The sequence below is a fragment of the Dermacentor silvarum genome, chromosome 1 (genome assembly GCF_013339745.2).
Source record: "Dermacentor silvarum isolate Dsil-2018 chromosome 1, BIME_Dsil_1.4, whole genome shotgun sequence".
In the NCBI taxonomy this organism is placed as follows: Eukaryota; Metazoa; Arthropoda; class Arachnida; order Ixodida; family Ixodidae; genus Dermacentor; species Dermacentor silvarum.
Genome location: NC_051154.1, coordinates 448,722,936 through 448,795,024, shown reverse-complemented (window position 1 = coordinate 448,795,024; position 72,089 = coordinate 448,722,936). Strand labels below are relative to the sequence as shown.

At 48.4% G+C, this 72,089-nt stretch overlaps 1 protein-coding gene across 1 annotated transcript; it reads left to right on the top strand.

Moving 5' to 3' along the window:
- Positions 1-40,247: 40,247 nt before the first annotated feature.
- On the top strand, positions 40,248-41,672 carry LOC119455500 (uncharacterized). The gene has a single exon (XM_037716911.2). The coding sequence runs from the start codon at positions 40,343-40,345 to the stop codon at positions 41,477-41,479; it is 1,137 nt and encodes a 378-aa protein (XP_037572839.1). The 5' UTR covers positions 40,248-40,342; the 3' UTR covers positions 41,480-41,672.
- The last annotated feature ends 30,417 nt before the right edge of the window (positions 41,673-72,089 follow it).

Sequence of the window (72,089 nt, the reverse complement as noted above, 5' to 3'; positions counted from 1 at the left end):
AACCGGAAGTGGACAGTGTTTTGAAAGGCGCGTTGGCGATGACGTGCGTTACGTACGTGACATTTCGAGGACCACTCGGCGAGGAGAGACCAGCCCCACGAATGGAGTGTAGCGATGGAAAGAGCGAAACGAGTGAAGGCCCTGTTTCGATGATCAAACGCGTGTAACTCCGCTATTACGGCACCATTTCGAAAAATGCTTGCTGTTACGTGTCCGTTGTAGACTCGTGCACAGCTGCAACACCACAAATAAATTTCGACCTCTGGGTCGTTTAGGGGCCCTTTAAAGACCACTCATATTCTCAGATGTTTTCTTTTCAACGTTTCATGATATGGAAGAATGATTTTGCAGTAGAAGGCAGAATTTTTGTGTATAGCGTTACAACACTGTTGGCTCCACCGTCATATAGGGTTGCCTTACGTTTTTCTTCCGGTCTTCTGGACTGCAGTTTTTACCCGGCTGCTTTTTTCGGAAAGACTGCGGCACTGCTTTACATCTGCACAGGAGGCCTTCACTCCACCGGGCGTACAATTCCTGCAAGATTCGTCAGATGCGACTGTGGAGTGAGAAGTCGTTCTGTCTGCTTATGGGTATACGCTGTGCCCGCACATGATAAACGGCTATTACTTGTCACTTAGTCTACCTTTGGAAGCACACTTGAATCACGAATGTATAGAGACGCTAGTCCAACAGTAGCACCTTACTCAAACTTAGTTGAACGCATCAGGCTCTGCCTTATAATAGCGGTGAAGCACCCTTGGGGCGGTAGACTCGTGAGTGTCCGAATGTGATGAATCCGCTACAGATCTCGGCAATTGGAATGACGTTATCGATTGCTTGAAGTGAACAAACACACCCAGTAATCTATAAATACCATAATCATTTCTTACGAAATAGAATAATGCATGCGCGTCCATCACATGTGCCAGTAGAATCTTGCGTAAAATGTCGTCGTACTCTGTAATACAGGCTGCGCAAAAATGTAATTAAGGGCTTAGTGTATTTCATAAATGCAAGATATTACTCTCACGCTTGATCTGTAATCAACGCCTGCCTATTATGTTTATAAAAAGAAAAAAGAAGATACACGCGCACCCCCGAATCCTGTGTGCCCTCTGCTTCAACCAATCTCCTGCAGCGCCGTGCACTGAACGGGTGCCTTTACCTAAAATCAACGCCAAGTATATATATATATATATATATATATATATATATATATATGGGTGTGTGTAAATATATATACCACGCCATGGAGAGAGGGGGAAACCTTTAAATCAAGACTTGAACAGTTGGTGTGGCTGCCTTATTAACCGTTTTCGGTGTGATCCTGTGGGCGCTGCCATGTTTGATCACGTGGTGACGCGTCCATTGCTTGCCTCAGCTGCCTCCGTTGTCTCCGTGTTTACAATGAATGTACATGACGCCCGGAGCTGCTCAGGAGACCTCTGTTTCGGGAGGTATCGTAGACGCGGACTGGGTGGACGACACAAAGCTTTGGCCACAGCTTCACAGGACATGTAAAAGCGCTTTCGCAGCTTATTAAGCTTTGTCAAAACGGCGCGAGCTGCGTATATGGTGATTGTTCTAAAAGCGAGGCTAAGAATGTATTCCAAGCTATAGAAACTTTCCGCTTATGAATTGAATCAGGATCAGGGTGTTTTGCTCTTCGTTCTTTATTTGGCAAATACTTTGAAGCAGCCGTCATGTTTCTTACTCAGTGAAGTTCGTCGGTGCGGTCGCTATCTAAATGTTTTCTGCCTAATCGCTTGTGGGTGTGCTCAGTTGCAATACTTTTGTTCTTTCTGCAGACAAGGCTTGAAATGTATCTGTTCTGTACTTTGTAATAGCTTGTAGCTAAGATTTATGTGTCGCTAGTAACTCGCTAACTCCTGTGGACCGTCATAAAATATTTAGCTTCGACCATTCGCGTACTGTCGATGTAGAATGTCGCTATCACCCATGTTTTGGCGCATTGATCCAAGTGCGCGCCTTTTTCACATAGTCTTAATAAGTTGGCGATAGAGTGTGGGTAAGTTTGCGTGCGAGTTGGAGCAGATTTGTATAGATAACGTGCGCGAAACTTACTGTGGCAAGAAGCAGCGCTACTCCCTTTGTCATTGTTTAACGAGCGGTACTCACTTTTGCAGACGTTCCGGTGTTGAAGTCATTTCTTTGGAGGTTAGCGATACAGCGCTAGCGGATGAGTTAATTTTTCTCTTTATTCGGGAGAAAAGTCGTGGGCCGAGAAGGGCCGGCAACACAGGCTGTCCGTCTGTAGCAACGGTCCGTCAACTGCGTCACACGCATTCATTCCATTCCTTAATTAATATGCCAGTCACTATTTTAGCAGTCAGCTACTGCACACATCTTCAATCCAACGCTCCACATTTTGCAGCATGAATGGAGCACAGTGATTGAGCGAAAAGCCAGTTGCATTTTCGGCAGCGGATCGCACAGAAACGGGGCAGAAGCGGTAATGGTTTCGTATTCGTGCGCTTGCACTGAGGCAACGTGCGGTGCGTCACCGAAACCTTCATCTCATTTCGCGAGATTAAACTGCTCCGCGAAAAGGGTCAATAGGGACTGTCGTCTAGCAATTGCAGATTAAGGTGCCGTGGACATCCGCGTCAGCGCCACCAAAGGCCAGCCCGTCGTGGGCTAACTCACAGCTCGGAGCCTTCACTAGCCATGCATCATTTTTCATCGTGGCAGCACCGGGTTGAAGAAGCCTGTACATTCTAATGAACAAGAGTTGGTTATTATAAACCACGTAACGTACCTCTCGAAAGAGCACGAACACAGTTAGTCTGGGCTGAAATGTCCACGTGAGCAGGTATAGCACCCGCTGCTTTAAAATAAGCTTAATGTGTTTTTGACTAGATTTGATGACCATTTTCAGATGCGTCGTCGGTTTTAAGTGCATGAGTGCTAGCACATACTCTAAACGTGCACTTCAAGTTAAAGTCAGAAGAGCTCGAAACTACGATATACTACAAATTGCAGCATATCACATTTTGTAGCCATGGAAATGTGCATCCCAATGTTAATTGGGCGCAAAATGCATCGTGTCGTCGTTAAAACGACCTTAACTACTAAACAAGGTTACGCTAACGTGTGTTGACGCAGCCTGGGCATCTCCTGTCCCACTGTTCTCGTTTATCGCGCGTCAGCTACTACCTGCAGGCACAGTCTCATGTATACATCAAACAAATGAATAAGCTTCTACTGAGCAGCGCTTTGATTCTACGCTCTTTTAAATCCTTAACGAGCGATTGGATCAGGCTAGGTGGTACAAATTCATGACGGTAGGCAGCGCTATGCCTACCGTCATGGATTTACTAACAAAGACGTAAACACCACCAGCGCTAACTTCAATTGAAATGCAATGCAGAAAGTGCATATGTTTAAGCCATGAAGACGGGAAAAAAGAGACATATTATACAAAAGCAAGTCATCAAGTATCTTGTCAAACGCGCCACTCATCTTACAATACCGATTAACACCTTCTAGATATCTTATTTCTTTCCTTGTGAGCAAAACTGACTGGTGCGCTCATGCACACTAAATCACCACGCTGCATTTCGGCTGCCTCGATCCCAGGTGGTCAAAATTAATCTGGAGTCCCTCCACTACGGCGTGCCTATACCATCCATGCTAAGTTATGCGACAGCGCTATACTGCAATCATTTGCAGTATAGCGGTGTCGCATAACACCGCAATCATTTTAGCTAAGTTTTATGCAAACGCGAGCCCGAAATAGTAATTGACTGGTTTATCGCGAACGGCCAGGGCGTAAAAGCGAACCTATAGCCTCACGAGTTCCGTACACACAATTGTGGTGACGTCGTCCACTTTTATTGCGATAGCAATTATATGGACACTTCAACGGGATTTCTGCCGTCGGCGTCGCCGTCGTCGTCGCCATCGCCGTGATGTTCCGTATAGATTCCAAGGGCGATAAAATCGTCGCCGCGCGCCGTATGCGCGAGTAAAAGCGAGCGGGGGACGCGCGCTATCACGGAGAGCCAACGCACGGCAGAAAGCAAACGCGATTGTTGCCCAAAAGGCCGTGGGGGTATGGGGGGAAGGGAGGCGGGTCGACGCTGTGCTACGGCACCAAATGCTTATCTTGCAACCCAGCGCAAGGAGAACTGGCAACGCAATCTCCCACGCGAAAGCAAAAAAAAAAAAAAAAAAAGCTTGGAGGCAGCGCGGGAGGAACGGGGGGAGCAGCTGCCGACGAGCGACTCTGCCAACAAATACGCTTGCACTGGCTGTGGTGGCCGTCGCCCGCACCGTCTCTTTATCTCCACCACGGCCGGGCTCGACTGGCGCGCGTACTCGCTTCCTAAGAAGCGAGCGAGCGCGCGTGCCAGTCGAGCCCGGCCGTGTCTCCACACGGCTCTGACCTTTATGCGCTGTCCATTCGCGGCTCAGTTTCCGTTGAAGCGATAGACCGCACGATTCTTCGCCCGCTGCAGCGGCCGCGCCAGCGTTTTGACAGTCGTTGTCTGCGGTCATTCAGTGTGATCTATTCATGTTTGCTTGTGCGCGATGACACCACGCTTTTCGATTCAGTTAGAAAGCGAATAAAACTACTCTACTATCCCTACTCCGAATAGCTCTCTACCAATTTGCTATCGCAATTGATGCTTCGCCTTTCGGGCGAAACTGCGACATCTTTTTGGACAGGCTTCATATTTCAAAAACTGGGGCATGTGAAAACGAGAGATTAAAGGGCCATGAAAAAAAAAACGAAAAAGACAAAAAAAAAGTTGTCGCAGTTTCACCTGAAAGGCGAAGCATCAATTGCGATAGCAAACTTGTAGAGAGCTATACGGAGTAATGATATTAGCTTTATCAGCTGTATAAACTTGGACATGCAGCAGCATCGCAACACGCAGATATGTTGTCGACGCCATCGGCGTTTTGCCCGCGTTCGCTCAAAATGCGTGCGGCGTTGGTGACTGTTGCTGGAGCCTCTGATATAAATAGGCACTGCGTGCCGCAGCTAAACGTCGCCTCCCTTCCCTCCCCCTCCCCCACGGCCTCTCGCTCGTCGGAAGAAGGCGCGTTTGCTCTACATACATGGTGATTGTGAAGGAGAACAGAGACGCCTACTTCTTCAGCCCTTAAGCGAGCACGGCGCAGAACGCGCGTTTGTTCTCCGCCGTGCGTTCACTCCCCGTGAAAGACGCGCCCCTCGCGCCCTTTCACTCGCACATACAGCGTTCGGCGCGCGGCGACGACTTCTTCTCCAAATGACGTCATACGGAACCTCACGGCGACGGCGACGGCGACGGCGACGGCGACGGCGACGCCGACGGCAGAAATCTGCTTTTGAGTGTCCATATAATTGCTATCGCAATAAAAATAAAACGTGGATCGCTATGGGTATTTGGCGTTGCACTGAAATTCATATGAGTGGGTTCCTTAGTTCCAGGGGACCGTGGTAACGACAAGAATGGAAGAATAATTTTAGCGGAATTTTACATTGTTAGGAACAAAGAGTAGTCCGTCAGCCTGGCGTACCACACCTTGAATAAAAAGGTGGTTGAATTGTTCCCAGGCAATCGAAAATGAAAAGGCGGTTATAACGAGGACGAGCAGCAAGCTTCATATTGGTTTTCATAATTATTCTTTTATTCTCGGTGTTGAAGTGTGCGTGCGTGTGAAGGAAAAAAGAGGACAAGGAGAATACTGCTAGAATGTTTCAATTACACGCGTAGCCTGAGCCTTAAGGTGGTTGCTTAAACCATGGTGGTCCATGCATGCGTATTGTTTTTCACCTTAGTTTCTTCAAATAAAATTCAGAGTCAGAACTCGGTGCACTGACTTCCTTTCTGTCCATTGTCTTTCTGGCGCGCTGCAGTTATTCATGAAAAAGCAGCAACTAACCGGACTTGCAGTTAGTTCATTCGATATTCGAGTGAAAAAAGTTCGACCACTGGATTTGAAGTGCTAACTCCAAATACACGGCAGTGCGGGCAGTTTCGAACTGTTGCGTTGACTTCAATGTTGTTCCTACCCTTTCACTTTTTCTGTGAAAGCCAGAGTTCAGTATAAACCGCATGCAAGCGATCTTGCGCGCGACAGCGACAAGCGACGCGATGGAGATGGCTGTCGCGTTCGCTCGTCGCCTACAAGGCATAGCGTATGCGAGCGACGACATTGAGTGACGTCTCCCCGGTGTTGCCGGTATGAAAACAGCAAATACGCGCCGAAACTGGCGTGACGCGTGCTTTGTTAATTTAGGCTGATGTGTTTTAATGTAAAGAGCAGCATACATATTTCTAAAGGGCTTGCACTAGGTTCTTATCCTTGCACATATCAAAATTTAGTTGTTTGCTCGTTTCGTGCGACAATCGGTAGTATACTTGACCGATGTACATCGTGTTCCGGCTTCGCGCTATTGGCTAGTCGCTTATAGCACTTCAGGGCGACGAGCGACGAATTCTAGATTTATAGAACCGAGCGGTTGAGTGACAAGAGCGAGCGATCTGTTCGCGCGATGGCCCGTTTCGTCGCTCGTCGCTCGTCGCGCACAAAATCGCTCTCATGCGGTTTGGGTTTCAGCAAGTGCAGTTGCCGATTGATATATTTTCATTAGTTCCACAATTTGAAAATAATATCGGTATTGTCTTTGCAGGTCACCACCGCTCAGAGTAGCCAGCAGCAGGGCGGTGATGTCTCCGAATTCCACCCAACGACGGCAGGATGCACCGGCAGACTCCCGCAGCAGCGCAACAGCGTCGGGCGTCGGCGGCTGCACCTGGTACCTGCTATCACGACAGAAGATGAGCAGGCTCTTGAAGTGACTGTGGCTGCCTCGTCTACTGTGTTAATCAAGCTGAGCAGATGGCCGCCCAGTCATCGCTGCCAGTGTGACCAGCGTTCGTTACGATAGGCTACCATCGCTGGTGTCGCGGCCTGACTAGACGACTGCAGGCAAGGTGCGGGCACGGGACAGTTGTAATTCTCGTCTTCTATCCCGAGGCTGATGGAATACTGTCCCGGCAAGCGTTGCTAGCTAGTCTGCTGGCTTCTAGACTGGCAGTGACGGTGAACCAGTGGAAAGTTGGGCTCGCCCTTGTTCGGAACCGGCATCGATTTCATAGCTTATGTTCAGTATTCGTGCGTTATGTCCATGTGAAGTCAAATTTTCTTACGTTGTGAAAGTACATTTTTTTCTTATTTCACGTGCAAGATACTTCCTAAGGACCCTTTCAGTTTGCGAAGAGAGCCCATCCTAACGAGCATCCGTATTTCACTCTAATGAATACAAAGACGTCAGACATTTTATCTATAATTGTACGCGTATACATTATAAATGTTGAACACTCGGAAACAAGTCTTGCTTCACATTTCTGGCGAGGGTCTTCCTATGGACGGATTCTTTGGAACAGAGTGTATGGCATAACACGAATGCACCTACGGGATAAATATGTTCACGTGTCGTATCTATGAAGTTACAGTCAAAGTGATTCTTTGTGTGGCGAATTATTATAAGATTTCTGAATGTAACAAGGGTATTGGTCTTTGGAACACACAGCGGCAGCTTAGTGGCTAAGGCGTTGCGCTGCTCTGCCTTAAGGTCGTGGGTTAGATCCCGGTCATATAGTGTCAGCAAGTGCAGTTTGGTCGTGTAACGCCAGCTTCCTCTGCAAGCGAGGGCTCGGCTGTGTTTTTCTGTATCAGTAACTATTAAAACATTTATCACTGTGCTGTTTCTTTGTCCTACCTCCCAGAGTGCGCAAGGAACCGAGGGTTCGGGCGAGAGCTCTCAGAGTTCATTTCTTTTATCAAGTCATGTCCCCCCCCCCCTCTTTTTTTATGACAATTCACCGGCCTGTCTGAGGAGTTTCAAAACAGAGAATAGGGCGCATGATTCACAGACTTTCTTACGCACGTAGCGTTTATCCGGGATAAGTAAATACAATGTGCTGCGTCAGGAGCTATAATTCAGCGCGCCGATGCGATGCGATCAAAATCGCATGAAGCAGGGTCTATCGGCAGTTGGGCAAACTGCCCAACAAACAAACTGCCGTTGGCAAACTGCCGTTGGGCAGTTGGGCAAACTGTAAGCGAGGTAAACTGACTAACTTCATGTTAAATACAGCTTCAGAATCACCATCATCATCATCATCATTGTTTGCCTATACAATGCGCAGTGCAGGACAAAGGCCTCTGCCATTTTAATTTTTTTTCTAAAAAACGTGTCCTCGACCGAATGATAACACTACTACAGTGGCGAAAGTTTTCTCATTTTATTTAATCATCTTCAGCGCCAGTTTTGCTCCAGACTTTTCAATAAAATTCCGATTGCTAATAAAAAAAATGTCGCAGTTTCGCCCGAAAGGCGAAGCATCAATTGCGATAGCAAATTGGTAGAGAGCTATTCGGAGTAGGGATAGTAGAGTAGTTTTATTCGCTTTCTAACTGAATTGACAAGCGTGGTGTCATCGCGCACAAGCAAACATGAATAGATCACACTGAATGACCGCAGACAACGACTGTCAAAACGCTGGCGCGGCCGCTGCAGCGGGCGAAGAATCGTGCGGTCTATCGCTTCAACGGAAACTGAGCGGCGAATGGACAGCGCATAAAGGTCAGAGCCGTGTGGAGACACGGCCGGGCTCGACTGGCACGCGCGCTCGCTCGCTTCTTAGGAAGCGAGTACGCGTGCCAGTCGAGCCCGGCCGTGGTGGAGATAAAGAGACGGTGCGGGCGACGGCATCACAGCCAGTGCAAGCGTATTTGTTGGCAGAGTAGAAGCTGCTCCCCCCGTCCCTCCCGCGCTGCCTCCCCACCTTTTTTTTTTGCTTTCGCGTGGGAGATTGCGTTGCCAGTTCTCCTTGCGCTGGGTTGCAAGATAAGCATTTGGCGCCGTAGCACAGCGTCGCCCCGCCTCCCTTCCCCCCATACCCCCACGGCCTTTTGGGCGACAATCGCGTTTGCTTTCTGCCGTGCGTTGGCTCTCCGTGATAGCGCGCGTCCCCCGCTCGCTTTTACTCGCGCATACGGCGCGCGGCGACGATTTTATCGCCCTTGGAATCTATACGGAACCTCACGGCGACGACGACGGTGACGACGACGGTGACGCCGACGGCAGAAATCCCGTTGAAGCGTCCATATAATTGCTATCGCAATAAAAGTGGCACTGATGACTTTCTTTTCCAATCCGAGTTCTTTTTTTTTACTTACGATCTATATTATTCTTCGCCGACTGCTATGTAAGTCCCACCACTATTCTACTACAAGTTAACATCTTGCGTGACTTTTTAATGTAGTTACTGACTAGCGTAGCTGCCGAATGCTTGCGCTTGCCTCGGGTGTATAAGATCCGGTTTTATATAACACCGGCACGCGGAGGCCCTCGGCAAGCCTCCAACCGACAGACCGGACTAGGTTCCGGCCTTGCTGTCGCCATTGCACTTGTGGTGTGAGTCCTGGAGGTGCCACCAAACTGTACTGAATGATGGCACGTTGCGTGCACTTCGTCCTTGCGGAAAGGCGAGTGGGCGTACCTAAGAACTATTACGTAACGAAGAAACAAGATGAGGCATGTGTATGCTGTAGCAAAAATCCGGCGACCACTCAGTACATCCTAAAGGAATGCGAAGGGATTCACGTAGTGAGAACAGTGGGTAACGTATACACATTCCAGAAGCGTTTGGATTTAGATTGCACGGAAGCATCGGCCGGTCCGCCGTCGACATAAGCAAGAGACGCTTAGAGTATTGGTGGAAAAAAGAAGCCGGGAAGAGACGGATTCGACGGGATCCGTTGCAGGCATAGCTAGCGGTACAAGGTACAAAGAGTTGTTTTGATGAAGAGAAAAAAGATAAGAGATGTACACAAAAATGCTAGATTAAAAAGCATACATAGCATACGCTGAGTATCTGACGCAGGCTAGGTGATAATTTGTCACCGCCCCGTTTCAAAGGCTATGCCAATAAATAATGAGCAGCAGCATCATTATCATCATCATTATCATCATCAACATCTCGAGGCAAAGGCTGATCCCCAAGGCACGGATACGAAGCGGCGATGTACTTCCCGTCTCTTTTGCGCAGAATCACTGCAGTAGCCGGCTGTACTGGGGGCACGTTCGCAAACTCGCGTCACGGCAGAGCCGCACGCAGGCAGCAAACCTATAAGCGCACCCAGTATTGCGTAATCTTTCGTGAATCTCAAGCACGATATAAGTGGAACAATTCGCAACACTTAGTGCGGTCGGACACACGGGGCTAGGATCGAAACATGTTGCGGGCAACAGGTGTGGACCGTAACAAGCTTGAAGCTAAGCTTTGTAGCGTGAAATGTGCAGCAACCTCCACATTTAATTTATTGCTTGCGACAGGACAAGGTAGCCGGGGTTCTAAGGCAGCTTCGCTCGACCTACAGCTTATGCAGTTGAATTCAATTCGTAGGTCAAATTGAATATTACATCTGATTTTCGCTTCTGCATTCGGCTTAATGGGGTTCCGACTAACACGACATAAACCGTAATTTCTAACCAGGTTACAAAGGTGCAAGATTGCAGCTGCTAGTTATCGGATAGGCCAATTACACAAATGTCGGGAAAGATTTGTCGTCCAATTCATCCCTTTAAGGTACGTGCAAAATATGTTAGTAAAGTTCATTTTAGGCCGCAGTTCTGTAATTAGCGAGCGTCGTTTCAACTTCAATAGCTGCAAGAGGTTACCGGCTACCTTGAAGACGGGGCATGCAGACAGACACTGCTTGGTTCCAGTAAATTCGCGGTGAAGCGGATATTATTCACACCAACACCGTTTTTATTCAAAATAAGTTGTTCTTCAAAAGGTGGTGGTTTCAGTTGTCAGAAAGGATTGATTTCGCAGTTGCTGGACACTGCAGTGGTTCTGCACAACATGAATTATTGACGACTGGCGCTTTGTTTTTCGTTAATAATGCTTCCAAGAAAAGTTTTTTTTCGATTTTCATTATAAAAATACTTGAACGCCTTGCCACAATGTCTTTTTTTTAAATTAGGGCTCGGCGATAGCTGTAAGTCTTCTAATATAAACAAATTCAAAAATTTCAGTTTACGGAACACCAAGCTAAGCATAGGGGCTAGGACAAACAGCGCAATTCATCTAGGATGTATCAACTAATGACCACACTCCAAGTGACATTAACAAATCATCGGTGCACTCCAGTTTGTCCATTGTGTGGGCAACAGCGAACGCAGACACCACGAGACCCCGTTTTGTTAGAAAACGAGGCGAGTGAAAAACATTGCGGAGACAGTTCCCCAAGGGGCTGTCTGCGCGCCTGCAGCCTCGATGCCACCCCTGGTCCGACCCCTTCGTGGACCGCAGGCATCTCCCTCCATCTCTAGCTTGCGTTTTACGACCCTGTGTGCTGCATGTCATGTAAAAGAGAGAGTAAACTGAGTTTTCGAACAGTAAGGTTCTGTTACTGCTTCCTCCCCCTAGTTCGCGAGGCGCCCTTTTGCGTGGGAGCCGCTTGGGGCGAGTGTACGCGTGTGTGTGTGTCCGTATTCACGTTGCGTGTTTCTCGTCTACAGTGGCATATTCTCGGCCGCTGTTAATGTGCTGCTCCAGTTAGGCTGTGGCCAGTAGCTGCATTATAGAATACCGCAATATGTTAACCTGGCAGTTGTTTGTATAAAAAAATTTGGGCCGAGAATAAGCATTTGTTGGGTGCTCAATATTTTAAAGAGCAATTCCATAACTGTGGTTATGGGTGTTTCCATCAGGAAACAGCCGCTCGCGGTGCTGACAACAACCTGCTTTCATTTAAATAGGCATTTTTATTACTTCAGGAATTCAAAATTGCAGTAGTAAAATATTCAAGGAAAAGAAAATGTTGAAAATTGGTGACACAAATCTGCTTAAAAGACTTTGCACCGTCTGTGCTGCGCCTGCACAAACACCACCACGTCATCCCGTGGTTGACCGTTGCAAGGTGTTGCACACAACGGCACGTAGCAGCCACCGTGTTACCAGCGAAGAGAGTTCCGAGCCCGTACTGCCGGTGTAGCCGATAGAAACGATGCCTGCTGTCCCAGTGACCACGGGGGAAAACATCCGCAGGCGTCGCAGACAGCACCAGGCGCATGACGCTGCGTTTATGGGACACAACGCAGCCACAAGTGACGAGGTGCCTTAGCCAGAGTTCTTCACCGCTGGAACGACGCCCATCATACCTACACTGACCATTGCACTACACAACAAGCTCCTCTTCTAGATGACGATGGTGTTGACATGCTTGTCGAGGATACACACGTGGACAACGCGAGGCGCCACGTGTCACCACTCGTCTGTGAATCGTTCGTTGCTTTGATCTCCCGGCAGCGTCCGTAGCTCCCACCGGCGTACCAGATGTCGCAGAGGCGTTGCTTCCAAACCTAGCCGCCCTAAATTGAGAGGGCAGGTCTCTGCTTGCACCAGTTGTCTGAACTCGAACGGCCACAGGTCTCTCGTGATGGTGTCGCCGCCATTAGACACTGCCGTGCTCAAAAGCACGGGTACGTGAAAGAGAGTGGTCTGACCGGTCGCGTCACAAATCACAGTATTCGGCCCTTCCACTCATTTCGGCGTCTTGAGCTCCCGGAACGAAGACGTGATTCAGGACGGGATCGTCGACAGACACGTCAGAGAACGATGATGATGATGATGATGATGATGATGATGATGATGCCCTCAGCACATGGCTCGTACCCACTTCGGGGGATTGGCCAAGAATTGGGTACCTGAACTTTTATATATGGATGCTGAAATTACAGTTACTGTGCAATTTAGTAATCAGAGCAGAGAGATTATTTTCCTAAACTGAATAATTTATAATATTAATGTCATGCATTAAAACTGAAATATCTGTCAGAGAATTGTAAAAGTAGGGATTTAAAATTTTATTCGTTTTGTTGACTGAATAAAACCACAAACGGCATCAAATACGTCCCTGTGGCTAAAGCCAAAAACCGAGGCACCGAAAGTGAGTGCTGATTTAACAGAGAATAATGGCGCGTGCTCTTCGTCTTCGTTGTCCTTGTCGTTTCCTCTTGAAAGAATATATGACTGATGCTTCACGATGGAAAGAAAAAAATAAATAAAAAGGCATCAAATTTTTGGTACATAATGAGGGCTCAGCCTTTTCAATTTTAATTTACCCACACTTCGCCGTATTATTTTGGGATTTGAGAGCAACCCGGAAGTTTAGTTTTTTTTAGCTGAATATATATTCATAATAAAACTGGTTTGACAGGAGTTTTTGAATAACTCGTAAAAAATGTGCTGTATTTTTTATTTGTGGGGCATTCGAAGAATACAGGCTCCGCAGCGTAATTATGTAGTCGGCCGCAACATAAAAAATTCAAGGAAAAGTAAGTGCCCCAACGTTGCCTTCTAATATACAGGGTGTGTCAGCGAACACATTGAAAAATTATACTCCCGTTACTTTCTTAAGAAAACGTCGTTTTGTGTATTGAAGGACAAAAGTAACTGGAGTACCAATGCATTTCTCCGCAAAGTTAGGGAATTATCTCGAAACTGGTGTTCATCCTGAGAATTCGTTCTAGCCTTGCGAACTCCACAACTAGAATTTGAAAATTGCTATATGGGCCGTTAGGTAGTTAAAATTAATTCGTGATTTTTTTGTGAATTTGTCGAATACGGATTTCAATTTGGTTTTTGCAAGTAATGTACGCCTCTGCTAGTAGACCAGATCATGAAATAAAATTGTGCTAACTGCCACAGGCAACCTTTAAAAATTTTTGAAGCTATTCGCTGAAACACCCTGTATATAGTATGCTATTCATCATGCCTACTCAGAGCCAATGAAATTTGGAGGCACTGTGTTAATACTTAGCTAGTAAAGATGTATGATTAATGAATGTTAAAGTGGTATGGTTCTTCAAAAAAAGAACTGACTATGGTTAATCACAAAATGTACCGTTCCCAAAATAACAAGAACGTTTTGCATTTTTTTTACCTTATAAGAAGGCGCAAACTACGTACCGTGAAGCCATGTTTTTATATTTCGGTTGTTTTCATAGAAAAGGGACAATGCATAATTAGAATATTTAATTGCCCTTTGAGCCTGCATTACGAACTTTTTACCATGCGGTGCAAACTATTACACGCATCTGTCGCCGCGTCTCGCTCGTGCCACCGCGCGTGACACATGAATGAGCAATTCCAGCACATCCCTCTTTTTCAAGCGAAGCTTGTGTACCTGCGGTGGCGATGTAACACTACAACTACGGCTCCAGCGGCGGCTCGCTGGCGCCAGAGCGTGAGTCATTAGGCACGGTGCCAGCTGTGTAGGCGTGCGCACACGCCCTGTGCGCAGTCAATCAGAACCGTTGCGCTTGCCCCGGGGAGGGAAAAGGCAGTAAAGGGTTTCGCGCGCGCTGCGCCGCTTCGTTTCTGTTCAGTCTCGTCAAACCGATTCGAGGCCGCGCATTGTGCGCATCACGAACAACAGGCAGCTCTCGCCCAGTGCCGACGGGAGATCGCCCCTGAAAGGGGCGTCTTCGACGTGCCGACCCTATGGTGCGAGCCGCTGAAGCTGTGGCACTCCGCTAACGCCGAGCAGATCACCTGAGCTTCCCTTGGTCGCGGTCAAGTTACTCACAAGAAACGTAACCGTCAAACACAAGCTGCAACCAGGACAAGCTTCGTTTACCCCCATTTTCCGGCTGGGGAAAGCCGACGAGTTTTCCAAGATAAAATACTGTTTGCCTAGGCAGACACCATGAAGGATCTGCCACAATGTGCCACAATGCCACATTTCAAACAAACAACAAAACAGTAAGTGTACATTAACGTCATTCATTCACACCTAGCCCTTTCAGTTTCTTCACAGCGCTTCCACGCCTATAATAACCAACAGCTAGTGTCACCTTCCGTTTCCGTCTTAGTTCTTAAAATTCAAATTCTTTGTTTCCAAAACAAATTTGGTGGTTGACAGAGCTGAAAGCTGCGGTCTGCAGCTTGACAGAGGCCCGGACACCATATTCAAGGCAGAGCTTGACTTCGACGTGCATGTCGAACCGTTAAACAAAAGCATACGAAACAGAAAATAACAGTTCACCAGAATAAGAATACACTATAGGAATAAGAATACACAGTACTATATATAGATATTTATATAAATAAAAAATGGTTAATATACAAAGAAAAAAATATATAAAAGAGTCATATATAATAAAAAAGGGGACAAATAACATATGTATATTGTGACGTAGCGTTAACACCACCTTTATTACGCCGCGAAGACGCGGCGCACCGATCACACCCAAGGCACAGATCAGTCTCAAGATGAGTCCCCGAAAGCGATCAAGACGAAGAAGCTGATATGATGATGAACATGTGCAGCCAACGTAGAAGTGACTGAGAAATGCCCACACTAATTTCCCCCGCGTGCGAGCGGCCAGCCTGGCCGCAACTTAAAGGGACGGCGAATGCCTTGTGAAAGACTTCATGCGAGAGACGTGGACAATCTCGGCAGCACGACAGCGGCGGTCAGTGGGAACCAGCAATAGGTTGGATGCGATAATTAACGGGAGAAGTCTGCTCCAAGACTCTGCTTGGGCCTATGAACCGAAACTGAAACTTGTCGCACAAGCCAGGAGTGCGAACTGGTGTCCGGAGTAGCACTTCATCGCCCAGGCGGAAAAACACTGCGCGATGGGATGGGTCATAGAGGTTCTTGCGGTCCTGTTGCCGTGCTTCAGTGTTGATGTGGGCGAGCTGGCGACAGTGGAGGAGGCGTGATATATATTGTTCACAAGAGGATGCAGCTGGAGTGACAGGGGCGGAGAGAGAGAGAGAGAATAAAACATTTATTATTGAAAATTAATAGCCGTTTTGTGGTCGGACCTCCTAGTCCGGAAGACCATTGGCTTTTGCCGCCATCCGGGCTCGGTTGACCAGGGCTTGTTGCTGTTCTGGGTCCGAGCTGGACAGGGCCGCCTCATACTCGACTGTCGTCGGATTATGATTGGCCGATATTTCCGGATTTTGTTGGCACACCCAGACCATGTGGTATAACGTGGCCGTCTGGGGACAGAATTTGCATTGCGGATTGTATGTCATAGAATCTATCTTTGATAATACATAAGGATTTGGAAAGGACAATGTTTGTAAGCGTCTCCATGCTACCTGCGTTGCCTTATCTAATTTGGGATCAGGCGGGGGTAAAGTGCGTCTACTCAGCCGGAGGTGTTGTAGGATCTCCGAATATGAAAGAAGGGGCTGAGGATCGTCCTGGTCAGCGAGAAGTTGTGCTGTGGAGGAATTGGCGGAGCCCCGGTGTAGAAGTTCTAGGGCGGAGGCATGAGCAATCTCATTGCCTTGAACTCCCGTGTGCCCTGGTACCCACAGCAGCTGTTTCCACTGACCCTCTTGACGATTGGCCGCAGCCTGTTGCAGGATTGAGTGTGTGAGGTGGCCGACTTGACCTCTTGCGAAATTGCGATACGCCGCCTGGGAATCCGTGAGGACAAAGGTGGCTTTTGGATTACGCATGGCTAAGGCTATACCGGCCTCTTCCATGGCTGTGATGTCTATTCCGGTGGCCGAGATGCAGTCTACCACCTGTCCCCTGTGTACAACGGTTGCGTCGAGCGGTTGTGCAGGGGTCCGGCGGCATCTACAAAGAAGGCACCTGCGTGATCCGAATACTTGTCGTAGGCTTTGGCTCTGGCAGCTCTCCTGTTTTCGTGGTGGACGGGGTGCATATTACGTGGCAACGGGCGAGTGATGATATCCTGCTGCCATTCTGGTGGTAGTGATCGCTTGCCGGCGACCTGAGTGGGTGGATTGATGCCCAGTGCTTCTACGTGATGCGACCTGCTTTGGTGCGTGCGAGCCGAATGACTTGGTTCATGTAATGAGCTTGGAATAGTTCTGACGCTTTATTATAAATGTCCATTTCAAGGAGCCTGTCATTCATGGCCCATGGTGGTAGAGTGATGGCTTTCCGATATGTAAGTCGGAGTAGACGGTCCAGTTTGAGTTCGTCCTTTTTGAGAACGCGCAGGTACGGGAAGCTGTAAGTGACACGACTGATCACAAAGGCCTGTACGAGACGCAGTATGGTCGCTTCTTTAATGCCACGGTGTCGATTGGCAATTCTGGATATCATTCGGGAGATATTGGTGCAGGTGGTGCGGAGCTTTTGAATTGCTGCGTTGTTGTTGCCCTGATTAGTATAGTATGCTCCCAGGACACGGATAGTTTCCACTTCCTTGACCGGGGATTGATGGAGTTGGATATTCAACGGAATTTCGTTGCCACGCTTCCTAAATACCAGGAGTTCTGATTTAGTAGAGGAGCATCGAAGTCCGCAAGCGAGGCCGATGCGCTCTACAGTATCTGCTGCCCGTTGGAGTGCTTCTTCCATCTGTCCCATGCTGCCGGTGTTGGTCCATATAGTGATATCATTTGCGTATAGAGCGTGCTTGATTCCGGGTATCTCGTTCAGTGCCCTAGGCAGGTCCAGTAGCTGCAGCAGTGACGAGATTACTGCCCCTTGCGGTGTGCCAGAGTCCCCCATTCTGATGGGGGGCAGATTTTGCGTCGCCAGCTCGTATGGTCACGTGACGGTCGTGCAGGAAGTCGCGCACGTAGTCGTATGTACGCTGTCCGATTCCGATTCTAGCCAAGTTGGTCAGGATGGCTGAGTGCCGGACATTATCAAAGGCTCCCTGAAAGTCAATCGCCAGAATGTCGCGCTCCTGTTGCGTGGCTCCGCTGGGGCGATCGATTATGTCGTACTTGAGTTGAAATAGAACGTCCTGTGCGGATAAATGCGCTCTAAAGCCAAACATTATATGTGGGAAGAGGTCGTTAGCTTCCATGTATTCAGTGATGCGGATTTGAAGTGCCTTCTCTATGACCTTCCCTGCACAGGAGGTGAGTGAGATGGGACGAAGGTTGTCAATATTGATGGACTTTCCGGGTTTGGGAATAAAGACAATTTCAGCCGATTTCCATTCCTGGGGAAGCATACCTTCTAGCCAATACTTATTCATTTGGTCGGCAAAGAGCTCGAGCATGTCGTCACATAAGTTGGCCATAAGGGTGGTAGTAATTTGGTCTGGCGCCGTTCTTCGACGCATCCTGTCAATTGCCACTCTGATCTCTGCAGTCGTGAAGTCACGGTCCATTTCCGGGTTTGCGGTTCCGTTGTATGCGGAAATGTGGTCAGCGCTCACGGAGGTATTGATGTATTTGTCCTCCAGATCTCGAAAGAGTTGAGCTGTGTCCCCTGCATTAGCATGGATTGCCCGCTGAAGATTTCGACGGGTGGCTCCACGTGATTGTTCCGAGTCTATTAGATACCTGAGTAGGTGCCAGGCTAGTGTGTAATGTGCCCGTAAGTGCGTCACACTTGGCGAACCAATTTTCTTTTGCGAGTTTCGTGGCATATTCCTCTGCCTGTGCCGTGACCTCCACGATGCGCTGTCTGAGCTTGCGGTTGAGCTTTTGGCGCTTCCATCGTCTGGTAAGTTGATGTCTTGCGTCCCAGAGATGGAGCAGATGCTGATCAACTGCTGGTGTTTCCGGGTTAGTTGAGATTGTCTTGGTCACTTCCTGCTTGAGTTTTATAAGGGTTCGTGCCCATTCGTCATAGGAATTGGGCGGCTGGTGAAACGGAAAGTTTTCCGTTTTGCGAAAGGCTTGCCAGTCAACCAGGTGTGTTGATTTATGGCGGACTTTATGCCGACCATATGTTATGGTGGTATGGATGATGTAATGATCGCTGCCCAGCGCTTCCTCAGAGTTTAGCCATTTTGGTGGCGGAGCACTTAGAGTCATGGTGAGATAGCGGCATGTGTCTCGCGATACGCTGTTGCTAAGCCGAGTGGGATGGTCCGCGTCAGTGAGTAACGTGAGCCCTTCGAGCGTCATTAGGGTATGTAATTTACGCCCTCTAACGTCTTCAATGAAGTAGCCCCAATCCGCATGTTTGGCGTTGAAGTCGCCTACCACTATCAAAGGAGCCCTTGCTGCCATGGATTTGGCCTTGCGGATGACCTCCGTAAACGTATGGTGTCGGTCCGCAGGCCGGCTGTATATATTTAGGACGTATATTGATGGATGGCATTTTTTTGCGTGACAGAAATTGGACGAATACATATTGTAAGGCAGCAGCCCTGAGGTCGAGGTCATGCTGTAAAGCTGCATATTGATTATTGACAAACGTGACTGCCGATATACCATCGGCACTAGCGTAAGCCGTGTACGAGGATAGTTTTGCTCCCTGTTGCCCGACATCTTGTAGAGCTATAATTTCTGGTATCGATTTCAGCGTTTGAATATATTGATGCAGTGATGCTGCTTTACGGCGAAAACTGCGACAGTTCCACTGAATTACTGTAAATTGCGGATCGCGACTAGCCATCATGTGACGTAGTGGAGGCGTCGTCGCTGTCTGGATTGATGGATAGAGCTGCAGCTGGCATACCACGTCGCCCAGACAGGAGCTTGACACCCTTGCAATGCTTGCCTTCGTTGAGTTTAGTTACTTGCCTATTGTGTTTGGCTATGATTGATTGCATCTGAGTGATATACGGCATTGCCAGTTCGTGCAGTTTCTTTGCGTTGCGTTCTTCGAGCGCACTGACGTGCTTCATGATGGATTGCTCTATCGTTTGTGTTATGGTTGCCGTAAAGGCGCTTAATTTCTGCTCCAAGGCCTTGTCCACCAAGTCCACTATTGAGGCCTGTGTCGGCGTGATCAGGGAGTTAGGGCGTTGGGTGATATGAGTGTCTGGTTCTGGAGTCTCGGAAGATGCCGGGGACATCTCGCAGTCTGCTGAAGTAGCTGCTGTAGGGGTTGTCTGGGGACACTTATTTCCTTGTATTTCCTGCTGCTGTTGTGTGACTAGCTGTTGCAATTGGGCTAGCGTTCGATTTTGCTGCTCAATAGTGCTTTGAAGCTGTGCGATTATTGGCGATTCGGTATTGCGAGAACTATTTTGAGTGCGAGGGGAGGCGACCACTGATGCCCAGCTCACCTGAGGTCCCTTTAACTTGAGGACCGGTGGCGTGGATGTTGTCTGGCGCTGCCTGGTGTGCTGCTGAGCTGGTCGGCGCCCACTGGACCATGACCGTGACCGGCGCCCCTTGGACCGTGACCGTGACCGGTGCCCCTTGGACCGTGACCGTGACTGGCGCCCCCTGGACCGTGATCTGGATGGGGAGCCCGCCCGATTCCCGGAGCGGGACCGGGAGGTCGATCTCTCGTGGGTTTCTTTGCCGACCACGCTGGTGATGTCTCTCTGTCCGTTGTGGTGGCGAGTCGGTGTCCGGTTTCGTCCGCGTGTTTGGCCGGCCGGTAGGTTTGCGGGCTTGGAGGGGGCTGGTTGGCGATATCTGCGCGGGCAGTCGCGAGAGCCGGCAACGTGCGGGCCGCCACAGAGCACACATTTCGGGTGGCACTCGTGTGGTTGCGACGCGTCCACTCCAGTTTTGCCGCATAGCGCGCACCGTTCGTTCTCTGGCACGGGCGCGGGGCACACGTCCGTACGGTGTCCAGGCTTCCTGCGCATAGCACATATTGCCGTTGGTTTTCCTGTATTTTTGCACCAGGGTGGCTTCGTTGAGGAAGAAGACGCACCTTGGGAGATTGCTGTGCTCAAATGTGAGCGCCACTACGTTTGTGCAGCCAAGCCTCCGGGCCCCGATGATTTGGTTATGTGGCGAGGTGGTATTCTCCAGGATGCAATCCGTTGTAAATGTGTTGGCCAGCCGGATTACGCCCTTGCCCATGTTGTCCGTTGCCTTGAGGTAAGCTTGCACGTTGATGGTTCTGTCGGTCAACCGCAGCTTGTCCATGCCGAGGAGGATGGGCAGCATACACTCTTCCTTGGTGCCGACGACGACCAGATTCTGTTCGCATATCGGGTGCAGGCTGTATTTATGTGCCAGGTTTGAGGTCCGCTTCTGCGTTGTCGCTACGTTTAGAGATGGCTGCCCGTATGGCGTTGCCGATATTGCCCGTGCCTCTGTATTGAGTTAAGTTGCAGGTTTCCCTTGGTTTGATGATGACCACGTACTCGTCAGCATCCATGTGAGGCGAGTAGCGTGGTGCGCCTATATTCTTGCTGGGGCCACCACCAGAAAGGGAGGAAATGGTCCCTGCAGCACCGCTTGTCATTGTGAGCGTCGCCCCCGCCTTCGGAGGTGTGCGAACGCCGGTGTGGTGGCGACGCATTTCTCGAAGTACCCCCTCGTAATGAGGGGAAAAATTGGCCGATGATGGTGCAGCCAGCTGTATTTCTTGGACTTGCATACTGTCGGGGTCGTAGCCACGAATAACAGGCTCCTGAGAATGCGTGTCCATGGTTTGAGCGGCGGTCGCACGGCCGTACTCGCTGCTAGGCCTCGGGCCGAGCAGCGTCCCACGAGCTCGCCAATGTTTTTCGCAGATAAAGGTCCAAAAAATTGGCCAACCTGGATGATTTGGTGTCTATGGACTCCTGGTGACTAGCGGAATCGATGCATATTAGTTTTGCGGTCGTAGTCTAAAATTGGCGCACACAGCGATTCTCGAAAGAAGGAGCGGTCGGAGCATGCGTCTGCTCCGACCCGCGCCGCACCTGCGTATCTCAGGGGCGGAGAAGAAGGAGACGTCAAGAAAAGAAAAGGGCGAACGGCCATAGACGAGGTAGAATGGCGAGTAACCAGTTGTGCGTTGTACGGCGGTATTGTACGCAAAAGTCACGAATGGCAAAATTGCGTCCCAGTTTGTGTGGTCTGGTGGAATATACATGGCTATCATGTCGGAAAGCGTGCGATGAAAGCGCTCAGTTAGTCCGTTCGTATGAGGGTGGCAACTGGAGGTTGTCTTGTGTGTGGTGCCGGAGGCTCGGAGCAATTCTGCTAAGATTTGCGAAAAGAATGCCTTTCCATGGTCGCTCAGGATTAATGCTTGAAGTATAAATGCAGCCACTTCAGAAGTCGACGCCGAAGTCACTCAAGCTGTTTCGGCGTAACGTGTCAAGTGGTCGACGGCTGTCACTATCCATCGATTGCCGTTGAGAGGACCATACAGATCAATACCAACGACTTCGAGTGGTGCCGACGGACACGGGACTGGTTGGAGCTCTCCGCTTTGACCTGATGTTGGTAGCTTTCGGCGCTGGCAAATGGCGCAGGAAGTGACGTACCGCGCTACACTAGTGGATAATCCAAGCCAGTAAAAGCGACCTTTGATGCAGTCGTGTGTTTTCTGAAAACCAAGATGACCAGCAGTCATGTCGTCGTGATAGGCCTTAAGAACATGAGCGCGAAGAGAGCGAGGCAGAAAAGGCACCCAGCGTTGACCGATCAGGGTGATATATATGGCGGTACAGGGCGCAGTTGTCGAACTTGAATTGCGTGAGCTGTCGACGAAGGCGAAGGTAGGGCGGGCGCGAAGTTCCCTGAATGTGGTCTGTGATGCGTCGACAGTAGGGGTCAGCGAGTTGGTGAGATATGAGCGATCCATGGTCATCAGAAGGAATCTGGTCAATAGCTGTTAAGGACAACACATTCGGAGAAGGACGGTCCGAAAGCTTGTCGCAGAAGGCAGTAACGGAACCATGGCATGGCGTCGTAGGAAGCGGGCAGCGAGTAAGCGCATCTGCGTCCTGATGCTTTTTACCACACTTGTAGATAATAGTGAAGTCGTATTCTCGCACACGGATAATCCAGCGACCAAGGCGTCAGGTCAAGTTCTTGAGCGTGGAAAGCCTACATAAGGCATGGTGGTCCGTAACGATGGTAAAATGGCGGCCGTGAAGATACGGTCGAAATTTCTGTACCGACCAAACGACAGCGAGGCACTCCTGCTCAGTGATGGTATAATTCTTCTCGGTGTTCGTCAGTACGCGGCTTGCGTAAGCGACGACCCTCTCACGTGAAGACTCATCTCGCTGTAGGAGAATACCACCGATGCCATGACCGCTAGCATCCGTATGCAGGAGTGTGGGTGTGGTTTCATCGAAATGGCGAAGTATTGGTTCAGATGTGAGGGCGTTTTTCAGATGGGTAAACGCTGATTCGCATTCGGCAGACCACACAAAAGCAACGCCAGAACCGAGTGATTTGTGCAACGGTGCAGCTATTGACGCGAAGTCACGTATGAAGCGGCGTAAATAAGAAGCAGGCCAAGGAAACTTCGCAAATCTTTGGCCCTTTCGGGGCGAGGGAAGGGAAGAACCGCTGAAACCTTATCGAGATCACGACGAATGCCGTCCTTGCTCACAATGTGACCCAAGACCTTAATTGTCTTGCTGGCAAAACGGCACTTTTTCGTGTTCAGCTGTAGGCCAGCGTTGGCAAGGCGCGTGAGAACTTCTTCCAGGCGTTGCAGGTGTGGAGAGAAGGTGGAAGAGAAAACAACAATGTCGTCCAGATAGCACAGGCAAGTCTTCCACTTCAGACCACGCAGAACGGTGGCAATCACGCGTTCGAATGTTGCGGGTGCACTGCAGAGGCCGAATGGCATTACATTGAACTCATATAGCCCATCTGGTGTTGAAAACGCTGTTAATTTTTTATCGTCCTCATGCATAGGTATTTTCCAGTAGCCCAACCGCAATTAGAGGACTCGAGAAGTACTCGGCATTCTGCAGTGAATCCAAGGCATCGGTCTATGCGTGGCATAGGGTAGACATCCTTCCGCGTGATCTTGTTGAGTGCCCGGTAATCGACGGAAAACCGCATAGAGCCGTCTTTTTTCCGAACTAGAACGACGTGGGATGACCAAGGGCTAGTGGAGGGGTGTATTATCTTCCGTTGCAGCATGTCGTCGACGTTTTCTTCAATGACTTTCCGCTCGGCAAGAGAGACGCGATATGGTCGACGGCGAACAATGGACCCACCATCTGTCTCTATCCGATGCGTGATGACGGAAGTCTGTCCCAATGAAGAGACATGTGCGTCCAACCAAGCTTCATACTTTTTCAGCAAAGAAAGCAACTGTTGTGACTGTGAAGAGGTCAGGTCGTAACTGATGGCAGCTTCAAGGGCAGAGAGAGATGCGGAACGCCCAACAGAATGTAGCTTCAGAGGAAGCCCCTTCAACAGAAACAACAGAGAGATGCTCAGATTTATAGTGACGCAAGCCAACGTAGTGCCCTTACGGATCAGAAGTTTTTCGGATGTCGGGTTGGTAGCGCAGACGAATGCAGAGCCATTCTCAAGCCGGACCAGCCCTGACGCAAAGACTATCCCTCTTATGAAGACTGCGCAGATGGTTGTACGAACACGTCACCATGGTCAATGACATCCGACGCGATTGTAACAATTCTCTACAATTCTCTACTCATCGAGCAACTTCTAACAGGAAGTAGCTCGGTGTCTTCTGCAGCAAGCAAGCGAAGTGGTGCGTCATCTGTATGAAGCGAATAGGCGGTGTCGGTCATGTGGAGAACATGTTTCCGACAGCAGATGGAAGCGGACGCCGTAGAAAGAAAATCCCATCCTAATATCATCTGCTGGGTACACGAACTTAGCACTGCGAATTGTAATAATGCAGAATTCCATCAATGTAGACACGAACAGTGCACATGGCGGCAGGTCTAATGGTGTTCCCTTGAGCAGCGAGTAGCGTAGGTCTATCATAAGGAGTGGTAACTTTCCTGAGGCGCGAACACAAATCACGGTGAATAATTGACAAACTAGCACCAGTGTCTATTAAAGCTTCTACGTGTACTCCTTCTACGAAAACAGACAGCATATTATGCCAACGCGCTAGAGGAATTTCTGTCCTGTCGAGCAATGCAGCTTCTCCTCCAAAAGCTGCATAATTTAGTTTTCCGGGCGACGATCGGCGAATGGAAAAGCTGGTCGAAGTGGCGACGTACATCGACGAAGGGGTGACGGTGAACGGCGTCTGGCAGGATGGTAGCTAGGAGCCGTTGCGGACGTTGCAGGTGGCGATGTAGAGCGGCCGGAACGCGGAGCATAAGGACGGTGTTGGAAAGAGGCCCCAGCAGAAAAGTAGTCCCGTTCGTAGGTGTCTAATCCGCGACGCTCGTCTTGCTGCCGCTTGTGACAGAAACGTGCGATATGGCCACGATATCCACAGTAGTAACAAATAGGTCGGGTTGGACGCTATGGTGGAAAGTAAGGTTGGTGAGGTGTGCTGGCAGACATCGAAGCCAAGTGCGTCTGCGTTGGTTTTGGAGGCATCAATGGCAGGAGGTTTGGGGTAACTGCGGCTACCTGCGCGTACGTTGGTGGGGGGCCTAGGGACTAGAGGGTCCGTATACGCAGTACGCGCCATAGACGCCAACTCCTTTTTGACAACGTCACGCAAAGGGTACTGGAGGCGTGGGCAGGAATGGGACATGCCGAGAAGCCAAGACACTGCAGCTCTTCTCGTATGATTGCGCGGACCATTGCGCGCAACGAGGGATCGGCGGTAGGGTTGTTGTCAGGGGTGTCCGGGGACGGCAATCGGACAGATTCGAGTTCGTCGAGGCGTTGGCACGTAGCTACAATGTCAGCGACGGTAGCCGGGTCCTTGATGACCAAAGCATTGAAGGCGAGGGGCCCAATGCCTTTGAGTATTTGGCGTACTCTGTATCGGCCATGGAAGCGTTGACGCGTCGACAGAGAGCGAGGACATCTTCTATATACGGGGTATATGACTCGCCGAGTTGTTTGCGAGTGTCGAGTGCCTTCTTCGCGATGGCGGAACGAACAGCCAGAGTACCAAAAACTTGTCGGAGCTGCTGTTTGCAACTACTCCAGTCAGTGAGGCCGATTACGTGTTGAAAAACCAAGTCTTTGCTACGCCCGTGAAATAGAGGGAGACGTGGCGTAGCTTCATCACCTCGTCCCAGTGGTTAGCAGAACTCACCCGGTCGTAGTTGTGAAGCCAATCCTCCACATCTTCACCACCAAAGCCAGCGAACAGATAGGGTTCACATTGGGGCCCACTGACGATCCAAGATGGAGAGGCTGCGGCAGGCGGAGCCGAGATTGTAGACGTAGAAGTGCCAGAGTGCTCGTCCTGCGGCCTGTTGGCGGACAGCTGGCACAAACGGCGACCTGAGCGAAGCTCCAGGAGGTAGAGCGGGCGAGCAGAGGACGGAGGACCGAGGAGCAACCTCCACCACTTGTGACGTAGCGTTAACACCACCTTTAATACGCCGCGAAGACGCGGCGGACCGATCACACTCAAGACACAGATCAGTCTCAAGATGAGTCTCCACAAGCGATCAAGACGAAGAAGCCGATATGATGATGAACATGTGCAGCCAACGAAGATGTCACTGAGAAAAGCCCACAATATATATATATATATATATATATATATATGAGTTCACATATGCATGCACACATACACATATAATACACCGGGAAAAGATATTACATTCTAAAACACTACAACGTGAAATACAAGCAGACACAGAAGGATTTTGCTTCTGCTGAAAAAAATTACTCATGTATGCAGCACTCGCCGTGGTTGCTCAGTGGCTATGATGTCGGGCTGCTGAGCACGAGGTCGCGGGATCGAATCCTGGCCACGGCGGCCACATTTTGATGGGGACGAAATGTGAAAACACCCGTGTACTTAGATTTAGGTGCACATTAAAGAACCCCAGGTGGTCCTAATTTCCGAAGTCCCCCACTACGGCGTGCCTCATAATCAGAACAGGTTTTGGCACGTAAAACCCCATAATTATATTTTAAATGTATATAGGTTCACGACAATAATGGTAGGTATGATTTAAAAAAAGAGCTGACCGGGGGGGGGGGGGGGGGTAGTAATGCTACTGTGGGCTTGGCTATATGTTTGTATTTATTTAGGATTGAAGGAAGAGTATATTTCAAAGGCTTGTAAAAAGTACGGAAACGTGGTATTAGCCCAAAGTCAGGACGACGTGTACGAACATTGGGATATTGCTGAAGCAGTGCTATTGTGGTAATAAATTTTTTTAAAGTGGGTGAAGACAGATAGAATGAACGCAGAACGCGAAATTTATACATATGTTGTATTTTAATTAGGTTGTACAACTTAAAATAATATTCTGTGGAAGCTAATTACTTTCTTTTGTAATAAACAAATTCTTGTAATGTTCCTTTGTGTTATGGTCAACCATACGAGACTACAGTAATAAATATGAGAAGCGAAAAGCGCAGAATAGATCAGTTTTTTTTTTTGCTTCCACAAGAAGAATTGCACGGCAACGCAATAGAGCTCTTGTGGTCATTGAAAGTTTCTGAATAAGTTGTCAACATACGAATCCCATGCGAGGTTTGAGCTACATGTTACTCAGAGAATTTTATATTCATTGACGATTTCTATCCTGTGTCCGTCGCTGTATATATCCTGTTCTAAATTAATTACTTTATTTTTGCAAGGAAGAAAAGTACCTTGGTTTTAGCTGGGTTAATTTTGAGGCAGTTAGTACGTGACCAATATACGAGATTCTCAAGGACGTGATTACATCTTGACGCAAGATCGGCATCATCAGTTCCGGAAAGTAGGATAGTGCGATCATCGGCATATATGATAAGTTTTGAGCTTGCGTCAATGCCGAGAATGTCGTTTATATATACATTAAACAAAAGAGGACCTAAAATACTGCCTTGGGGCACACCACATTTTATATTGCGGGGAGATGAATGGTAATTGCCAATGCACACACACTGAGTCCTGTTGGCTAAGTACGTGTCGCGAAGAACATATGCCGCGGCCGACCTTGAGGAATCCCGAAACGGGTTGGAACGAGTGTGTGCACGTGTATAGCGCGGTCGCTCCACGCGCGGCTGCATCGGGGGGGGGGGGGGGGGGGAAGGTTCATTAGGCATGGTCAAATTTGTTGTTCAGGGTCTATTGTCGCGACCATGTCTGCGTGGTCCCCAAAACTCTGGCCCCTATTGGAGCACGACGTCTTGCCTGATTGGCTAGAATTGGCGATTGGTGCAGGGGCTTGCGTCTCCCACGGGTCCGCGGGCCCCGTGAAGTGCTGTAGAAATACATTTAAGGAAGGGGTTTTGGGTCATTTTGAGTGAGCAAGGACACAGCAGCCCACGGCGCCACTTCACCACGGGAGACCAGGCCGGTCAGGCAGGCCGTCGACGACCGGTATGACATCGTTTCATGTATAATATGTGTGTGTACAGTTTTAAGGTGCCGAGTTAAATGCCAAGTTAAATAAATCTAGTTTCTTAAAATGTAACTCCGCGTTGTCGTCGTACCTGCCGATCTGCACCTGCCGCTGCCAGAGCTCATCCCCCTTCATCGGCGTCTCCCTGGTGAGCTGATGCGTCCGAAAACTAACTGCTGCGTCACTTCGCTACATACGAACGGAATAGTTCGAGCTGCTTATCACGAACCCCGTAGTCCGAGAGTTTTAGTATAAGTATGTTATGGTTAAGTGAATCGAATGCCTTACTGTAATCTACGAAAAGACCTAGAGTTATATGTTTATTTTTGATGTTTTGTAGCACACTTTCTTTAAGAGTTAATAAAGCTGTTTCAGTAGAGCGTCCTTTTCAAAAAACAAACTGCGCGTCGGAAAGAATATTCATTTTGTCAAAGAAGTTAGTCAGTCGAGAAAACAATATCTTTTCTAAACCTTCAGAAAAAATTGGTACCACAGATATTGGCCTATAATTTTTTTTTAATTATAGAGGCCCCGAAGTCTTTGCAGTGGTGTTAACTGCACTAGGAACCACTTCAACAGTACTCGGCAGTTCCCTACATGGAAATGCATATGTAACCCTTCTTTCGGAAGATGGTTGTGCATCTTCGTGTTACTCCTAAGTTTAACGCCGTCCGGTGTTTTCAAAACATACGACCGTGGATTCAGCACTCTCGCAGCAACTCTGGGTTTTATTACGATAGCAATTATATGGACACTCCAAACGCATTTCTGCCGTCGTCGTCAACGTGTTGTTCCGTATAAAGTCCAAGGGCGATAACACCATCGCCATATGCCGTACGTGCGAGTGAAAGCGCGCAAGGGGAGCCGACGATCGCGGCTCAATTGGCGCCCGGAAGAGAGGGAAGCGGAAAGGAAACGCGCCGTATTCCGCGGCGCGAAATGTCTTGAGGGGATGGGAGAGAGGGAAGGTGGCGTTATTCTTCGAGAGCAACTGCGTATTTCGCGACCGCGCGCTTGGGGAACCGACCATCGCTGCTTAATCACGCGCGCGCAGGGAGCGCAGCGGGAAGGCAGCGTGGGAGGGAGGGGGGGGGGGCGTCGTTTACTCAGCAACCTTCTGCCCGCTGACACCACTTTGCACGGTCGCGCGCAGTCGCGCGCACCTTATCTGGAAAGCGATCTGCAGGTGGCTCATACATTTGTGCGTGCGCTGTTCTTGTCGTTCAGTTTGCGTTGAAGCTATACACAGCACGAAGGTCACTTCGCTCGCTTATGCTGCGCCGCTTCCTGACGCCAGCGTTTTGACAGCGAGTGTCCGCGGTCATCGAGTGTGATGTGTTCATGTTTGCCTGTGCGCGCTGACACCATGCTTGTTAATTTAGTTAGTGAATGAATAGTTACAAGCTTGTACGGCCGATAAAACTACCATCCTTACATCGTATATCTTTCTACTAATTGCTACCGCAATAGATGCTTCGCCTTCCGGGCGAAACTGCGTTTTTTATTGCGATAGCACGGACACTCAAAGCGGATTTCTGCCGTAGGCGTAATCGTCGCAGTCGCGGTCGCTGTGAGGTTCCTTATAAAGTGCAAGGGCGATAAAATCGTCGCCGCGTGCCGTATGCTTTATGTGCGATAAAGGGTGCGAGGGACGCGCGCTTTCACAGAGAGCAAACGCACGGCGCAGATCAAACACGACGTCTCCGTCGCGCGCAAGGCCGTGGAGGAATGGGAGGGACGGGGGGCGGGGCGCCATTTTGCCCCGGCACCAACTGCGCATTTAGCGACAGGGTGCAAGGGGAACTGGCGATTCAATCTCGCGCACGAAATGAGGTAGGTGGGGCGGCAGCGCGGGAGGAAAGGCGTGCGGCCAAGGTGGTAGAATTCTACCACCATGGCTGTGGCTTCTACTCTGTCAGTAACTCCATTCTTGTACTTTGCGCGGCCCCGGGCGGCCGCGCGCCGTATCTTGAAAGCTATCTGGAGACATTTCCTACGTTTGTGCGCGCAGTGTTTGCGCCACTCAGTTTCTGTTGAAGTGATAGACCTCACGAAGGACACTTCGCTCGCTGCTGCCGCCACACTTGCTCATGCCAGCGTTTTGATAGCGAGTGTCCGTGGTCATCGAGTATGATCAGTTCATGTTTGCTTGTGCGCGCTGATACCATGCTTGTTAATTCAGTTAGTAAGCGAATGTGTGCGCGTTTACACGCCGACATATATAGAACTACTATCCTTGTGTAGCTATCTACTAATTTGCTATCGCAGTTGATGCTTCACCTTACGGGCGAAATTGCAACCTTTTACTTAACTCAGTCACTGAGACAAAACCAACTCCCACAAAGGAAGTTTTTAGCTTCGTGGCATTGGTTTAAGCATAGAGTTAATATAGCCAAGGATTTAAGATGGTGACTTCGTCGCTTCCCGACAATAGAGCTTCCTCTAATTACTAGAGTGAACTCTGGCTCTGCGATCGATCAGCCACCACGGGAATGATGTGTAGTACATGGAAATTTGTCTGATTTTTGTGCTTGTGGATTCAGACGTTCTTGTGGCTTTGTTTATTGCGCTTGATTGGGCTAAATTTCAAAGCAATCGGTACTTTTTTAAAATTCACACTGTAATAAGACTCTGTAAACCCGCATAATCGCTGCTGATTGCAATGATTCCGCTTGACCATGCATCCGTGGTGTAATGGTCTCAATATCGCGCTTCTTTGCTGGGAGTCCTGTGTACGATTCCCACTGTCAGGCAACATAAGTCATGTTTATTTAAGTATTTATAACGCAGTACTTTGTTACAAAGTATCCCTTCGCAAGGTCACGAAGCCGTTTGAGGCCAGAAGTACGAAGTTTAGGCAAATCCATGTACTGCCCTTCATTCTCCTGCTGGCTGAACCACCAGGCTTGCAGCTCCGGCAGACGCTAGCGCCGCCATTCCCTCTAGTAATTGTATAAAACTCTGCTTTCCCGACTTCGCGATCGTTGAACACGGATACCTTGGGGACCGACGTGCTATTTGCGCAAAAGTTCTTTTCTAACAGACTGCAGGATATGGCGTCTTTCAACAGCAAACCAACAACCTGCACTAGATCTTGCCAATATGGCACGAGATAGGAAGCAACGTTCTGTCTTCTTGGCGAACCGATCTTGCACAGTCTGAGCATAGCTATGCAGACCTTTACAGTGGCTTGACCCACTTTCAATTTTATCAGAAAGTTGTATCCCCTTCTGACCCACAGACACGTATTAAAGAGGCCCTGAACCACCCCTCGGGCTTAGCGAGCTAACATAGTCCGCAGGTAGCTTGGGCTACTGTGAACATGTCAGCTAAGTTTTGCTGTCGTACGCGGTGCGTGGAGATCGCAAACGGAGCCTTAATGTGTCCAAGTTTATACGGCCGATTGAACTACTATCCTTACTCCGTATAGCTGTCGACTTATTTGCTATAGCAATAGCGCAATTTGCGCTATTGCACTCTCGTTTCAACAGTAGCCATGATCCTCACTCTTTCCTGTGTGCTTAATTTCGTAATAAAGCACATTATTCCCGGAGGGTCGAAAAGCTACGTTAAAAGTCGGAGACCACAAATCGAAGGGCACTCGCTCGGGCCCAGAGGCACGCCTCAGGGGGCCGCGATCTCACCCTTATTGTTCAATCTGGCCATCAGGCAACTGTCACTATCCCTTTGGGGGATCGAGAGAGTTCACCACACGATATACGCCGACGAGAAAATAATCTGGTGTACCGGAGGCAGCGAAGTGGAGATGGAATCGAGTCTACAGGAGGCGGTAGACCAAACCGAAACTTTTCTCGAGGGTACGAGGCTAAGGTGCTGGACTAAAAAGTCTGAGCTACTTCTGTACAGACCGGTCAGAAAAGTTCCCAGGCCCATGGGGTGGCAGCCATTGGACGAGGTTAACATCAGACTTCACACCAAGAGCAGTGTCAACATTCGTATAGGGTAGACACTTTAAGGGTGCCCGGACTGTTCATGGAGTCGAGCGGAGGCAACAAAACCACGCTCAGGAAAATCACGACCAAGACGGAGTGCATGATTGGCCTGATCAATATAATCTCAAACAAGAGAGGAGGTCTGAAGGAGAATAAACTTCTCACACTCTTTCCCGCATTCCCCATGAGCCACATCGTCTACATAGTTGCAATGCACAAGTGCTACGCATCCGAAAAGCCCAAGTTGGATACGCTAATCCATAATAGCATCAAGAAAGTGCTAGGAGTTTCGGTAAATGCCAGCACGGAACGCCTTCTCCAGCTGGGTGTATATAACACAATCGGCGAAATCATCGAAGCTCAGGAAACGGCTCAAATATAACGTCTCTCCAGCACCCCCACGGGAAGGAAGATTCTCGCGGTCTTGGGAGTCGTCCGCACCGTAGTGGAGGAACGGTAATGTGCAATGTCGGATCTTCCAAGAGACAACATCATGGTTGCTCCTTTTCCCAAAAACGTACATCCGCAACACAATGCGGGAAGACGCAGAGCTCGGGCGGTGGCACTGCTCCGGGAGATCAAGGAATCGCACTACACCATTTCAGCTTCGTTGATGCGGCTCAGTATGGGAACACATCGGGCTTCGTCGCAACAGTAGTCGGTCATGAAGGACCGGTCACTTGCACGGCCTCCATCAGAGGCTCCACCCCTCCTAAGACGGAACAGGCAGTGATCGCTTTGGCACTCCTAGACGAAGAGAGAACTCAAACCTTCAGCGACTCAAGGGCGGCGGTCAGGGCATTCGCCTCTGGCTCCATCGCCGAAGAAACACATAGAATCATCGTCTGTAGAGTAATCCATCTACGTACTATCACGTGGTTCCCGGCACATCTCGACTCCCAGCTAGATTCCCTCCCCAACCTAAACGACATCGCACCCGTCCAAGGGCGCGCACTATCCCACCGCGCCGACGCGAATGCGAGTCGAGGTCTTGGTGAACCCAGGCTTATCGAGTTCTGAGACATTCTTACCACCTTTTACGTGGTAATTAGGCACTACTACCTTGGCACGAGCGTCTACTATCCCCCCCCCCCCGCCCCCCACGGTAAACGAACAGACCACAGGCTATCCCACTGCGCACGCTGCACACAGGATAACATCCAAACTTGGCGTTATTTCGCTCCATCAATCCAGACGGCTTTAGTCCGGACTGCCTGAGCTGTGGACCGAGAAGTAATTTAGAACACATGCTCTGGGGTTGCCCCTCGTTACAGAGAGGCACGCATAGCTGCACCGAAGAAAAGTGGAGCTCTGCGCTACAGAGCTCCGAGCATTCACGTCAAGTATGGGTTGTCCAGAGAGAACACGATGCGGCGGTGAGGCTTGGCGTTCCCGTTCCAACTTGGGAGCGGCCCGCGGCTTCATCACCTCTCTGAAAAGGGGGCATCGGAGCCTCTCAGGACCATCAATAAAGTTCCTTGTCTGTCTGTCTGCATAAAGCACATTCCAATACGCAGCTGCTATTGGTCGCGGTGGCCGGCTACACCACGGCCACCGCGGGTGGCCGCAAAGAGTCCGCTGGCTAAGCGCACTGCGGCTCGCCAAACGCATTTCGCTTACGTTTTGCGTGTCGTAGGCACCGAAATCAAAAGTTGTGGCATCCATGTTAACATCCAAAATGAAATTTTAACTGCGCGCCACGTTGACATTTTGAAGGCAGAGCGTTGTGGCCAAGCTCCACCTCGCGGTAGCCTTCGCAGTGCAATGCATTGAAGAAGGAACGAGAACACAGCGGAGGCCGTGTTTTATTGCCAACAACTCCACTTCTGCTGGACGCATTGAAATACTTTCTGCGGCAAAATCAAAAAAAGATGGCTGACTAATGGAGTAGCACACGAGGAATAAGGATTATAAACGGGGATAAGGTGCCTCAGAAAGGTTGCCCAACGTTTCGATAGGAGGACCTATCTTCGTCAAAGGCGGCCTCGTCATCCTCGGCGGGTTAGTTTTAAAGGGTTAGTGGAGTGACGTCACGTCGATGTCCGCTGTGGCTGTCTGTAAAGGGAGAAACTGAAAAGAAAATGAGCGCCGGCGCTTGACTGGCTAGGCGCGGTTTCTAAGACGAGGGGACAAGAGCGGGAGAGCGAGAAAGTGGCAATATATATATATATATATATATATATATATATATATATATATATATAAAAACACCGTCAGAGAGGGTTGGGGGAGCGAGAGGCGAGTGAGCGTTCGGAGGAGTCGTGGTCGGCGTGCGTTTGGGGTCCCTGAAGAGCCGGTCAGTGTGCAGGTCACAATACGAGTTGAAAGCATGACTTGAGTAGCGTAGCATCAAGGCATCGGGTAATTTTGTGGTTGACAGGGAGCAGCTTGGTCCGTCAAGGGACGTTAGCCTCACTAGTTCGCCCTAGGCGTCGTCGCGGCGGTATACAGAATTGGCGAGACCTTGTGTGGTCAAGGCGCCGAAAAAGGTATCCTGGCGTCTGGGATTTTGGACTGTCTCGGTGTGGATCTCGTGTGGAGAAAAAAAAAAGAAAAAAAAAGAAAAAAAAAGAAAACGCGCGTTTGAGAAAAAAAAAACCGGCGCAGGAGGGTGACAGTGTAGAAAAAATATAATTAGAAATTTAAACCTGGGGGGGAGACAGGTGTACCTGGAAAAGCGCTCGTATGGTTGATCAATGCGTAAAAGCATGGAGGACGATAATCAATTGAGTGGTAGGGGAGATGCAGGGAAGAACTGGAAATGGAAGAATAGGTGAGGTTGAGGAAAAAAAAAAACCGGCACAGGTGAGTGACAGCGGAAGAAATATAATTTGAAACATGAACACTGAGGGGACAGGTGTACCTGGAAAAGCGTTCGTATGGTTTATCAATGAGTAAAAGGATGGAGGAGGATAATAAATTGAGTGGTAGGGGAGATGCAGTGAAGAACTGGAAATGGAAGAATAGGTGAGGTTGAGCATCGAGATTAGCTGGACGTTTAACTTGTTTTGCGCGTTTGTTAATGGTATAACAATTTAAGGTTTATGTTACTGCTTTTAGCGATTCTAAGTTGCCACGCGATAAATTCATCCCCGTGGGGTGCAGGCATTTAAACTTGTGTATGAGGTATGATTCTGTATATTTTCTCTCGCGAGGTGAACGAAAATTTGTTTGTAGTATATAGAGTCTTGCTTCATCAAATATATGGCCGTGCTCATTGAAGTGGCTGGCTACTGCTTTAGGTAAATTGTGTTTTGTATCTGCGCGATGGCCGTTGAGTCTCGTGTGCATTTCTTGTCCAGTACTACGCTACTCAAGTCATGCTTTCAACTCGTATTGTGACCTGCACACTGACCGGCTCTTCAGGGACCCCAAACGCACGCCGACCACGACTCCTCCGAACGCTCACTCGCCTCTCGCTCCCCCAACCCCCTCTGACGGTGTTTTATATATATATATATATATATATATATATATATATATATATATATATAATTTTTTTGCCACTTTCTCGCTCTCCCGCTCTTGTCCCCTCGTCTTAGAAACCGCGCCTAGCCAGTCAAGCGCCGGCGCTCATTTTCTTTTCAGTTTCTCCCTTTACAGACAGCCACAGCGGACATCGACGTGACGTCACTCCACTAACCCTTTAAAACTAACCCGCCGAGGATGACGAGGCCGCCTTTGACGAAGATAGGTCCTCCTATCGAAACGTTGGCCAGCCTTTCTGAGGCACCTTATCCCTGTTTATAATCCTTATTCCTTTCTGCGGCAAAGTATTTCTGAAATAGCCTATTTTCACTTCAAATGTCTTTCTCCACTTCGATAAAAAGTGGTTGAGGGCCCCTTTAACATTACCCGCAGAAGCGAACCGCCTTTCTCGATCAGCTGTTGCCGCTGTGCATGCGCCTAAATGCGCAGCCGGCGCGCAATTTTTCATTGTTGTTGCCTCAACACATTTTCCTTCGGCGAAGGCGCAAACTCTGCACGCTCTTTTCAGTCCAGAGGCAAGCGAACCTACAATCCAGCTTTGCACTTTATCGCGAGCATGCACTACGAATCTGTGGCGAACCTTTCCCGCTACTTTTGCGTTCCCGTTATCTATTTTAGATTCAAGATTTGCGCTGCGTGACTGCTGCTTCGCTTAGCCGTAGATATTGCTGTAGTTGGCCCATTGTTTCTCTCGTAGAGAACAAAACGATAAATAAGAAACCGAAGGATCTGCTTACAGCAAAAAAAAAAAAAAATCATTTGCACACCATGCGTAGGTATGGCTTGCGCTACGTGGCCTGTCCATGACTGATTACTCCCCGCTGTTTACGAACATGTCGCTTATGGCTGCTATGTAAACTAATGAAATCAAAGAACTGTTTCTGTGTAAATTAATGTTAACTCAGCTACTGCATGAATATAACAAATTTCCATGTTATTCTATAATTGACGTATCCTGCATTTTAAGTGGCCTAAACTGCCAATTTCCTTCAGACACTGACATGAGATGCAATTGCTTTGATAATTACGCATTTTCAAATGAGCGCCTACTAATTATACGGGTAGCATGTCCAGGCCCCAAGGAAGGCGTACCGCTATGCCACCCCATAGTTATTTTGCACGCTGGTGCGTACATGTTGTGCTTACATATAACGATTAGAACGATTTACCGACGTTACCCGGGAGCACCTGAAACTCCGATGTACCGATTTTCGCTGATGTACCATACGCGGTAGTTCCACGTTGTGCGCCGCATGTGTCCGATATAACGCCTTTAATCAAGGAAAGATTGAGTACCGCGGCGACATTCTTTCTGGGGCTTTACGTGCCAAAACCAGTTCTGATTATGAGGCACGCCGTAATGGAGGGCTCCGGATTAATTTTGACCACCTGGGGTTCTTTAACGTGCACTACAACGCAAGCACACGGGCGTTTTTGCATTCGCATCAGAAACTGCATTACCAAGCCGGCTATCACATGAAACTGCATGTTGCCGCACGCATACGCTGAACGTTATCACGATGGCAGTAACAACCTCAACGCAAACTTCCTGAAGTTCGCTGCAGCGCTTTACTGCAAACGTAGTACAAGCAACGGGATCGCGTTCTCTTCACACAAACAACAAAATGATCCTCACCTGGAAACAAAAGAAAAACTTTCTCGAGCAAGATGTTGAGAACACAACTATTGCCGTCGTCGCAGCTTCGCTATGATAAGATTCGCGGTTGCGCTGCTGAGCACGAGGTGGCGGGATCGAATCCCGGCTGCGGCGGCCGCATTTCGATGGAGGCGAAATGCGAAAAATGCCCGTGTGCTTGCGTTGTAGTCATGGTGTAAGAATAAGGAGAGGTGCTGACACTCTCCCCTCAACGCGCGCGAAAGCGCCGCTCGCTCGCGTCCAGATTATGTTCGGCTTGGTTGCAGCTGGTTCGGGCGCCGTCGAAGAGGGCGCTGCGGTATGCGGTCCCAGCCTCGGTGGCAAGGCGCGTGCTGCCGCTGCTTCGTCTTCCTGCTTGCATGTGCGGTTGCGCTGTTTTGAAGGCACGATTTTTGTTCGCGTTCGTTTCATGAGCTTGTGCTTGGGTATTGTCGCCACGGGCCCTCGACGAAGGTGGCAGCGGCCTTCTGAGGGGCGTTTGAAATGGCTAGAAAGTGCTTCGTTCCGAACTGCAATTCTGGATACCTGACTTGTGCAGAGCGTGTGCCTTTAGTCAAAGTGCCGTCTGACAGCGGTCGTCTAGAGCAGTGGCGCCCTGCAAATCTGAGGGCAGACCGAAATCTAATGCCTACCGACCATGTCTGCACCAGCCATTTTTCAGAGGATACGATATCGATGGCATAGTGTCACGACGTCGAAAGCTCGAGGGACAAACGAAACGCACTTGTCGGCAGAGGCAGTAACAAGAACGGACGGTTTTAAAATAGCGCGCGCTAGTCACTGCTTCTTCTTCTTCTTCTTGCTATGTTTTCCATAAGTGCCGATGTGTCTTATGCCATCGTCATCGCCGCGCTAGACACGTGGCAATATTACGCGGAGCGCTCGATAAAATGATTCCCACCTTATTTCCAAACTGTCCAAAGAACCTCACACGGTCAAATAAACCTCGAAAGCCGCTGCGGAAGAGAGAACCTCCTGTGTGCCGCAGTAGTTTGTGCAAATTTTGCTGCATGTAAAAGATATATACTGGGTGGTTTACTGTCATGCACCAAGATTGGAAAATATGTAAATGTCACGTAGCTGGACAGAACCAAGGTAATGTTGTCTGCCGTCGCTTGGAGATACTCCGATTATTTTGTTATTCTGCTTAATTACATAATTATTTTCATAATTGATTAATCAACTATTTTAATGCTATAATTGGATAAAAAGCATGAACAAGAGAATTGTACAGCAGCGTGGAAAACTCCCAATATAACTTTCTGTTGCTCAATACGTGATACATAAAAGTGTTTTCCGAGCGTGAACGAAACCCGCGAATACAGCAATATTGCCGCGCGACTGGCCGCTCGAGGCACTTTGCGTGTATTCGTGAGCTTCTTTCATGCTAGGAAAAACACTTCTACGTAGCGCGTATTGAGCAATACAAAGCTGTATCGGGAGTCTTTCATGTTGCTCTACAATTTTCTCATTGACACTTTTAATCTAATTTTAATAATCGAGAAGTTGATCAATAAATACGACTAATTATCTAATTAGGCGGAATGTAAAAAATAACCGAGTATCTCCAAGGGACGGCAACAACATTACTATGGTTCTGCCCAGCTACGTGACATTTGCATATTTTGAAATATTTGTGCACCCAGTAAAATACTGCTGTTTTCTGTGCAGATGTGTGCCTGATTTTCAAATTTGTTCGATCCTGGCTACTGAATTTTTTTTACAATGCGCGTGCGGTGTATATTACACGCTTGCATGTTTTTATACATTTTTCCATTGTGGGAGTCTATGAGACCGCAAGCTTCTGGGATGGTTATCACCTATTAAAATTATCGAGCTGCTTCATGCACAAGTTTTTTCGTATTGTGTCTATGCAAAAAAAAAAAAAGGTCTATGGGATTATTGTGTGGTGGATGTAAGTGTATTTGTGGACAGGCTGTAGCATGCATTGTCAAACACGCTTACATTGGCACATTCTCACATGCAATTTAAGAAAAAAGAAAGTCACCTCTTTTTTATTTAGATCTTGCAAGAGCCACTCAGTCCTCAATGGACGAAAGCCCAATGAATAATATACACGGTCTATGTTAAGTGGAATTGGAATAAAAAAGGCATTTTCTCAGGTTTTCATCAGTAAACTGTGGTAGTGATACTCTAATTCAAGATAGATGCCTGCCCTTCTTCCCGCCTAATAAATTCCCATTTGAAAGAGTTTTTACATAGCTGATGTGCAATCTCATCTTAAGTTCTAGCCATGAACAGCCACTTTGTTCTAGTGCATTGCATATCGGAAGCTTGCGCCGTTTCATTTCTTAATTTATATCGCGGCCACATTGAATTCGCGCAACGATGATTGAACGGTTTTCTGAGTGTGAATGGAAGCAGCGATAAGCATGAAATACATTTTCTGTTGCAGTCACTATTTTCTTCTGATCGAGGGGTAGGTAGCACGTGGGCTAACACTTTCATTTTTTTATGCTTGGATTAATGGCTAGACCGGACGAAACAAATTGCGCGCGCGAGGGTAACTTCAGTGGGCTGTAAGTGCTGCCCGATTGATCCGTGTTCACGTCATCAACGCCCTGCACAAGGAACCTTCATGTTAGCGAAGCCTGGTACACTTATCACTTTAACGTGAAATAACGATTTTTTTCGCGCTTTGAGATTTACTCACTCCACTACGAACGAAAATTTCGCGGAGGCAGAGGAATGCCAAGCCGCCGGCGCCGCTAAGCTGGGACCGCTGGCCGCGGCGCCCTCTATCTGCTCGCAGCAGAGCTACTCGGTGCGCCCGCGCGCGGCCGAACATAATCTGGACGCTCGCTCGCGCGCAGTGTCAACACCTAAAGGTACGTTCGATTCGCCTGCACCACTGTGAACCGGTTCACGGCGGTTCACGAGAAGTTCAGGGCGAGTGCAGGGCTAGATCGGCGGTGCCGGCCTGACCGGACAGCAGCGCCACACAGAATCGAATGCCGAAGTGCAGAAGTTGTGCAGGCCTTCTGCTTTCTTGTTTCGCATGCGCGGGGCGCGGCATTATGTCTCGGTTCGTCTCGACGTTGTTAGTGTTTTGGTGTTCATTGTGCCAAATCGCCGCCTTTTTCTTCGCCGTTGCTTCTGTGGACGAAGGTCATGAACGCTGGCCTGCTTTCAACTGTCGTGCATGTCGCCATGGAGCTAGTGGAGTCTGAAAATGACGACGAATTTGATGACCTAGTTGCGATAATGGCAGTGAAGCTAGCAAGAGTGGACAGAAATCGCATTCCAAGATACTGTGAGGACGTCGTAGGCCGGTACTTCGGGTTCGAATTTAAACGGATGTTCCGACTCTCACGCGAGACGTTCAGCGATCTTGTCGCCCGCTACGAATCGTCTCCGTTCTTCCCCGATTCTCCAGGAGGGCGCACACGGATCACTGCCGAGAAGACTTGCTTGGTGGTACTGAGCTATATTGGAAGCCAATCGAGTATGTACTGCCTTGCTGACAGATTTGATTTATCCGAATCTTCAGTGCTCGTGTGCATTGAGCGACTGTTTAACTTTTTAAACAGCATAAGTGGAGAAGTCATCGCATGGCCTAGCGGGCATGATCAAGAAAGGACCAAGGCGGGCTTCTTGGTAAAGAGCTCCGGCAAAGGGCCGCGTAACACCATAGGCTGTATTGACGGGTGCCACATAGAGATCAACAAGCCGACTGAATCCTCCCAGTCCTACTTCAACCGCAAGAAGTTCCCGTCTGTACTGCTCCAGGGAATATGTGATAGTAGGAACAAGTTCATCGACGTTTTTATCGGTTTTCCTGGATCGGCACACGATGCCAGGGTGCTTCGTGAAGGCCCCTTCTTTGAGATGGCAGCGATGAGATGTGATGGTGGCTACCTGCTCGGAGACTCTGCATACCCCCTGCTTCCATGGTTGTTGACGCCGTACCGCGATAATGAGCACAGTTTTCCGGCATGGAAGAAGCGCTATAACAAGTGCCACTCTGAGCAAAGGTGTTCTATTGAGAACGCCTTTGGTCTTCTAAAGCAAAGGTTCCGTAGGCTTTACTTTGTTGACGCTGCTACAATCAAGCAGTGCTGCCTCATAGTAATGGGTGCTTGTGTGTTACACAACATGTGCAATGAAGAGAGGGATTATTTTATTGAGCTGCAAGAAATTTCAGAGCTTGAAGATGTTGGAAATGATGACGAAAGTGACATTACTGACCGAAGTTTGGCTGCCTATAGTGAAAATTTGAGAAATGCAATTGCACAAAAGCAGTGTTAGTGTTCCATTTGTTTAATAGAGCACTTTCTTAATGCGAGAGGTGCTGATGTGAAGCATTCTTGTGGAGTTTTATAAAAAATAAACATTCCTTCATGCTCAGTGAAGTGTTCTTGCAGAGTCTTATAAAAAAATAATTCCTTCATGTTCAAAACTTATTTATTAGCAGCACATGCCTCAACGGCACCAACAAGGCGCTCCAAAAGTGCCATTTTTTTCTCAAATCGCAATTCCCGCTCCTGCTTTGCCGCCTTATATCCTCGACAAGAGCCTCCACAGAAGTAGCAGATTTTCTTTTTCTTGCTGGGGCATCTTGGCTGGGGTGGTGGGATCGTCCTGCCTCCTGGCAAGGCTCTGTCTCCGCAACAGTGCCCTCTCTGAAGCATAAAAAATCAGGCTTAGAAACAACTACATATCAAGTAGGGTCATTGTACCTGTTGTTTTCAATCACCTCCCCGGGCACCAGGAGGACTGTTGGAGTGATATGGTGTTCCTTTTCAAGTACTTCAGCCAGTTCCCTAGAAATAATAAAATATCAGATACATAGTAGCTTTACGAATTTACGGCAACAATGGCCTGTACTCACTCCTCGTAATCGCAGGTGATCAGGGAGTGGCCAGATGAAGAATTATTTGTCTTGCTACGCTTATACGCCCTCTCCAAGCTTTTCCACTTATTTTGAGTCTGCATGGGCGTCACTGTGCAGTTGAACTCCGTTGAAATAAGGGAGGCAAGGCGAATCCATAAAACTTTCTTTGTACTGAAATAAATGCAACGAGAACCATAAACAGTGTGTGGAAGCCGAACACATACGAAGTAGTCTATAAACTGGCTGCATGAGTAAAGACACTTTGATAGAATTATTGAAAAATAAAAAACTACCTCATAAAAGCACAAACATGTGCTGCTATTGCCCAAGGCGTATGTTTCCGTGCATTTTGCCACAATGTCATTTGTATGCTACACATACATTATCCTTCACAGGTTGACCAGATGTAACAGGCAAAAAGAGGTACGCCTCTCTAAACAAGACCAATTAAGTAGCACAGTTGTCCTAAAATAGTTAAGTAATAATTGATTAAATTTAGATTGTAGGACATACATCATTAAAGTTAAACGAACATGCTTGTGCATTGTTTTCGTACTTGTTTTAAACACTAAGGTGAAACTGCCATAGATTAGTTTCATTAATCACAATACTAACTTGTCTTAGCAATGTATGCCAACAGGCTTTAGATTGCTATTTCATGTTTCTGAGCGTTACTAATAACTGGGCTTACTGCAATTTTAACCCTGCAAGATACCCAGAAAGGAGAGAATAACCAATGAATTACCATTTGTGGATATCAATGTCAACCACAAAAACAAGCCGAAATCCAATTATGATAAAAAGAAGTTACTCTGATGCATAAAATAAATGAGCATACTTATGCCCCAGCAAATACATTTTACTCTTAAGTCAACTGCTTACTTAAAAAATAAAGGATACTTGCCGAAAGCCACCCTTCTTACGAAGTAGCTCTTTCAGTTCCATATATTTTTTAATAAAAAACCTAGTTTTCGCCCCGCTCCAAAGGTCGTTCTCGCGGCTTTCTTCCTCCTCGGGGCTCTGTGCCAAGGGCTGTGCAGCAGTGCCCACAGCCTGTGTTTCGTCCAAAGCGAAACAGCCCGGACTCTGAGAAAGAATTGGCGCCACAGTGTCCGCAGCCGGTGGGGTTGATGGCACTGGGACACTGGTGTCTGGTGTAGGATCTACAAATATGGTCAGCAGAGTACTATCTGTAGAAGGAATAAAAGGAAGGATAATTGTGGAAGTGCCTAGCTGTAAACAGCTTCATCATTTAATAAAAACACTGCAGCTCTTCTGTGCGAACTAATTTTATAGCTGGCCATCAACATATTACTAATAACAAGTCACGTAAACCGAACGACTGCATACCTATATTTTGATCCGTGCATCCAGCACGTGACACCCCTATTTTTTGTCTTGCCTTAAGGTGGCTGCAAAGTAAATCTGTAGATTGCTCGCAGTGTCACCCAATATTACCGTCACACAGACGCTTGCGAGTGTGCGTGAATCAACGCAAATATGACATCATACAGGTCGACGGCTATTGTAATCTCAAGTTCGATTCCGCCCGGTCCAATCCAAACCCACGGCCTCTGGGTAAGAAGGCACGCGTTGCAGCCTGCCTCGCTCCCATTACAGCCTGCACAATATTTAATTCAGCGGCCGTGCCAAACTAATCACGCTTACTTTACGGCCACCGAGATTTTCGAGCACGAACGAAACGACATTCGTAAGCTCACAGCACACGACGGACACACATGGTTATTGTGTGTCCGTCGAGTGCGCGGATTGTTGTTAGGCATAAAGTTATTGCAGTCACCAGTACATTTCGCACTTATTAGGTCTAATCTCGCCACCCTCGAAGCTAAAACAAGCATACCACGTTTTTATTTACAGAAAACGATTTCTTTTGTGCCGCACACGCTTTGTGCATGTAGTACTGCGGCAACGTACCGACTAAAATGTTCTCAAATAACATCTAAAGGGCTCGTGTGACACATGCATACCACGATTGTATACATACCTTGTGCTCTGTAGGCAAAGCCGTTGCCATTCCTCACTCGACAACCGTCTTCGGCAATCAATGGCGTTATCGTCTGCTCCACGCCGTTAATGCAGACGACCATGCCGTCTGCTGCCATTTCGAACGCGCGCGAAACAAACAATGCTGCACCAACGTGGAACCACCAACTCCGGTGGTGCCGAAATTTCAGGAACCAGCCCTGCACCTTTCCGGCACTTTTTGAAACGAATACCGGAGTGCAGAGGGCGCTAGGCTGCACCAGTGAAACGAACGGCAGGGTGCAGCACCTCGTGAACTGGTTCCGATGGTGCAGGCGAATCGAACGTACCTTAAATATTCTTCCACCGTGGTTGTAGTGCATGTTAAAGAACCCCAGGTGGTCAAAATTAATCCGGAGCACTCCACTATGCCATGCCTCATAATCAGAACAGGTTTTGGCACGTAAACACCAGAAAGAAGAAGATGATAAGATTCGCAATGCATGTGGCTCTTCGGCGCCGCAAAACCGAAAAACGCAGCAAAATTCCACGGCAATGCGGAGTTTCGTAGATTGTGGCGCCATCGTACTAGAAGCGCACCCGAACGCGGTACGAAGTCTACGGACGGATCGTCTGCCCCGACCTCCGTCGGAGGTTCCGACGCTTGCCGCTAGGTGTCGCAGCAATTGCTTGGAGTCGCCAATATTTAACTATCTCTAAAATCCCATGGGACCATTTGCTTCATTGCTGACATTACTCTTTGCTGACGTTTCGCCTGGGCTTCGGAAGCCCTCACTACCCTCACGCTACCCTACCCCTACCCTCACGCTAGAATCGAACAAGCTTCCCTTATAAGCATTTTGTCGACAAAAGAAGGGCTGGTGATTTTGTCTCTATGGTTCCCACGTGTGACAAGCGTAGTTCAAGGGTGCGTTACAGGTCCCCGAGCCTACAGGAGTATGTGCCATTGAGCTTGGATCCTTCCAACCAGGATCGGCTCACTTTTCAGCGTGGCACCACCGCCGACAGTTGTGAGCCCATGAAGCTTCGCTTAAAAGACAATAATGAGCGACTGACGGGGGCATCGAACGTTGGCCGTCGAGCACAGCAGACTCCTGCTCTAACCTTTAGGCCACGAGCGAACGCATACATCTAACGTTCCAAAGTCAGTCAGCTCTTTGAAACACTCGGAGCGCGCACCCCATGTCACTTCCTTGTCTTCTTGCCACAGCTCGCTCTTTGAGGTGCCGTGTTAAACTCTACTATCTCCGGGACCAACCCACTTTCGTAGCCGCTTACGCTACGTAGAAACTGCGATGTTGAACGAGCTTCATGATCGCCCCAGTTCATATAGTTTTAACACTTTTTCGCCGGCTTACAAATGCCATCGTCGCTTTAACATACGCCAGATGGCATAGCCGTAGGTGCGATCCAAAATATGCACGTTTTAGGGAGCAAAAGAAGGCGAAATTCACTTGCAAACACGGTGACTGCGCGCATGTGGAGTAAAAAGTAGACACGGTGGCAGCGCGGGTGGTGGCGATAAGGGAGGCGCCGACAGGTGACGACGCTACCGGTAAACATCGGACGCGCTGTGGGAACCGTGGGTTGCAAGCGCGCACACGCTGTAAACATACACTTGAGAGGTCTTCGAATTACCTGTGACGCACCAGTTTATCTCGAAAGCAGATATATTTTTTATCCAACGGCCGTGGTACTAGAGATGAAACAACAAACGCGCTTTGAAAATCACAGCGCGTTGAAAGAGCTTCGGATTCAGCAACAGCTGCAACAGTACGACCGCTAATCGCTGTCTCTGTGGCTGCTCCCGACACTCGCCTTGCAAGAAGCATGCGATAAAATTCTTGCCATTGAACCTTCGCCGAACTGTCGTCTCCCTAGCCTGCAGCTCTCGTATGTTCAGCGCACGGTGTACGAAGAGAGGTGATCCGATGGCAGGCGCGAGGCGCGGCCACTTAGTGGGCCTCTTGGATTATCCGTTTCTCACAGTCCCGGGCTGTCCGAGGTGGTGCTTTCAGCCAATGAGCGTTGCCTATGCAGCATCGCGGACAGTCCGTGACTGTCATGAACGGATTATCGAATAGGCCAGTGGGACTTTTAAGCACGCTGCGGCCGCAAGGGGCAGCACCTATTCTGGGGGCCCACTTTTTCGCTCGCTTTGCTGGCGCTTCTATGGGCCCGCTCGGCAGAGGTGCATTATTTTAAGGCAAATATGCCATTCGCCTGCTTAAAAAGACTCTATTTGGTTGTAGGAACATCCCTTTATATTTATGCCGACATTCGGAGCTATAATTCGACTCGAGACCGCATGAGTGAGTTATTAATTGAGGGCTCTAGCAGCTGTCATCTCAGCGTATGGCGGCATTAGACTAATTTTGATATTTACGAGAAAAAATGGGTAATATAATTGCATACTTACTAAAAGTGCTAAAACGTGTAACATGCATTCAGAGGAGTGCTACTGTGCTAGAGCATTAGATAAGCCTCCACAGCTGCCAAGATGTACAAGTCATGCCTTGCTGAATCTACAAAGTGTCACGGTACAATTTGAGGGGTGTTATAATCGATTTTTGAATTGTGTTAGGAATGCAATAGCCAGTAAAAATTGCATTCACTTTCCTTGTTTTTATTGTAAGAGAAGTAATGCCCAGCATTATAAGCAGGTCGTTTTTCTCGTTTAAGGAAACACGTAATTATATACTTGAATGGTTAAAACAAATAAAATCAAAATAGGAAAGTTATCAGCAACGCAGAAACACAAGCAGCACCTCATGTCTTTGTTCCTTTTCAGCAGACGCGTACGGTTGCAAGCACGTTGCAAGCTTGGGCCGTATCGACGGTATTGACTATTCCATCGTCAGTTGCTCCGCATATGTTTGGTTACCGTATCGATGGTATCCGCAGCATCTTTTTCGCAGAGGTATCCTTTTTTCCCTGCTCGCGGGTCTTTTTCTCGTCTTCACGGACTTTGACAGGTAGCTGGAGATGTTCGGAAAGATGGTTGGAACTGCAGCTGATGAAAGAACCGCATGACGAGTTGTGCTGGCCAACACGACACCACCGTGCTCTGCAGACCACGTCTTGCTGACGTAACGATTGTCGAAACGTGTTTCGCAGACATGGTCAATAGATCGGAGAACATGTTCGCTACGGGGAGTGGCCTTTCGCCACGCTTCCAGGCGAGCTTCTTCTTTGGGAGCGCTGAAGAGCGATACCGGCTCCTGGGAGGACGCGTAGCCGCTATTGCAGCCGGGTACAAAGCACTTTTTGCCTATATTAAAGCACACTTACGCACTTGTTGCCAGCACCTCCATACGAAGAAGCTAGATTCCGACCAATTCAGACAGCGGATCAGAGCGCATCTCTGCAGTCGAAGGGAATCATTGAGACGGTCCCGCACATCGCCCTACACCATGCAGCTAAGCTGCCGATCACCCACGCAGGCAGCGTCGGTGATTTGGTACCACGTAACGGCTCTTTAACTGGCCAGACGGAGCAAGAGAAGCGCACCCGGTGCGCGCTCCGATTGGCTCCGATGCGGCGAGCAGCGGCGAGGGCTGTCTGGCCGCTGTTTCTCCCGAGCGCGGGTACTGTAGCGCGGGCGTGCCGTCGGAGCACCTCTCCTCTTACACCGTGCTTGGTTGCAGTTGTACGGTGGTTCGTGCTTCGCGCATTTTGGTGGAGATATTTTTCTTTCCTTTTTGCACATCATGACGCACGTTTTAGTGAAATGGCTCTATGACTATAAGCGGGATGTTTATCCGATGAAGTCATTGGTTCACGCCGCTACTGGCCTTCGAATGATGTTTGAGCCTGGCAGTTTTGATGAATTGCGTGGCAGAATTCATGATGTGTATTGGAAGGAAGGCGAACAAAGCCGCAGCCGAATTTGTTCACATAGGTAAGTGATTTCGTTATCTTGAGCACATAGCCGTAGTTAAGTTTGTTCTTTGTCCTTGAAGTCGATGAAAATCTCTTCAAGGTGATTATCGGCGTTGATGAAGCAGGAGGCAGGTTGGAGGTAACAAAACTTAAAGACATATTGCACCGAAAATATTTACACAGTCAAATGCAGAGTTAGCAAAATAACACTGATGCAAAACACACAAGTAAATAGCGCCTTACTCTTCTACTTTTTCTTAAGTTAGAGCCTAGGACAACTGTCACTACATACGACGGACCGAGTCTCACTGTTCTATCACCAAGTGGTCACGGCCCAGACTAGCGTTGCATCGTACGGAGTCTTACTGATCTATCAGGTTTAGTGATTGCAGCCTAGACTGAGGAGCAAGCACCCCGTCTCGATTCTTATAGGTGAAAGAGAGAAAGAAATAGGGCGGTAGGACCGTTGGCCCATCCCACAGAAGCAGTTGCCAATTAGAGTTGAAAGTTTGTAGAGCCACAACCCAGAGGGATGGGCTTACTCTTAAAAGTAAATGTATGGGAAAACAACCCTGTTTTCCTTCTTCCCACAACTTCGTTCCCCTGTCCTATTTCCACGTGGTCAGTGACGGCCTCAACAAGCACGCCAGGCACGCATGATTTATTGAGGCCGTCTCGAACCTCAGCGGCGTTTCTAGCCAGCAGGGGGCTCGGGCGCTGGTGTCACAACACCGCGTACCGCACTCCCCCCTCAAGGTTTTGCCGCGTGGAAAATAATGACCATTGGCGGCATCCGGACTCGGTGTTCTCAAGACAACCTTCTCCGAACGCGATCTTCGCATGCGCACCGCGCCTCTACGGCGCGCACTGCAAGTTGTCACTCGAAACCATGGCACGCGGGTTTTTCTCAGCGCTCAAAGCGAGATACACGTGGTTGCCGCCCGGACGCATAGGAGAGTGGACCCCCACTCCGTACGCGCAACACGTGGTCAACAGTGCTAGGCCCCTCTAAACTTCGACGGCGTCTCTAACCAGCAGAGGACTCGGGAGCCGCCGCCACAACACCGCGTACAGCCGTACCACTCGAGGTGTGTCTGCGCGGACCTATTATGACCATCGGCGGAATGCTAACCCAGTGCGCGCAAGACCGCGTTCTCCGAATTCGTTCTCCGCACCCCCCCGGCGCGCGCCGCGGCTCGTCACCCGACACCACACGGACCGTCCGACCCCTCAAAAACAGAAACGGTTGCTGTCAAGCCGCTGGGTAGTGGACGCCTCCCTATTCATAAAACGCGTGGGCAACTCGCGGCACTGCGAAAGTATACACAAAACAATCATGCAGCCCTACACTGCCCATTCTGCATGTTCGAGACATGAATGGCCTAACAGCCGTTTTTTTACTTTGACGAGCGTGAGATGTTAAGCATACCGCTCACTTTCTGCAGGCACGCCGCTTGCCCTGGAGCGAAAGCGCGCGAAACTAGCGATTGCTGCCGCCGCTACTTCGGTAGAAACAATGAAAGAAAAGGCAGCGGCGCCCCACGTGCATAAAATTGCATTGCTTCATTTGTTCCTGTCTAATAAGTTTACCCTAGGTAACATTACTTTGTATGAGAGGACTGACTTGCAACATAGGGAGCAGCTTCTCTGCACAGAGAAGATTTTGCACGTCGTCTTTCATTAGGGCTCACGTAGGCCATTCCGGCGCTTGTTACCTCGTTTCGATACGCAAGAGGCGCGCTCGCTTTCAGGGAATTTAGGCAGGTATTGAGAGCTTAGGAGAGCCGCGACAAATAATTTTGCAGCAGGTGTGCAGCTGTGCTGCGCTTGTTGTAGGCAGTGCTGCACATTTACTCATTTAGTAACTATGGCGGCCCCCATGGCAACTAGGGCCTTTTGGTAGCGCTCTGTCTTACCAGTATTCTTGTCACGTATACTTTCGTTACTAATTTTTGTTCAGCGGGGAAGCGGACTTGTGGGTTGGCACTCCGGCGGCCGGCGCCGTATCTTGAAAGCGATCTGCGACGTGGAAAAAGTGCGCGCGCGCAGGTGCCTCACTTTCAAAGCGATCTGCGATGTGAACAAAGTGGAGCTAGTGCCGGTAGCTTGGTATGCGCTGTGCTTTCGACGTTTAGTTCGCGTTGAAGCGAGAGACGGCGCGAAGGTTAATTCGCTCGCTAATGCCGCGCCTTCTCCAGCGTTTTGACGAGGAGTTTCCGCGGTCATCGAGCGAGATGTGTTCATGTTTACCTATACACGCGTTACACCGTGCTTGCTAATTTAGTTAGTAGGCGAATGTTTACAAGTTTATATGGCCGATAAAACTACTATTCTAAGTTTGTATAGTTGTCTACAAATTTGCTATCCCAATCGATGCGTCGCCTTTCGGCCGAAACTGCGACATTTTTTTTTTCTTTTTAAATCCGGAGTGGCTCATCGTACACCTCACGGCTAGTGTGCGCCTTTTGGCGCGTAGTGGTTAACTGCGTCTCAATTTGCGTTGTGGCTAATGTCAAAATGTATTTCGCCTTTTCGGGATGAGCGGAGAACGGCCTACCGACAAGTCCTACATCGGCGCGCTGGTGCCACACGGATACACATCGCAAATTAACAGAGGCGCGGAGGCGACGTCGCAAAGAACATAGCCGCCGACGGACTCGCCTTATCACCTATAGCCGCCAACCCAACCGCAGCAAGCATCTTCAGCAAACGTGGCGTGTTTCCGTTGAAGGCGTACTGCACGCTTTTAATAGGCGATAACCGAAACGCGCCGCCGTTCTCTGATGCCTCTCTGAGCTGCACGGATCCGCATGAGCGTTGCTTGCACATACAAAAGGAACGCAGCCGATGCATCGGTGCCTCAAGCTAAGCGCCGCACTCGAGCACCGTTTGCTTGGCGAGGAATTCCGCGTGCATGAAGACAGCTCACTGCACAGACGCAAGCGTGCAATGCGCACAAATCGCGCGGAATGTTCTTAGCCACGGGGCAGCGGATACTAAGCTTCAAAGAAGCGGTGCCGGTTCTCACTTGTCGTACAAGCGCGCTTACGCACGCATCCCTCTCGGCGCATTTTTAGTTTTGCCCTGCTGGTACAGAAGATTCGGACTGCTGCTTGGTATCGGCTGTGCACTATAGCATGTTCTTTGGATTTGTGAGAGACATGACATGAGAAGAACTTTATTTCAGTCCTGAGGAACTAAGATCTAGGCGAGCCGAAGGCTCCCCCAGATTAAGTCGGTGGCTCCGCCCACGATGGGACCGGGAGACCAAGTCCCGTCGCGATGTCGTGGGCCCTCTGGACAGCCTGGTGTTGGATTTGAAGATTGCTGCTCTTGAGGGATTCCTCCCATTGCTCTTTCGTGATTTGTGAGAGAGCCGCGAATATATTTCACCGCTGTGAAACATCGTTGTGCGTCGCATCTTTAACATTTACTTTAGCAACCCATATCTTTATTTTCGCGACGGCCCTCGTAAAGAGGCGCAAATTTTTACTTGCCAGTATAGTGTGTACTATTATTTAGTGCGTAGTTGTGTATAGTGTGTGGCAAATTCTCAATCCGCCTAATCGCATTTTCTGTTTGTATTCCCTTCTCACAGGTTACACATGCATGCCCGGGTGCTGACGTGTCGTTTGTCAAGAACAGCGTGGCGTCGTTTCTCGCAAGAGGCATCCATTGATCTGCGGCTGATTCACCAGGACGCTCGCATCACTGTTGCCACTCTGCGCCAAGTAGGATTTTTAACTATATTTCTTGTGGTGCGACAGCTGCCGCATGGACACTGTGAAGGCTTACTTTCGATTTGCTTGGCCTTTTAGTTGTAAAGGATGGGCTAACTTTTGAGTGGAGGTATTTCTTTTTTCTTGTGAGAATGTTTATCAGCATAACCAAGTGATAAGTGCGTGCTTGAAACAGCAGCGCAAACAGATGAGGACGACGATATAGGTAGGAACACACACAAGCGTCGACTCAACTTGAAGACAGAGGTATTAAACACACTGGCCAACTTGACAAAGATGAGACGCCATGCATGCGTGGCAGCAAAAGCCAGGTGCGACAAGAGAAAAACTGGAAGAAAAGTCATGTCATGTGGAATAAACCTGTGTCAAGAATGAGAACTGAAAGATTTATTTGTCCTATAAGTGATTCTATGTAACGAGAAATGCTCTTTTAACCGCATCTCTTTCCACCAAGCGCAACACATGGCTTGCTTACGCATTTGTTTCTTTCGTGATCAAGAAATAATGCTTCTGTAATTACTCCGTCATTCCGGTCTTTGTGATAAAACAAAATTGCTTTTTCTGCTGTAAGGGGCAGAACGAACAATTCTTTCATAAAAAAAGACCAGTACACAAGAGCAATTGTGGAAGCCATATTTATTCATTGCCGACAAATGCATAAGCAAATACCGGAATGACAGAGTAAAATGTAGCTATCTGTTGCCCTTAGTGGGAAAGAGTTGCTGTGTTTCAAATAGCATTTCTTGTCGGGTGGTATTGCCTATAGGACAATCTTTAAGTTTGTGTGCGATTTTTGTTTGTATTCGACCCACATATTTGTTCTGCAAAACATGTATTTCATTCCTTTTTTTACTTGTCGCACCGGCTTTGCCTGCCGCATGTCGCATTGGGCTGTGTCTGCCGCAAGGCTATTTCTTTGCCAAGTTGGCCAGTTTGTCTTCATGAATAAACTTCTAGTTGAGTCAGCGTTCGTGTGTATTCCTACCTTATTTCATGGTTCTCATCTGTTTGAGCTGTTGTTTGTAAAGTATGTATGTACACCGAATTGCCGAAGTATCCGTAAAATTGAGATACATGAAGTTATTTGCACTATTCATTTCTTCAAGAATGGTATAGGTTATCATCTTGTTTGTTTTTAACATTGCTGTACAGTTTTTGTAGTTTATAGCTTGGAGAAACGTTTTATGCGAGTTTAAATGTGCAAGCATCTCGCTTTCGTTAGAATTTTTCAACACGGGTGCTGTAGCTTCCTCCGTCATTCAGTTACTGCTTTTTCTCAACTTTTGTATATTTTATGCAGCGAAATGCTTGTGTTATTTTATTTGTATTTTACCTGCACTAGTGAGGCAATATGGTGTTTTGTATGTGCATTTATTTGCGTTTTTCACTGGCTCGCCAATCTGGCTGTCCAGTCATTTTAGCCTTTTCTCATGCTTTATAATGAGTCGTTCTGGGCTCTTTCATGGTGCAGGTGACCATTTATTTCACTGTTCGGAATTGTGGTAGCTGTGTGTTACTGCAGTTGTCTGTGTTTAATGTCACTTTATTATATGATTGAAAGTATTAGCTAGCCATGCATTAGCTCTTTATTGACCGAGGTGCCACTTAGTAGCTGCGTAGGGTGAAATAGGCCCAAAGAAATGCTTCCATTAGCTTTGTGCAAGTCCATAAAAATTCTCTGATGAGCTCACTAAATTCCGGAAATGCCACCAATAACCTCTTCTGTACCCAAAATTAACGCAAGAAAGTAAATACTGTGCAGTTCTTGACTTCTGCCGGGGAGGTAAGCTGCTTTTATAACACAAAAACGTGTTAAGTGTACGTCTGAAAAACACATGTGCAGGTGTTTTGTATATATTTACATGAAGTGATTCGTTTCCAATCTACTTGCTATTTTGTCTACCCACAGGCAGCCGTAAATCCTTCTGAGAGTGTTGGTGTGTGAAACATTTTACTGGGTGCGTGAAGCGTTTTACTGTAAGGTATCCAGTGGTCTTTAATTTGTGTGTTTAGACATACAAGCCAAGAGTTCATATGTTCAAAGTTAGTTGTTACAAGGGTATGCTTAAAGCCTGCTTTTGAGTCACTGCCTTCTAGTCATAAACATAAGTCCCAAGAGGAGACCACAGTGGTTGTTATGATGTTGTGATGCAGCGTGACTGCAGACGGTTCTTCAATTGGGGAACAACCCCATTAAGGGCAAAAGCCCAATCGGGGACAAAGTTTAATAAGACTATAAACGAAAATTAACCCATAAAAACAAACACACAAAGATAACATGGAAACACGTAGCTGGAACGCTAATGTTATGAGGCAAGTTCGGGCAGGCTGCGGGTGTGCATATGCACTACAGTCTCAACGCGGCGAAGCGGAGACGAGACGACGAGATAAGCGGTGTTGGTCTCACCAAAAGACGTTGTGTCGGAGCGTCGTACAGGCTGCCAGAGCGTGGCAGCTCTGGCTCGGAGGGAGAAGACAGGCGGCTCGGCAGCATGGGCCGACGGTGGTGGCGTTCTGGTCGGGCAGCTGATCGTGGCACTTGGGCTCGTAGCCCGACAGCTCACGTTCTGCCCACGGACGCAGACGCTCACCGGCCTCGGGCAGCAGCAGTCGATTATCGCGCAGGGTGGCGATGCCCGGGAAGGCAGGCGGCTTGGCAGCAGGGGTTGACGGCGGCGGCGTCCTGGCCGGGCAGCTGGTCGTGGAGCTCGGGCCCGTAGCCCGACTGCTCTCGTTCTGCCCACGGGCGCAGACGCTCGCCGGCCTCGGGCAGCAGTTCTCGAATGGATGGAGTGGCGGCGCCCAGGAATGGGTTGGCAGGAGGCCCCGGCCGGGTGAAGTCCTGGTGGCTCGGGTCCGGAACCCGACGGCCGTCTTCAACTCCCGATCCGGTGGCCGACCTTGTCCTGGTGCCGCTTCTGGAACTCTTCCTCCTACTGCCAGCGCGGCTCCTTTTTCTGTTGCTCTGGTCGACTCGTCGATTTCTCATTGGCTGCTCGAGGCTCCGTGTTCTTTTGTGATTGGATTGGCTTTTTTTCCTTTTGATTTCTTTTCTTGTGCCACGTGTTCACGCGCTGGCCGCTCTTCGGCGTCGTCGTTATCGGCGCGGCGCGGTAGAGCGGCGCGCGCTCTCCTTGTCGTCTGCTTCTTGTTTGAAATTCACCGCACCTTGTCGCACACTACAAATATCACCGTCGCGCACCACTGCACCGTGTCGCGCACTACTCATCACAGATGTATAGTAGTTCAAATGTATAGTATTTTAGATGTATTTACACTGTTAAGAGTGCTGTAGGCACTTGCCTGTGTTTTCAGATTCCATGCAGTTGTGCCTTATAAACTGTAATAACGTTTCATGTGCATATTGACCCTTTTCGCGGAGCAGTTTGCTCTAGAGAAACGAGATGGCGCTTTCGGCGGCGCGCCATACGTTGCCTCAGCGAATGCGCAAGAATACGAAACCATTACTACTTCTGCCCTGCTACTGTGCGATCAGCTGTCTGAAATGCAACTGGGTGTTCGCTAATGCACTTCGCCCAATGCGTGCTGCAAAATGTGTAACGATAAAGGGAAGACGTAAGCGGTAGTTCGCTGCAAAAGTAGTGATTCGCATAATAAGGAATGGAATCAACCTGTGTCGCCGCTGCTACATAAGGACTGCCTGTGTTACCGCCCTTCGCGATGCGCGGCTTTTTTCGAAGATGAAAAAAAAGATAATTCATCCGCCAGCGCTGTATAGCTAACCTCCAAAGAAAGGACTTCAACTCCGGAACGTCGGCACTTAAGAGTGAGTACCGCTCGTTACACAAGGAAGTAGCACCGCTTATTGGCCTAGTAAGTTTCTCGCACGTTATTTACACACATCCAACCCTACTCGCACGCAAACTTACGCCCACCCTATCGCCAACGTATCAATAATAGGTGAATGGGCGCACACTTTAATCAATGTGCCGAAGCATGAGTGACGGCGACTACACCGACAAGACACTAATGTTAGAAGCTGAACGTTTTGTGAGGGACTAGCGACAATACGTCTTTGCTACACGTTACCGCAAAGTACAGAACATTTGCATTCCAAGCTTTGTTTGCAGCAATAACAAATCTATTGCAGAAGAGCACACCCGCGAGTGATTAGGCAGAAAATAAACAGATAGTGGCCGCACCAAGGAAACGAGGAACTTTACTATATCAGAAACATGACCAACCGCTGCTTCTAAATGTTTGCAAATTAAAGAACAAGAAAACACCGATCCCGATTTAATTCATAAGCAGAAGCATTGGACAGCTTGCAATACATTTATAGCCCCACTTTTAGTACAAGAACCGTATACGCTGCTCGCACCATTTGGACAAGGCGTAATTAATGAGCTCTGAAAGTATACTTACACGTCCTCTAAAGCTGTGGCCAAACCTTGGTGTCGTGCACACAGTCACCATCTACGATATGCGTTGAAACGGAGGTTTGATGCACCGCACCGGCGTCACGCGCTAGCATTGTAAATGCGGAGGCAGCTGAGGCAATCAATGGACGCCTCACCACGTGATCAAACATAGCAGCGCCCACGGAAGCGCCGCGAAAAGGGTGAATATCTTTGGGGCAGAGAAAGACAACTGAATTAGGCCAGTTTTTCCTTTGCTTTAGTTCATGTTAGGGAAAGTTATTATGAACAACAGGCACCGGGGCTTGCAGGTGAGAATAGTAAAGCAATTTGAGAATAAATGAACAATAATGCACTAGCCCAACAAAATATCAATCATATTTCAATGGTGAGTTATGAAATGTCGATGCTATCTTAACTGTGGCACAATGTATATTGAATGATGTGTCAATAATGACTCAACAACTGGTCAACAGAACTATCACAAGACCATCACAATGGTGCATCAATGATAGCCCAACAGTAATTCAACATTTACTTGCCCAATGATGTGTCAATAAAATTCCAGTGGCCAATATTGTAGAGCCCTCAACACATCCCCCAATGATATCTCAAAATCACAATAAATTTTTAATACGGTATTTAACATTGGTCATAGGTATTTCAGTTCTTTCTCAATTAGATTTTTTTGTAAGGGGTGCACGTTAACGAAGTCCAGGTGGTCCAAATTATTCCGGAGTCCTTATTACGGCGTGCCTCATAATCAGAGCGTGGTTTTGGCACGTAAAACCTCATAATTCAATTCTATTCTCTCCTATATATCGGCACGCCGTGTTGGGATAATGTAGAACATATTAACGTGCAAAACCTTTCATCACAAATGGGAAGGGTTGTTTGGAAATAGCCTTTGCTACTTTGGACAGTGCATAGTGTTCCCGTGTGTCCTGTATTTCGGAGCCTGGATAGTGGGTTTCATTTATGGGAACATAACTGATGCCCTATCTTCTTGTGAGTTTTCCGAATCTCACATCGCAATTGATCAACGCATCATTTTGTTTTCCGCTTTACCTATCTGTTCAACATTTGCTGTTATATTTTACAAAAATTATTTACGTTCTTGTTCTCACCTACCACCCCCTTCTGTACTGTACCTCATAGTGGGTTGTGCAATTTCACATTCATCGAAACAACTCGCGTGACGCCAGCAAAATCAGGGGTATTATCGTTGACCACTTGCCATGAAGAACGCAGGCCTGACTCTGTGGTATTGCTTTTAAATTCTGCGATTCGGCCCACTGAGTTTACGGTTATGGCTGGCAGCTCGCCGTCAAACTCATCTTGGTGGAATGAAGCAGGTACACAGTCTTATAGGCGATGAAAAGCAGCGTGGAAAAGTCTCCAACATAATCATTCACGGAAACAATGGATTGACTATAGATGCTATACAGCTGTGTTTAAAACAACTCTGCCTGCCGTGGTTTCTCAGTGGCTATGGTGTTGGGCTGCTGAGCACGAGGTCGCGGGATCGAATCCCGGCCACGGCGGCCGCATTTCGATGGGGGCGAGATGCGAAAACAACCGTGTACTTAGATTTATGTGCACGTTAAAGAATCCCAGGTGGTCCAAGTTTCCTGAGTCCCCCACTACGGCGAGCCTCAAAATCAGATTGTGGTTTTGGCACGTAAAACCCCACAATTAAAAAAAAACTCTGGCAATAGTTAAAGATTAAAAAAAACAGACTGCATTCACCTTTTTCAAAATCACAACCCCGTTTCTGAATAATCTCATTTCAATCAGTGAATCACTTCATTTGTTGTTGTTGCTGCCTATCTTGTCTTTGGCTGCTACCCACTATGGGGGATTGGCCAAGAAATTGGTGGATTATTCCAATTTAATATGAAGCAGAAATTTACGAATACCTATGGAATTAGCGCTGTATAAAATAAATAGAATCATCTATGGAATCATCTGGTTGTGTAGTTGTCCGTGCTGGGGCTGTGGTCTGGAAAAAATGGAGGTAATAATTTATATGCTTACACACAACGCCATTGCAGGACGAAACTTCAGCACTGTTTTCACTAAACAGGGCTTTCAATTTGTGCACGTCAACTCATAGTATATTTTGTTGTGGGATTTATGCTATAATTATGGCACAAATAATAGACAATACAAATTCTTACTTTAACTGCTACTATATTGAATTAACAGGTTTCGTAATGCTGCTTTCTCAACAGCTGTCTGAAAACGCTGATCGGTTTCTTACAGGTCAATTATCTTGATCCATTATTAACGCACTGACGGATTAGTTTGTTCAACCTTTTTGTATATGCGTATGTCTTGTCTTCCTAGTTCTGCAGCATGCCTATTACAGAAAGACGATCTGCCAAAGGTTGTAAGCCACTGGTCAAGGGTGTTTGAGCATTTCCTACGCTAGAAGAATTTTTGTAGCACAGGGGGAACAAAAGTTTGCGGGGAGCACCGGAACGCGTGGCTCGCTAAGCACCGACGTGAGCACCTGCGTACGCATTGCGCGGCAGCGTGACTTGACCCGAAGGTAAATTCGCTTGTTCTCAACAAACTCCACTCGCCTACTTAGTTCTCAGTTACCAACCGCAAACGTCGCACGTCGCAGATGAATATTCGATAAAGAACAGACAAGCAGGCGTTTTTTTAATTTTTGCCACACGCTACATTTTGCTGCATAACGTAAAATGCGCCCGGCGCCGTAGCAGACGACGCGAAGAAAACAGCGCTTGCAGTGCTTTCTGCATCAGCACAGCGCTCCTTCAATTGGTTTCTGCGCCTTCTGAAGCTCTAGGTGACATGCAATGTCTAACCAGTAACAGCCAAGCGCAATGTTCTATTAACCCCCTCGTCCATGCAGCACGCATTCAAACTTTTTCAGCAAAAATAAATTATCAGGTTTTTTTTATCCATGAAGCGAACAGCAGTCGCCGAGATATAATTAATTGAAATTTCTGTCAGCGGGTTAGGTAGCACTCACGTGACTCAGGAGCGGCTGTCGATAGGTAGGTTCAATTGATTTACACACAACATAGAAATTTACCGCGTACGGAATACCCTTCCTTTCGTCTTATAGTCGTTTAAATAAGGTTAGCGGGTATTCGCTACATAACGACGGTATAAAAAGCATGCTTACCTCTAATTCTCGTGGAAGGGGAAAAAAGAGGCCTTGCTGTCCCTTCCCGTGTTACGGCCCGCCACAGAGCCGCTTAGAACGTCTTGAGGCCTTTCTTCTGTTTTTCATACATTGCCGGTTCACTGGCCGATACAGTAACAAAATATTGCAGCGCACATTAAGCCCAGTCCATGTGGTGCGATTTAGCACTGTGTTTTTCGCAGCTACCATTTCCGCAAATGTGAACTTGGCATTACCGTTTCACAAGCACCGAGCGCGGCAGCTGCGATTTGCGCATTTGCGAGCACCTAGCGGATGACTGAATTATTCTTGGCATCAGTTCGCTTCGGTGAAAACAAAGTAAAGGAACTTAAAAACTGTTTTCATGACCGTTGTTTGTATTTGACTGCGTTACTTTATCAAAACAAAAATTAAGTAGGCAGGCCACAATGACGCGTCTACGATCCACGTTTTGATTGGCTCCCCGTCCTTGCCGCATGTGCGTTTTCGCAGACAAGTTCAGCACTCCGAAGCTCGAAAAATTGCATGCACGAGGAGTCGGACGGCCCATTTGCCGCAACTGCGAATTCGCAAGTGCGAAAACACAGTCAGATTCGCACCATTTGAAACGGGCTTTAGAAGGCAAAGGCGTGCACGTGTGCAAAGAAGCAGAGAGCGGCAGGAGCAGACGAATTGCATGACAACCGAAGCGATAAGAGTGAAAACACCGCCCTTGGTGCAGCAAAGAAAGCGACTAAATAAAAATATAATACGCCAAAAAAGAAAATAGCCAAGAACACTACTTCTACGAATAATTGCATCACTTTGGTTTATTGCTATGTAGGTTGAAAAGATAGAGCCACATACGCAAAAGTTACTGAATTTTCCTTTGGTGGCCACTGTCATGGCGACGCTTTATTGCCAATACCGAAACTGCCACACTGTCCAACCACTGCCAGACGCGCCAGATGCACGAGTCAAGCACCAGACACGCCACCGAAGTGAGAGAGGCCGAGGCCGGCTGCGCATGTGAGCGTTCGCCTGTTCGGCGACCCGGCTGTCTTTTATAGATGTAGCCTGGTTTGTAGGGCTCCCGGCGTATTCTTGCGTTCCCTCTGCACTTCTACGTGGCACCTCTGCACTATTGGACTACGGCAAGGAGAGTAATTTTGTTTGACAGGCTGCGAGCCTACGACGCAGCTCAAGCACTTTAGGCTTACGGCATGGAACTGAGACTTGTGACGTAGTTAGCGAAAAACATCATGGCCGTCCTGGCGCAGGTAATTTCAGTCGTCTTGGGACATGTTTCTGACGCTTTCTACGGGCCCCACAATTACTGTCACTTATTTCGGTAGTTTTTGGGCACGCTCGCTGCACCCGGCTTTGTGACGCAGTTAGCGGAAAGAATGTCGGTCGTGTGACGCAGTTTCGTGTTCACTGAATCTTACTAGGACAAGTTCGTGGCGCTTTCTCTGACACCCAACCTTACTGTAGTTTACGTTACATTTAGTAATTTTTAGGCACCCTCGCCGTGCACGGCGTTGTGATTCAGTTAGCGAAACGCAGTTCGGCCGTGGTGACAAAGTTAGTTTGGCGTGAACTGAACCTTAGTGGGACAAGCTTGTTACGCTTTTTATGGTCCCGCAACAACACATACCTTCTTGCGGTACTCACGCTTATCCACACTGCGACTAGCGATTGCCAAGAGTCATAACAAGGGAGTGTGCTGCTTGCACCGGCGGAACTCGCCTTAGATAACACCGAGGAGCTCAAAAAACCATGAAGTTGTTACTCGAAAATTATTTCTTCTGAACGACTGAAAACATGCTTTGCACCAACGCATTTGTCCCGAGTGCGAGAAGGCATTCTGCGAGCGTCTGTCATGGTCTGGCTGGAAGCCTTTGTTGTGGCCACCTCTGTGTACGTTGCGTATCATCGCGCGCGTTCGCTGGGGCCAAGTTGAGTAGAAAACGTGCAGTCGCCGTGTATTTGTGCCCTTAAAGTGCAGGCAATAATGCCCGGGAATGGTGGAGGGAATGCGTGGAAATCAGATGTTTTCTCTATATTATATGTATGCTATTCTTTGGGATCAATCGGGTATTTTCTACGCCATGTTTGTAAAAGCGAATTGCTTTTGTTTGTTATGCCGCACATTCACCACTTTCGCACATTTCGTCTCTACACGCAGTATTCCTATAATGTCTAAATACCAAAATAACACATGCTTGTAATTTACTGCTGCTAACCTGGTGCCACAACGTTAGATGAATGTACAAAAATCCCGGAACGAGCATTTATATAGAGTAAAATCAACATTTCCTCATTTTACAAGGCGTCTTGCGTCTACTTTATGAAATTGCACGTGGCACAGATTCAATGGAGGCTTGTAAAGATCGCAATCATTTTGACTAAATAATAAAACGATTCCACACCAAGACCACGGGCGGCTGAACAGTAGGAGAGAAAACAATAAATGCCGCGCCGATCGGCGCAGCCGGCGTAACGCGTGCTAGGTAGCGTTCAAAACGCGTGCCACCGAAACCAGAAGTGTGGTTCAGGTATTAATGCCGGTGGCTTGGTGCGTTGCGGTCAATTCGGCCGCCATGGGCTGTATGGGAGTGTCCACTATTGTTGAATATCTTTCTCTATGGCAAGAAAGCGTGAATACGGGAAAGCGCGGAGCACATTCTCTAGCGGCGGTGGCGCCGCTGTCGATATAGACGAGGCAACCTAAAGTTTGCCCGCGCGGCACCAGCACCGCCCACTCCCCTGGCGGAAGGATGGAAGTGTCGAAAGTCGCCGCCGGACCAGCGTGCGCCCGTGTTCTCTACGGCGCGAGCGACCGCGTGCGTTGTTTTCGTGATGGCGAGCGCGACCTCATCAACCAGGAAAGGTGGCACGCAATACTGCTGTGTTGTTGATTGCCACAAGAGCCTCGAAAAGTCGAAAGCCGCCCGTGAAGTTCTACAGAATTCCGGGGAGGTGGTACGAGGAGGAAAGACGACAAGCATTGATAACTGCAGTGCGCCGAGTCAAGTAAGTCACGTACTTTCGCATTCGCGTGCAATATCACGGCCGCTCGATAAAAACGCAATAGTAATGTGCCTGCATTTACCGCATAGCCGTTTGTTTAGACGTGTCGCGTAGTTGAATCGTACAGTGACATCCGCCGTGTTAACTTAGCGGTAAATGCATACGTGTAGCGCCGCTAAGCTCGACGACGCGAGCTCGATTCCCGGCCACGGCGGCCCCATTTCGATGGGGGCGAAATGCAACAATATAGTTCTTACCATGTACTTTGGTTTTTGTGCACGTTAAAGAACCCCCGCTGGTCAAATTTATTCCTGAGACCCTCCATTAGAGCGTGCCTCATACTGATATTGTGCTTTTGGCACGTAAAACCTACGAATTTAATTGATTGTACTGTTCGTTCACTCTCGATCGGCAAAGACTGGCTTAAGATAATTATATCTTTTTTCCAAACGCTGCAACTTAAATTACTAGTTGTACAGGCAACAAATAGGGCCGCACGTTACTTGTCTTTTGTGTGGTGGCAATCCGTATTTAATGCAAGCTGCGGTCATCGCATGCGTCGGAAAGGGCAGATCGCAAAGCAGCTGCCCTAGACGCGCGCGTTGTGGTTGTTGCTTGGCCATGCTTTCTGGGTTCACAATATCCAAGCATGTTTTAAGTAATTGCCACCTTGTAATTGCCACCTTGCATATTCTTCCTGCTTCACTCTTCCCGCCAAGAATCTTCGTTTCGTGTAGTAGCCGGCCATCGGTGTGAGCTTACTTTTGCTGCGGCGGGGCATTCGCCCGACGAGAAACTAGATTTGCTTTGGTGAGGCATGTATCGCTAATTCTTGCGCCCGTGCTGCTGGTCCCAAGGTAATAGCTGGTTACCGTGACCTGGGTTCATTTCGCGGAGCAGTTTGTACGAGTGATTTCTCATGACCAGTGAAAAGATGCCTCGCTCATTAATGCAATAAGTTGCCATGACTCTAGCATTGAATACGGCATGATATACATTAAATATTTATACAGTATGATATAAGGCATTATGCACATATGTAGTACTTACATCGTTAATTAATTTTATTGGCTTATTGGCGCCTAATGCATGTGTTCTTTCTGTTCCGACAGTGCTGATGCCACTCGCTGGGAGCCAAATTGAGAGCAGCCGTGTGTGCGCGCCCAGCAACCAACGAAACCAACCGCAATCGTCACTGTCTCTGCACATCTCTGCAAGCATGCATGACCGCTTTGTGACGGCACCATGGACAAATAAAACTGACTAAATGACTGAACTCGGTGTGTACCTCTAACTGGATGTCGTATACAATCTTGTTGGACACCTCCGACACGCACTTGGCTTTCACTGTCACATCACCGCCCACAATTTTTCAACACCACACACGTGTGGAAGCAGACGCTCCCCTTTCTTGAGGTTGCCGCCACGAAAAAAACTGTTGGCGTCGGCAACCGTCTTGAAATCGCACTGCAGTCTTTGCATCGCTGTTCAGCAAGCAGGCGATCTGCCGCCGTCGAAAACGGAGCGCCGTGAGCACGAGCAGCGAATGAAAGCGCGGGCGAAACAATGTAAACAATGGGGAGACTGCACCGCGGAGCGACCGTGCTGCTTGAAATTTCCACATTGGGGGCGCTGTCAGGAGGCGCAGCAGCGCCTTCAGGCGATCGTTTTCTCGTCTATAGCGCATGCGCAGAGTGTCCTAAGCCCACGCAAGCCCTTCGTTTCCGCGCTGGCCGCGTGCCTGGTCTCCGCCGACACTCCGCTTTCCACCTCATGGTTCCGCGGCGCCCTCCTCTTCCCTCTCGCCGCTTTTTACAGCGAAGCTGTTTACCTCTGGCCCCCCGTATGCATCCCCCGCATGCGTTCCCAGTGGGGTACCCTGGCAGGCTTACGTCCGTAGCACGGCGCCTGGACAAGAATGGCTGATGGCGCAAAGAGTTAAAAACAACTAAACAAATTTTCGGATTGACGTCAAATTTCTCAGGAATATTCCTGTAAACGGCTCTGAAAAGAAAGCTTGGTACATTTCGGTCTGGGTGGGAATCGAACCCGGGGTTCTGGGTTGCGAGACGAGCACGCTTCCCCGACTCCACGGCTTTGGCTGACTAAAGGTGTGCCTAGTGCGTGCGTGAATGCACACGTCACGTCGCGGCCATCTGGCTGACTAAAGGTTTCACCAAAGGGATTATAATGCTTTCGCATTCCCCACACGTAAGCAAGTGCCTTGGCCGAATTTCTTATTGTTCGTTTTTCGCCCGTTTGTCGAAAGCTTCTGCAGTCGCATCTTTTCCAGTCGAATTTGTGAGCGAACAGTGTGCGGCGATAATATCGCGTTTCACGGGGCGGAGCGGGCAAGAAAGCTCGGTGTCGGCATAGTTTGGTGCTGTATGAAAAAAAAAAAGAAATGTACGATTTCATAATATATGCGGCCCCTTGTATGCAGCTTAAACAGCTTCACTGGTAATGCGCGCCCATATGAATGTTGCGGATCCACGAATTTTTTTTTCATCGCCCGCTGGTTCACTCTCATCTTTCGCTGTGCTCGTTCCTTCAGTTACGCCGACGCTCGCCGCAGCGACAGGCGCCTAACAGCTGCACTCTGCAGTACGTATCTGAGCATCACCATTATCATCATCGGCCACAGTGGCTCACGTGGCTGGTAGCTCGGCGATTGGTTTATTCGTAGTTCGTGCTGTTCATGGTTGTTCATAGGATTTATGACCCTCGCCTAGATTGGCGTCCTCATATAAAAAGACGTTGTGATAAAAGGTGAAATTGGTCTTGGCCGGTTGACGATAAAACGAAACAGCGAAGTTCGGTATGCGTAGATAGAGCCACATCGCGCTTATGTAACATCCGTTCGTGAATTTGGCTGTGTTGATATCTGGCTCTTCAAATTATAAGTTGCTACCTGTATTTATGATATAAACACGGGCCCTACGTCAGTGTCTTGGCTTCCCCTAAGTATGTTGCAAACTCTGTGCTGTATCTAGAAGCAAACATACCAGATTTAGCGTCGAGTTTTCAGCTGCTAACAGTAAAAACTTTGCTTAGAGCATACGAACATGTTCCCGGGAGAAGTTACCCGTTGTTTGTCACACAACTGGCACTATTTCTTGATTCTATGTGGCCAAGATACATGCTCCCCCAAGTCCTATTTACGAGTGTTTTAGCAAAAATAAACGCTAACCTACGGTCAGTTCAGTGTGTCACTTCAATAAAAAAACATGTAATACTTGTAAGTTTGATTACGTCTTTCCGAAGAATGCTAAATTCACAGCCAAACAGACACTAATTGGACTCTTCAATGAGTATCTGGAAGATTTTCCCTGATACAATGTAAGGTACACGAACGCCTCACAGAAAGATTAAATCGGTGATAGGCATTTGCTCTGACACATAATCATGGAGTTTTACTATCCGTCTTCCGGATTTTACTCCAATCTATGTGGCGGAATTCATGGCAATTTTCTTGGCCCTATACGGAGTTCCGAACATTGTGTCACACATAATATTGCTCGTAGGCTGCCTGCAAGTGCTTATGTCGCTAGAAAGCACAAATAATTCACTACTGCACCGGTCGCTACACTTTCTCATTCCACCTGATGTTAAAAAAATTCGTTTTTTGTGGATACGTGGACCTTGTGGACTCGCACTTATTGAGATTGAAGACACCTTGGCAAAGGCAGCGCTTGATGAATCAGTAGGTTTCTTTAAGCCCAACCTTACTCTATTGGCGGTGACACTATTCCGAAGACAAGTCCTAGGTAGGAAAAACGATCCCCTCCTTGCTGCACCGGATTACGGACATTTATCGTTGCGCTGCTATGTCCGGTCGTGGCCTCCTCAGCAATGTGAACTTTCATTTACTCTATTACGATGTCGAATACCGCAATTAAATATGTACATGAGCAGGCGTGGGTTCGCATCACCGAACATTTGTGCGTCATGTGGTGATATAGAATCACTGTACAATTTCCTCCTCTATTGCCGAAATATATTTCAGAAAAAAGACCTATTTAGAGCAACCCCTATTGCGTATGGGCCTTCCTCTCTCGGTTATTAATCATTCCCCATCTTTTCCCGAGAATACGCCGGGGTCACGGGGAGCGGAGAGAGTGATGAGGTCGTCGAAGTGGCAGCAGGTGTCGGAGCTGGCTGAGTCGAGCTGTCGTCGCCGGGAGCCATGAAGGAAGGCTCGACGTACCGTCCACTGCGAAGCTCCGTGACTAGGTACAGGGAACGACCACCTCCACCAGATATGTTACGTAGGAAGACAAAGACGAGAAGCTAAACTTGGAGTACGCTTAAGCTTCGCCATTAAGAGTGGAATGCGATAGCGTTATTGGACGCCGTTGACGCCGACACCGTATATTTTCCGACATTGGGCCCGATCAAAATTTAGAAAGGCTCCGTTTTCAACATTATTCTTTCTGGGGTTTTACGCGCCAAAACCAGTTCTGATTATGAGGCACGCTGTAGTGGAGGGCTCTGGATTATTTGACCACCTGGGGTTCTTTAACGTGCAATACAACGTAAGCACACGTGGCCGGGATTCGATCCCGCGATCTCGTGCTCAGCAGCGCAACACCTTAGCTAACTGAGCCACCGCGGCGGGTGGTTTTCAACATTCCTTTCAATATTGCACAGAACCAAAGTACAGCGAAACAACATCAGAATTGAAGGACGCTTAAGCGTTGCCTCTAAGAGTGGAACGCGATAGCATTCAAAGATCCCTGGCTGCTTATCGGGCTTTTTTTTCTCGTATATTCAAATTACAATCCGATGCTATCGCGTCTGTAGGTTGGGGTTAAGTCGTACTTTACGATTTTTCGGACTGATTTTACTTCGAGAAATTAAATTTTTGTTCACTACTACCTTTAGCCACGCGAAGGGCCCGCCCGGTCGGGATGGTATGGGATGACGGGATTCGGCATGCTTATTTCCGCCAGACGCTGATGCTTACGCCGGCACCGACACCAACGCCGGATTTTCTGGGACACGGGGCTATCGCGGTAATATACAAGTATATTTACAAACAAATACGCCGCACTTGGCCAAGAGGCAACAGCCCGAGCTAGCCTCTCATCGTCTTCGTCATCGTAAATACTTGTCCGTAGCAATATTTTATCTTTTCTTGCAAGTACCCTTGGTCGAGCCCGAAAGGAAGTGTGTCAGCTTGTGCATGAGAACGTAATTGCTACAGGGAGACTCTCATGTAAACACCTTTTCCTCATTATTAAGACTAGATCGCATTATGTTCATAATCTGGCATCTTCGTCAAAATTGGCTTGATCACTTTTCAAGACAAGAAAAAATTATTGATAATCTCTATTAATCATAAATATAGGTAGTACAGATTGATAAGTTAATTGGAAGCAGGAACTTCATATGTTTCCATTGCGAACCATGCCGCCTCGTGGGTACGTGCCATAACATGAAGGAAAATAAAATGATTCGAGCGCTGCGCGTGCTGCGGGCTATAGAAACGCCGGCAGATTTCGTGGTCGGCTTTCAGTGGCCAGGTGCGCCGGCCGTTTTTTTTGGGCGTGGATTATTACAAAAGCAATGGCTTACGGTGGACGAAGAGGCACGACTAGAAGAGAAAAGGTGAGCATGACTCATCTACTTGCGTTTGATGCACGGTGCGTACGCCTTGTGCAACTCGAATGTCCTCTGTTTGGTTTTTCATGTAATCGAACGCTTCACCTCGCACCGCTGCTTGCTTACTTTAGTGTAGAAAGGTGCTAGTCGAGAGGCTAGCAAAACGTTTTTACCACACGATGACTGAACTTATGCTGACTAACCAGCTAGCTTTCAAGCATGCTCGGCAGGCATTCTATGCCGGTGAGGCATTATCCGTCACCGCCTTAAAAAAAAATTAGCGCAGCTTGCACTGGAGGCGCAATGCTAAAGACAGCCGAGCTAATGGGCACCTAGCTAGTCCTGGCTTTTGGGCTACGCTAAGCAGTACCAAGTCAACCCCAGCATTTTCCAGAATTTATCGATTATTGATCTATTATTGATTAGCTATTGATTGGCTATCGCAAGGTATTGGCCACGTATTTTGGCTAGGCTAAGCTCTACGGAGTAACCCCACCATTTCCCGGAATGTATTGATTTTTGGTAGATTATCGATTAGCTGTTGATTGACTATCGATTGGCTATCGCAAGGTAGTGGCCACGTATTGGGCTAGGCTAAGCACTATCAATTCATCCCCATTATTTTCCGGAATTTTACGGATTCGGTATTGATTGGCTATCGATTGGTTATCGATGACTGACTAAGCTTAAGTAGTCCCAACCATGCATACATTTTTGGATTCAGCTGACACATTACGCCCGGCTTAAACAGCTCCGCTTTTAAAAATGATTGCGTGCTGTTTCTACTATGACAGTGCGTCATATTATTGCAGTGCCAACGTCCGTACTGTGCAATGTTCTCACGAACGTGCTATTTTTTTTACTCATCCCGGTAAGAGACAAAGTGTCGTCTCACTTGGTGTTTTTACGTCTCGCTGCAGAACAATTAAGGAAGAGCATACGCGCGAATAAGATCCTTGAGACGATCCTATCCCCTAGGTTCGGAGCCCGCGCAGGTATGCCAGCTCTTGCGTTGGTCGTTGACCGCGCATTTCCGTAGTTGGTGGTTAGCAAGCCTAAGGTAATCCGCATAGTTTAGCCTGACCGAAACCTAACCACATGTAATGCATTTCTATGGGGCGTGCGTTAAGCTGAATCAAAAAGTTGCTTAGAAACTCTTCATGGATTTTGGTAAATGATTGAAGCTGCAGGCAAGGTTCTTACGTGGTTTTTTTTTATTGTTCTTGCACATTGTTGAATTAAAGAAGAAATAATAAACGGTAATGACAGTGGCGCATCTTGACACAGAATCAAGTGTGTTGCATTGTCAACTGGTAGCTCAATCAGTCATTGCTTGGCCGTCATCTGCGAACTACGTGATTAGCTAAGTTAGTGCAGTGATCGCTAAGTTTGGGCAACAATGCCATGTTTCCTGCCGATGAGAAATGTTTTGTTATGACGTGCGTTCTTTCTCCTTCTTTCTGGGGTTTTACGTGCCAAAACCAGTTCTGATTATGAAGCACGCCATAGTGCTGGGCTGCGGATTAATTATGACCACCTGGGGTTCTTTACCGTGCACTACAACGCAAGCACACGGGCGTTTTTGCATTTCGCCTCCATCGAAATGCGGCCGCCCTGGCCGGGATTCGATCCCGCTACCTCGTCCTCAGCAGCGCAACGCCTTAGCTGATTGAGCCACCCCGGGGGGGTTGTTATGACGCGCGAAAGTTCTTTGTGTGTAAAGTTATTTTTGAGGGAAATTGTTATGCACCCTTTTCGTGGAGAAGATTATTCTAGAGAAACGAGATTGCGCTTTCGGCGGCGCACCACACGTGGCCTCAACGACCGCCCACGAATAAGAAACCATTGCCGCTTCTACCTTGCTCCTGTGCGATCAGCTGTCGGAAATGCAACTGCGCTTTCACTAACGCACTATGCTGCAATCATGCTGGATTTAATCACGTGGATTGAAGACGTTGGCTGCAAAAATAGTGACTGGCATATTAAGGTTTGGAATGAATCTGTGTGGCCGAGTTTGCGGACCGCTGCTACAAATGTCCGTACGTGTTACCGGCACTTCTAGAGGTACAGTCGCAATCTATTTGAGGGTGAACACGGGAGCGCGTGGCTTTCTATATCACCAGCGTCGTCAGACGGCAGCCACAATATCTGCGCGCATGCTCGGGGAGGGTAGGCTCCTTTCGTGTGCATTACGTCATCGTAGCGCGCGTGTGTCGTCTGCTAGCAGTTTTTTCCCCTCAATAGAAACCAAATTATGACAGAAACCACGATTTTGATGCTTTTTAATTCAGAACGTTGTGCTTCTTATGCTTGGCGTTATTGGGATTACTTCAATATTTCACTTTGTTTAGTTTTCCTTATGCTGTGTTCTTATCGTACAACGAACAGGCAAGGGAACACAAACATCCGAACTTTTATTTGGTGCAAGTTCAACAAAATATTGATCCGCTTAGAAGTAGTATTAGTAAGCAGGTACAATTTTCTCTTCGATGATGTTAGTATTTAGTCATACAACCCTTTGCGGAAACGACTGCTGCCATCCTATAGGGCAGTGACGCGTACAGCGCTGGCACAAAGTCATGATGCGCTCGAAGGTCCTCCCATTCTTGTCGAACGGCTGCCCACAGCCCGTCCCCAGTCGTCGGGCGGACAGGTTTTCGCACCATGGCTGCTTTGATGTACCCCTATATATTTTTGCAGATGTTCATGTCAGCGCCTTCGGCCGGCCAGGAAAGCATGCTGATTCTGCGATTTTCTATATGTTCCTTGACAACTTTTGCCGTGTGAACCGGCGCCAGGTCATGTTGAAACATAAAGTCGGCATTGGGAAAGACACTGTGGGTGTATGGCAGCAACACATTGTCCAAAATTTCTGTGCAGTATCGCTGCGATGTAAAGGCACCTTCTATGCGATGCAGAGGCCCGAGACCATGCCTTGACACCGCGCTCCACACGTTTACGCAGTTTCGGCCACTCGCGGCGACTCCCTGCACATTGGCTGGCTCGTAACTGCATGGAAATCGTATTTTTGACCATCCTTCGCAAAATCAAACGTGCATTAAGAAAAGTTTCTTACCGTGTGCCTCTGGTTAGCCAAACTCGCATCCATTGGTCTTGGCGAGTTGTTAAAGTCACCTTATCCCAGAAGATCACTCGGCCCCAGTCATCTGCCATCCATGAGGCGTGTTCTTTGGCAAACTGGAGACTTGAATTCTTGTTCGAAGCAGTGACGACTGGCTTTCGTGCAGCTACAGAATTTCGCAGTCCAGCACTTCGGAGGCGTCGCCGGACCGTAGCAAGGGAAGCGTCCACATCTAGCTGCTCCCGCACTTGCCTCGCGGACTGGAACGGGTTCTCGACGACAGCAGCTACCATAAGCGCGTCTTCATCCTCCGTCGTTGCCTTTGGTCGACGCCTGTGTGGGGCATATTGTACGAATGTTGTACGATTTTCCACCTCTCTTCTTCGGGAATGCGGGCCATGCTGAAATCCAGTTGCTGCTCTGACAGATGCGGTAATGTGCAAGAATATATGTACGCTCCACAAAGAGGGAAGCTGCTTTTTAAATACGCCCACAAGTGTCATGAGCATGCGTGGCTTGGCTACAGATCAACAATGATCTTGAGAACGCCCACAAAACATTACATATATTTTGAAGTTTATTGATGCATTGTGGGGAGCGTAATGAGAAGTTTAACATCGTCACCAATCCCGAACCGTAGGGCTACCTTCTTGCGGTACGCGCGCAGCAGACGACACGCACTTGCGTGACACAATGCGAGCGGCGGGAGAATTTGCGCACGCCGGACACACTGCGCATGAGTAATGCTTCTCGTTGCCGCCGCTGAACCGTGCTGTGAGCTCAGAAGGCCTAAGAAGGCCAAGCGTTCCCGTGTTCACCCTCAAAAAGATTGCGACTCTACGGCTTTCTTCGAGGGTACAGAACTTTTCTCATCCGCCAGCGTTGCATGGCTAACCTTCAAATAAAAGGCTTCAGCCCCGGAACGTCGGCAAGAGTGAGTACCGCTCGTTAAACGATGACAAAGCGAGTAGCGCCGCTTTGTGTCATAGGAAGTTTCGCGCACAGTAACTGCACACATCTACCCCAACTGGCACGGAAGCATACACCCACTCTATCGCCGACGTATGAAGAATAAGTGAATGGGCGCACTCTTGAATATGTGCGCACTATATACGCACAATAAATGACGGACTACACCGATGGCGCACGAATGGTCGAAGC

Bases quoted from the DNA above. Each gene is read 5' to 3' on its own strand.
- LOC119455500 (XM_037716911.2), top strand. From the start codon at position 40,343: ATGAACGCTGGCCTGCTTTCAACTGTCGTGCATGTCGCCATGGAGCTA.